The sequence below is a fragment of the Lytechinus pictus genome, chromosome 7 (genome assembly GCF_037042905.1).
Source record: "Lytechinus pictus isolate F3 Inbred chromosome 7, Lp3.0, whole genome shotgun sequence".
In the NCBI taxonomy this organism is placed as follows: domain Eukaryota; kingdom Metazoa; phylum Echinodermata; class Echinoidea; order Temnopleuroida; family Toxopneustidae; genus Lytechinus; species Lytechinus pictus.
In genome coordinates, this window is record NC_087251.1 from 31,294,652 (window position 1) to 31,366,740 (window position 72,089).

General features: G+C 35.6%; 2 protein-coding genes, 1 long non-coding RNA gene and 1 other non-coding gene across 6 annotated transcripts in view; 2 read left to right on the forward strand and 2 right to left on the reverse strand.

Annotated features, from left to right (window-relative positions):
* The first annotated feature begins 3,565 nt into the window (after positions 1-3,565).
* Positions 3,566-3,647, forward strand: TRNAL-UAG (transfer RNA leucine (anticodon UAG)). The gene has a single exon. It is a non-coding gene; the product is annotated as a tRNA-Leu (tRNA).
* A 4,086-nt stretch (positions 3,648-7,733) lies between these two features.
* Positions 7,734-49,108, reverse strand: LOC129264566 (tRNA (32-2'-O)-methyltransferase regulator THADA-like). Its single transcript, XM_064102491.1, has 31 exons — positions 48,722-49,108; positions 47,422-47,547; positions 43,023-43,239; positions 42,310-42,424; positions 41,672-41,997; positions 41,152-41,272; positions 38,474-38,664; positions 38,079-38,166; positions 37,566-37,807; positions 36,620-36,960; positions 35,677-35,872; positions 33,723-34,015; positions 32,524-32,744; positions 32,165-32,228; positions 31,235-31,459; positions 30,237-30,436; positions 28,037-28,599; positions 27,288-27,425; positions 26,880-27,095; positions 25,608-25,851; positions 24,704-24,971; positions 23,130-23,375; positions 22,001-22,223; positions 21,108-21,553; positions 17,657-17,827; positions 16,634-16,781; positions 15,631-15,755; positions 14,506-14,590; positions 13,696-13,822; positions 12,084-12,253; positions 7,734-10,925 (listed from the first exon to the last, which is right to left on the reverse strand). The coding sequence occupies exons 2-31, from the start codon at positions 47,538-47,540 to the stop codon at positions 10,845-10,847; spliced, it is 6,210 nt and encodes a 2,069-aa protein (XP_063958561.1). The 5' UTR covers positions 47,541-47,547; positions 48,722-49,108; the 3' UTR covers positions 7,734-10,844.
* Positions 49,109-61,558: 12,450 nt separating this feature from the next.
* On the reverse strand, positions 61,559-65,289 carry LOC135154759 (uncharacterized). The gene is made up of 3 exons (XR_010294181.1): positions 65,161-65,289; positions 63,785-63,957; positions 61,559-62,322 (listed from the first exon to the last, which is right to left on the reverse strand). It is a non-coding gene; the product is annotated as an uncharacterized LOC135154759 (long non-coding RNA).
* A 1,640-nt stretch (positions 65,290-66,929) lies between these two features.
* LOC135154760 (putative nuclease HARBI1) overlaps positions 66,930-72,089 on the forward strand; it is a 9,309-nt gene continuing 4,149 nt past the window's right edge. Inside the window, exons 1-3 of one of the 3 annotated variants that reach the window (XM_064102492.1) lie at positions 66,930-67,027; positions 70,032-70,109; positions 70,377-70,593. In XM_064102492.1, coding sequence (XP_063958562.1) covers positions 70,065-70,109; positions 70,377-70,593 — 262 coding nt within the window. In that variant the 5' untranslated portion in view covers positions 66,930-67,027; positions 70,032-70,064. Of the gene's footprint in view, positions 67,028-68,921; positions 69,141-69,734; positions 70,110-70,376; positions 70,594-72,089 lie in introns of those variants that run through there. The other 2 variants (XM_064102494.1, XM_064102493.1) reach the window with 2 other exon arrangements.

The following is a 72,089-nucleotide window of genomic DNA, read 5'->3' on the forward strand; positions in this document are numbered from 1 at the left end:
TTATCCTCTTGAGCAAATTAATATCTTACTCATTAGGCGATGCGAGCGCGGGCGAAATTCAGTTTTATATTACATTAAAATATTTCTTCCCCTCTCATTATTTCATTCACCTTTTCTTCTCCTTCTTATGATTTATTCGGTCAAAATTATATACTATTTACAATTATATGTTTTTTTTCTTATAAAAACATTTAATGTAAATGCGAAACTAAATGAGTCTCTCCTTCTCCTTTTTTGGCTTTTTTTTTCATGGAGCCCATGAGGGCTATACCCCTACCCCGTAGATCCGCCACTCGGAAAATCAAATACCGAGTTCCCCTCGGGCCTCGGGGATCACATACAGCTAGTTCTCCTCGACCGAAAGTTTTGACTACGCGTCTTGCTTCACTACAACAAAGTGTTTCTTCCACTCTGTCGTACCATGGGAAGAGGGGATGCTGCGTGTATTTTTTTTCTCCATATGCAGCACCCCCTGGAATTCTGGAAGGTGTGAAAAAATCAGTGGAAATAAATATAATCCAAAAGACCTTCATTTTGTAGTGATAACTTTTTTTTTTTTGCTTTTCGAATTTCTTGGGGCCAATTAATTATGATGACTTCCATTTTGTAGTGATAACATTTTTTTTTTCAAAGACATCAGCACCCCCACTCAAAAAAAAAATAATTCCCTGGGCCCTAGCTCTGTACATGTCCCGTAAAAAACCATTAAAAGGGAATTTCACCCTGACGACAAGTTTGTTGTAAACTTGTGATATGATACCAGAAAAATAAAAGAAATGGGCCTATTGGTGGAATGGTGAAGGTTTGAGGAAAATCCGTTCAAGATTAAGGAAGTTATTATAATATTAAGGTTTTTTTTATTTGTAACGTCATTAGCCGCACAACATATTATGTGATATAAAATGCATCATGGTCACTGAAAAAATTCTTCTCTCAGGAGTGGGTGTGAAGTAATTTGTCTGTTGATATGTATATATCGGGGACTATAAGAATAAATCCTATTTTCATTTTTTGAAGAAAATAACATTTAATTGAATTCACGATACATGGGAAGGTACTCGCATGTGACGAATAAAAGTAAAAATTATAATAACTATAAATCTTTGATAGATTTTCCTCAGGACTTGACCTTCACGAATATTTGTTATCATCTTTTTAGCTATTTTGAAACTTGTTTCATTGTATTATAATTCTTGATTTTTTTTTTAAAGTATAAAACATTTTCATAATCATATAGGTCTAAATTTGTTAATTTCTTACCGTGAAAAATACCTCAGCAATCCGCTTGTTTGGTCTCCAAGAGAGAATTCTTGAAATATCATACACTCATGATTGCATCGCAGTTTCAGAGAAATAGTTAAAACAGAGAGATATAGGCCTATACTAATAACGCAAATTAGTAATATATCTTTATGAGTTAAAAACACATTTTTTATTATATATATAAATTTATATATGAAACGGGATCGGGAGGGCCAATATACTATAGCCCACCACGCTGCGCGCGAGATGACTAGCCGTCTGTGTAGGACGAGAGAGTAAAAATCATATGGTAAAAATAAGGAAACATGTTCAAAACTACTCCAAACCAGCCAGCGGCGTAACAGGGGTCGGTGGCCAGGGGGGGCAAGAGCCAAAAATTTCCCGGTCATATCATGGCGTCATAAGGCAAAAATTTTGAGGGGGCGATATGGCGCATCGGGCAAATATATATATATAAAGCGAGCGAGCGAAGCGAGCGAGCAAAAAATTTTGACATTTATTTGCAAAAATCCAATTTTGTGATAGATTTTGACATAATGTTAAAAAGATGATATCATATTTCACCCTCCTTTCCTACCTTTTTTCTCTCTTTTTTTTGTACGCCACGGTGAACAGTATTTTTGTTATGATTGTGAGCATCAGGGCGAAGCTCTATATGCTCGAGGGGGGCGAGTATGGCGCTTCTGGCAAGAAGTAGCTTAATATAGGTCCCGAGCGAGCGAAGCGAGCGAGATTAAAAAATCACCTTTTCATGAGAATCTAACATGAAGATAGATTTTAACGTGATATTCAGAAATATATAATACACTTTCCTTTCTTTCCTCTTTTTTTTTTGTTTGGTTGTAGAACTTTTGGGGGCCATGGTCCAAACTCATCCATATAACAGTGCTGTATGGGTGGGGTCCAGGCCAGAGCCCCGGAACCTCTTGATATCAAAGCCATTTTAAACCTGACAGATGGCCACTAATTTTAATCAAATTGCGTGTATATTTATATAGCTTTAACACAACACATAAATTCAATGCAGTTGTGTATCGTAACCATCCAAATATTGTGAGGGGCACACCATAGCAAATGTGTGAAAATTTGTAAAAAGTCGCCAGCGAGCGAAGCGAGCCAGAAAAAAAATGGCCTGTTAAAATGAAATTCTAATTATGTGATAGATTTTTACATCATTATAGCAAATATCATGTCATATATTATTTTTTTCATTCATCTCATTTCGCTGCCTCTTTTATTTTCTATTATGCCCTCTTGGCTGTGGAACCACCCCCCGGTACGCCAGTGCTTCAACGTAAAGCTTAATGCAGGAAGGGTCCATATAGGGGCCCGTTATAGAACCCATTAAAGGTTACAGATGAAGAGCCCCAACTGCACGGGGTCTTGACTCTTGGACAGAGCCTTTGGAGATTTAGCAAGTTTATGATAGACTTTCATACGACATTATGCTATGTACCATCCATTTTTCTTCCCGCTCCTTATCTCAATCCTCGGCAGCCCGGTAGTGTACGTTATCTTGTCCCTATTCTTTAATTTCCAATTTAGATTTTGGCTAATTCCATTCTGCATTTATTTCCCGCTTTTGTTTGCCTTTTTGTTATCTTTAATTTATTTCCCTGTCTTACTAATCATGCTAATGTATTTGTATATCGGGGCGAATTGTTCTTTCTCACTTGTTCTTTTTTCCTTCCTTTTCCCGTTATCTTTCCGTTTTCCCTTTTTTATGTTTTTTCTTAGTTTTCTTTTCCCTTTTCCTTCCCCTTTCCCCTTTTTTCTTTCCTTTACCTTTCCCTTTCTTCCCCCCTTTTTTTTTCTTTTTCCCGTTTCTTTTTTATTTTCCCGGTGAGCTCCGCCAGGGGGGGCAGCTTGCCCCCCCTGCCCCCCGCCTGTTACGCCACTGAAACCAGCTAGGCCATGGACTGTCTAAAAAAAACCCCTCTGCAGCTCATGTGCTCCACGCATGCAGCGGTCTCATGCCGCCCATGCCACCGGGAAGTGCGGCGGAAGAATGAGTCACTATTTCACTCGGTCCGGCTCGTTTCTATCGACCCGTATTCAAAGCTCGCGCGACATCACTTTTCTGACAGGTGGTGGCGTAATATTTTGTACAGCTGTCACAATTACTGAAATTAATAATATTCTACATCAGAGGTTTTAAATGCTGCTAGTTTATTAACGAAATCCCTCTTGTTAACAATGTTAAAAGTTTGAACGAAAAGGAAAAGGTTCTAGCAGCCGCCACAGGCTATCACGATCTGGAGCTGAGGATCGGGTCGATAGCGATACCTAGCGTTTCTATCGAGGTAGCGTGGCCGAGCGGTCTAAGGCGCTGGTTTTAGGCACCAGTCATTTCGATGGCGTGGGTTCGAATCCCACCGCTGCCAATACTTTTTAATTGATTTTTCTTAATGTCTTCCGATTCGAATTCATTGTCGTTTGCTTGTGAACAAATTACTCGCCAATGGACTGTTGACTTCATTATGTTTTCTAACTTATGAATTAGTTGTAGCCCATTGTTATTACACATATTGGCCTAAGTTCATGCACACAAGGTATGGGCCAGACAAAGATTCCATGAAGTCCAGTGTGGCTGTCATTAACTTTGATTTAATTTTTTTCTCTTCTAAATCATTCTTTATATGAAGAGATAGCTCAATTGGCAGAGCATCAGACTGTCATCTGAAGATGACATTCAAACTGTTTTATATATATGTCCATGGTTATAAATATGATGTTCATATAGCCTTTTTTAACTTTTGTATTTATGTTTTTAATAAGAATCAGATCAAATTTTATTTAAAGTTATTCAAGCTTTGCTTTTTAGTGGGATCCTCCATTATCACAAACCTTTACACATGATTATTTTGTATGTAACTTTCTTATAACATGTCTTTTTCAAGTTGATTCAATGACCTTGGTATATTTTTTTATTATGTTGACTTGTTATGATTGTATATTTTATTGGATTTATATTTTGTTGAAAATGAAATAAATGAAATGAAGGAGATTAAGGAAATAGTGATCACAACATTTGCAAAGACTGGAAATAATTGCGGAAGAAAAAGGAAAAAAGGAGGGAGAAAATAAGGTTATAAAACATAATCTGTACCCCTTAAACAGTACCAATGTAAACTTTATCATGGGTACGTGACATATGCGCATCAGTTAGATGATCATTTGAGGGGGCCAAATATGGCTGATGGAGCAAAAGTTTTAAAAAGATAGGAGTGAACAAAAAACAAGTAAGCAAAAAAATTCTGACCTTTTTTTTTTTTACAAAAATTGAAAACTAGTAGACTTTGACATAATATTAGGAAAGTAATATATAGTAACAGGACAGTAATATATTTTAATCTTGGTCATGCAACTTTTTTTCTTTTGGGGAGGGGCATGGCCCTGTATCTTTACACCATGGACATCATAGAGAAGATTGTAAATTGATGCTAGTCTAAAACTGTTGTCAAGTCTGTAGTATTGTTTCTTAATAATACAAATGTGTGTTCAGTTTGAGGGTGGCTGCATGTGGCACTTATGAATGCATGATATCCAATAATGATTTGTTTTACAAATGGAGGTAACTGAGGAGCAATGTCATATAACTGCATATGCAAAAGGCAATTATATAACATATTTTAATTCATTGAATTTATTCTTTGTAGGGGGGGGGGGAGGGGGTGGTTTCCCTGCCATTGTGTTATAGTGCCTGACATTAGTTTTTTATTACACCATTTTCTTTCACAAATATTTCCTTAATTGTAATTCAGAAATCCTACAGGTAGTCCATACTTATTTTTTATTGCATTTCTCACATAAACATTGATGTTTATTCTGAAATCCTACACATACATGTAGTCCATATGTATCAATTATTTTTATTGCACGATTTAAGGACGTTCCACAGTTAAAATGAAGTCCATGTCATTTTCACCAAATTTTGCAGAGAGTTACTCTGGTATTTATGCATTATGAAAATGCAAAAAATAATATAGGTTCATGTGCTTATTTTTTTTCTACGGGTCTTCAAAGTCGCCGTATTTGAATGATATGCAATCTTGCGCAATTTAAGAGAATTTTGCCTCTCTTAGACCTCACGAATTCACCAAATGAGTTTAAATCATCTTCACTCAGCGGATATCGCATCAAACTTCATCAAATTTTCAAGATATATAACAAAGTGTATACCAAAGTAAGAGAAAGCCTTTTAATTGGTAAAACTATATCTATCTGGAGTCAGCAGCGCCCTCATTTGGCAAGAATGGTGCAAAAACTCGGAAAAAGCAAATCTTCAAAGACGTGAATCTACTCAAAAATTTAAAAAGTATTTTGTAAGCTGCACTTTTTTCAAAATCCATGTCATTTTCATCAAATTCTGCTAATTTGTAGAGGAATGCATATCAAAGGTGTAGGGAAGTTAAAAATATGGGGTCCATGTGCTCGTTTTTTAACTATGAGTGTCCAAAGTGATGCGAGTTGGCATCGAAATCGCCGAAAATGCGCCCAAAACGTGCAAAAGTCTAATAATATCGTCTAAAATGCGAATGGTTCCGTAGTTTTGCTCCCAAACACTCAAAATCCATGTCATTTTCATCATACTCTCTAGATTTTTAGAAGAATATATTCTGAAGACATTAAAATATCAAAAATATGGGGTCTATGTGCTCGTTTTTAAACTATCAGTGTCCAAATTGTTGCGAGTTGGCTTGAAAATATTGAAATGCACCTAAAATGCGCCGAAAACGTGCAAAAGTCTATACCCTCTAAAATGCAAATGGTTCCGTAGTTTTGCTCCCTAACATTCAAAATCCATGTCATTTTCATCATACTCTCTAGATTTGTAGAGGAATATATTCTAAAGACATTAGAATATTAAAAATATGGGGTCCATGTGCTCGTTTTTAAACTATCAGTGTCTAAACTGTTGCGAGTTGGCTTGAAACAGCCCAAAATGCGCCGAAAACAAGTAAAAGTCAGATAATACCATCCAAAATGTCTAAAATACGAATGGTTCCGTAGTTCTGCTCCTAAACATTCAAAATCCATGTCATTTTCATCATACTCTCTAGATTTGTAGAGGAATATATTCTGAAGAAGTTAAGATATTTAAACTATGGGGTCCATGTCCTCATTTTCAAATTATCAGTGTCCAAAGCATTGCGGGTTGGCTTGAAACAGCCCAAAATGCGCCGAAAACAAGCAAAAGTCTGATAATACCGTCTAAAATGCGAATGGTTCTGTAGTCTTGCTCCCAAACATTGAAAATCCATGTCATTTTCATTATACTTTGCACATAGATACTTTAGCACCTGAATATTTCAAATATACAAAAAGTTACATGGGTCCATGTGCTTGATTTTTTGCTATAGAGCTTCAAAGTTAACCCAAAATGGATGATGTTCTTAATAATTGCGCATCCAAAAGAATTCGGCATTTTTAGACCTCACGAGATCACAACAATGAGTTTAAAGCTCTATTAATCAGTCAAAATCTATAAAGATTTCATCAAATTTTGCAATATGATTAATAATTGTATCCGTAAGATTGATAATTGATTTATATTGCTGTCAATTGTTTGCTCATTGAAGTTTAACAACACTCTCAGTTCTTAGAAATTGCGGGAAAGATACTCAACCTCAAAAATTTCAAATTTCAATAACAAACTTGAGAAGTAAAAGAAATGCTGCACTTTAGTCAAAACCCATGTCATTTTCACAAAACTTTGCAAAGTTGTAAAGGAAGGTATATCTAAGAGGTGCAAACATTTAAAAATATGGGTTAATGTGCTTGTTTTCAAAGTAACTATCAGCACTCTTATTAGAGCAAATTTGCTTCTTAAAACACCCGAAAACGCGCCAAAAGCTTTGTATATAATTATGTGAGGAAAAATTCCGAACCACTTTTCCATTTATTCAAACTCGGGGTCATATTCATGATACTTTGCGGCACTTCAGAGAAACTATTTTGAAATTGTAGAGGAATAAAAAAAATGGTCCATGGAATAATTCAAGTTTATTAGCTTCATAAAATAACACATCGGATCTGCAGTTAGTAAAGATAAGGAGAAAAATCAGCTCATAGTACAGCTGATTAATCATCAGTTCATCCATTGTGACGTCAGCGCGCAGAGTGTAAAATATGCGCAGATCATGATGCGCACAAACATAACTGTGGAACGTCCTTAAGAAATTTATTTGATCGTAATTCAGAAATCCTGCAGATGGTTCATTATCTAAGATTGTAGTATCCAATGACGGGTTGTTAAAACTGACACTTGACCCCACAAAGAGCAGTTTTTAAGGAAACATAATTTTGGAACTGAATAAAACTTATTTTGTATTTCAAATAAGTACCAATGACCTTATATGAGTGTGAAGATGGAATGTTGATTTATAAGAGGATGTCTTCTAAAATTACATATTTTCATGCATTACAGTTAATGAAAATAGAGAATAAGAACACTTCATGCGAAAGATGCTGTTTTGAAGACAATTTAATGATTTAATCATATTTTTTAAAATCTTCATTTGCATGACATAATTATATTTGTTTGTAACGGATGCTTACATTTAAGCCTGTATTTAGCTTTGGTAAATCCCCAAAAATGTAGTAATGACTATTACAATTCATTGCTAGATTATATGATTGCGTATTCCCTATAACAGGTATGATATTGGAGGATAAGATATTAAAATGTATTTTACATGATAAATATATTGCGATTATACATGAAATGTAATCTGAGCGGGTGACCAATCAAAAATAAAATAACGGCATGTTTTTTTTCTATTTGATATAAAACCTATTCCAAAGAATGTAATAGGTCAAAAATTTCAGCATAATTATAATCTTTCTGTGTAGCTTCTACATATCAATTCCCTTGAATTTGTAAGATAAATGTTCAAAGAGCCCTTTAGAAGGAAAACAAAAATATTGCCAATGGTGGGAGCTACACAGAGAATCAGCAGTTGAAAAGGGAAAAAAGGGCTACAAAAAGTTTATATAAGATTGGAATGTTTGATAATACTCAAGTACATTTCAAACAATAGACCCTTTATCAAAGTTGAAGACAGGCAGGGGGGGGGGGGAGGTCTTTTTCAAGTATTTCATCCATACGATCATGAAAGTGACTACATGGGTAGTAAAGTATCATTTTCTTAAAATGAATCCTGAAAAAGGGATTCGGGGTAAACACATACCAGGGGCCCGTCTTACAAATAGTTGTGATTGATCCGATCAATCACAACTATGGACGGCCAGCAACGTCAACATCTAAAATGCATGACTATTCAAAATGCTTTCTAGATATGACGTAAATTACGGAAATTCATTTTTTTCTTGACAATTTGGTGTGTTTGTCTTTGTTTACAAAGGACATTTTGAAAATTTTATGTAGAAAAAATTATGACACTGATGGATTTCCATAGAGTTGCGACTGATTGGATCGATCGTAACTTTTTGTAAGACGGGGCCCAGGAATATACATGTATACCAAAGATATGAAAATAGAAGAAACAGAAGTAATAATGTTCACATACGTCACACATGCACAATAATGGAAGCAGAAACATTGTTTCTTCATTTAATATGCCTGAAATCCTTTTCATAGAATTCAAAGTATACATCACTTACTAGAAATAAAATGTAAAACACGAAATGGAGAACACCATTTTCAATCAAACAAATATCATTTCTTGATTGTAAAAGCAAAACAAATACAATATTACGACAATAATCATAATAATTACTCAATAAAGCACATTTCCATTAGGATACAATGCCTATAATGCTGTTATACTTCATTTAAAAAGACACAAAAAGAATCATATTTCCTTATGTGATGATATTGCAAACCCTGATTTATGTCATAAACCTCGCTATCATATAACAAATGTTATATTGTTTTACTTTTTACAAATTAACTTATATTCATGGTCTATCTATTTATCGAACAAATAAAAAATACTAGTATATCTATACAAAAGAATATAGAAAGGACTTGAGCAGAAAATGTTATGTTTAATGAACCGATGTATATATATCACTATATTTAAGATAATATTTTGAAGGATTAAGACACAGTTGAATATTAGTGTTTGTACACTATACATTAACAATGTAAATAGAGATCATGAATGATGTGGGGAAAAAAATCCCAATCTGGCAGTAATAAATTCTAATGAATGGTATATCATATGAAATAGAAAAAGTATAGCCTTTATTTTACACCTACTGTAGCTTCAAATTGTGATCAGTGATGCATGAATGATTATGATTCATTTTATGCAATAGTGCATAATTTCAGACCTTGCTGTGAATATTAAAGCATATCATGCAATTCTTCAATGATCATGACATATTTCTTTTTTTTTTCTGAGAGATGAGATTAAATGTTCTCAGTTGATGTACAATTCTTTGTATTGTCTGTATTACGCATTTCTTTAACGATTTTAGACGAAAGACTTATGATTGCTGTTACATCATTGAGTTTTTTACAGGGGTGCAGTCAGATTAATTTTTCATATTTCATTTTCTGTCAAAATTAAAAGTATTCAAAATTCCACATTAACAACGACGTCATGATCACTGAAGCATTGCGAATTACACCTCAATAATCACATAATGGTCTGAAAATATGCATTATCTCACATAGTACTTCATAATCATTCAAGCATGACCAATCACAACTTGCAACTAGGTGAAAAACAAAGGCTATATTTTTTTCCTTCATATGATATACAATTCATTAGACTTCTGTAGTAGCCAGGTTATGAATTTTGGACTTCCATTATAGTTTATCTGATCCTTTTACCATGTTGTCAGTTTATATTGTACAAATTATTTATTATATTGTACAAATTATTCATTATATACTGTACATGGAAGATGAAACAAATCAAAGATAAGTATATAATTACAATTCACATACATGTATTCTTGAATGAGCTTGTCCGGCTCCCCGCAAGATGCTCAATTTCAGAAAATATTATTATGATGTTTTTTATTCATAGCAATGATCCACCACAAGTATGAGCACAATAATAAAACAAAATTTAAAGAGAGTAGTATCCAAACCTTCATCAAGGCACATTAGTACTGATTTTCATAGTATTACTGTAGACTAATAACATTATTTCTGATAAACACAGTAAGCAAAATATATTTCAATTGAGTAATTTCTAGTGATAGTGCAATAGAATATCCACCTGGGCCTACTTACACTAAGCTTATCAATCGATCACAAAGTAGATTTGAATGACTGATTGCTCATAACAAAACCAATACAACCAATAGCAAAATCAGCCCAATAACCAGGCTATATATGTCTATATATATATACTAAAGCATGTTGATAATATGACTACAAACTGGCTTCTTGCCCAACCATAAACCCAATACCATGAAACATGGTTTGGGATGGATTTTGAGAGGCAAGGAAATTCGCATACTAAGAGAGAAAAATGTTGGTAAATCTATCTCAGTAGAGCAAGACGTGTGGTAGAACTATAATGAATATGACCCAACAATAAAGTGTATGAATGTTTCTTTCATAAAAGATCCATTATTTGTTTATGATTGTAGATTAATCATTCCATCTCTTGGGACTGTGCTTCTCCAGTCAGATCGGTAGGAATAGACTCCTTCAGAAGCGGGAAGACATAGTACATCTAGGTATAAAAAAATATGAGACAAAATATGAGAAAAAAATTGACATTTCAACACTTGATAATCATAAAAGACTGCTTTTTATATCATAGCACCAAACAATCAGCGATGCATGTAGAGGATACTACCCTGATGAACGTATATATAGGAGGGCTCAATTGTGTCTCAAATCACACAATGGTAAAGGCAAACAATTTTATACTGTGTTGTTTTGCAAATTTTCAATGTACTGTGTATATCAAACACCATAATCTCAAATAAGGGGAAAATATTTCTGTCAAAATTAAGTGTTGTCATGACATTAATTCAATACAAATACTAGTATTCAATCAATATTTCATGCACTGTTTTAATGTGTAAATATAATAATATTATATTGGATGGCTCAGCATGGGATACCAGAATATTCTACAGGTGAAGACATACTGCACAAGTCGTAGATGAGGGCAAAACTGGCCCTAACGAGTTCAATATTTCGGGCATACCACAAAGGAAAATCATCCAACATAATTATATCTTTAAAAGATCATCACTGATTAACCTTACAATTCGGCATGATACTGTCACAGCAAGTTTGTATCTGGGCATCTTGCAATATGCTCTGACATTTCAAAGACGAATCATGCAGATGAAAATACAACAAGCAGGAATGCTTTTATCTTTGACAGTTCAAATGATTTATAAAACCAACCACCATTGGCCTCTAAATTTTTTTTACAACGGCTGACTGATGGAGAAGGCATGACTTACATACAGACCAGTGACTGCATGAGTAACCAGAGAAGGATAGAACATAGTCCAAGAGAGGTGGAGAGATGGGGGAAAAGTGATATCCGTGGTATATGGTGTTATATAAAATTCAATTGTCCCCCCCCAAAAAAAAAAAAAAAAAAAAAACACTTATGAATTTGTAATGTTGTTGTTGGTATACATTACATAAATCAGTGAAAACACAAATATAATTTTTGCATATACAAATGAAATAATCTCACCAAGTACAAATTTTCCACAAAAATCAAACTGGGTCCCTTAACACAAAGGTTAGCAGTTAATAGTACGCTTGATTTTCATGATTAATTGTACATTGTAGTCAATGCAATCAATAGTAATTTTTTTCTTCTAAAATTGCTTCACTCTGTGTTACGGGCCCCAGGTATTACCTTTTGCATTGATTTCAGGTACCCCTCTATCTTTTGTTTAACCTCTAGGACTCCCTCTATTGGTGGTTTGATGAGAATGGACGCTGTCTGGAGAAGCCATACATACATGAGTAGTCTATAAAGAGCCTGGTATGGTTTACTATGGCCTGTCCCTGCATAGAAACTATTGGCTGTAGTGATAAAAAAGGTGTGAAATACTATGTCAATATTCAAGACAATACCAAACTTTGAGATATTATTTCAAGGTCTCGGTATCATAAAATGATCACACAATGCACCACTTAAAATAATAAGAAAGCAACATATTAAATCTTTTGCGCATTTGAGCACAGTCACATTTTTTTTTTCATGTGGTTAAAGATTTGCTGTAAACAATATTCAAATTTGTTAATAGGTTTTTCTCTAATTGCCAGTATTCAGGTTTTTACAATATTGCTTCCAGTTGCAGAAGGGGCACAAGAGTCCAGTGTCCCCTTTATATCTTGAGAATCACCCATTGGCCATACATATTAATCAAGCTAAATCTAGGGAAACTGTATAAGAACTGCTATATAAGATTTATACAAAGATAGCACAGATACAAATAATAACAAGTGGAATGCCTCTGGCCGTCTCACCTGCATCACGCGATTCAATATAGCAGCAGTGCTGATTTTGAAAACTACTATAACTCGCACAAGATGTTCAGTGATACTTGGTTACTCTTATTTCCATGTTTTATGAACTAGACCAATACACTTATAGAGATATGATGGCAATTCAACAAATACCCCCAACGTGGCCAAAGTTCTTTGACCTTACATGACCTTTGACCTTGATCATGTGACCTGAAACTCGCACAGGATGTTCAGTGATACTTGATTACTATTATGTCCAAGTTTTATGAACTAGACCAACACACTTTCAAATTTATGGCTGTAATTCAACAAATACCCCAATTTGGCCAAAGTTCATTGACCCTAAATGACCTTTGACCTTGATCATGTGACCTGAAACTTGCACAGGATGTTCAGTAATACTTGATTACTATTATGTCCAAGTTTCATGAATCAGATCCATAAACTTTCAAAGTTATGATGGTAATTCAACAGATACCCCCATTCGGCCAAAGTTCATTGACCCTAAATGACCTTTGACCTTGGTCATGTGATGTGAAACTCATGCAGGATGTTCAGTGATACTTGATTAACCTTATGTATAAGTTTCATGAACTAGGTCCATATATTTTCTAAGTTATGATGACATTTCAAAAACTTAACCTTAGGTTAAGATTTTGATGTTGATTCCCCCAACATGGTCTAAGTTCATTGACCCTAAATGACCTTTGACCTTGGTCATGTGACATGAAACTCAGGCAGGATGTTCAGTAATACTTGATTAACCTTATGGCCAAGTTTCATGAACTAGGTCCATATACTTTCTAAGTTATGCTGTCATTTCAAAAACTTAACCTCAGGTTAAGATTTGGTGTTGACGCCGCCGTCGCCGTCGCCGCCGCCGTCGCCGCCGCCGCCGCCGCCGCCGTCGCCGTCGCCGTCGGAAAAGCGGCGCCTATAGTCTCACTCTGCTATGCAGGTGAGACAAAAATAGAGAACCGTCTAATAATTTATACCGGCAACAGGGTGCTTGTCTAGGTATTTGATAAGAGAAGCCATGTTGAATTCTATGAAGTGCCATCTGTCCTTTATCCATTCTCTCATGATGTCTGCTTTATGCTCCACTAAGACACTCATAGCATCCTAATATAATAAAAGGATTAAAAGCCATATGCACACTTTAGGAAACCAGTATTCAATTAAAAAAAAAATTAAACATCTAGTTTATTGACGTTGAAATAAGCTTATTTAGTAAAGATTTACTTAGTTGTAGACAACATATTTTGAGAAGTATGATAACCTACTGTTGTTTTCAAGCAGAGCTCATTCAATTTGTTGAGTTCCAATATAAAATAAAGTAAATAGTTATTAAATTATACTTTTGAAATATTTTATATTCAGGTAGCATAAAAAATATGAATTTTTCAAAGTATAAAGAGAATAATATAAATGTAATAGTGGAAATATTCTGTTTTTCTTTATACTATTTTACGTACATATACTTGCATTTGATGCAACTGAATACAAGTATTTATATATACAATGCTAAAGAGTGGAATTGGTACATTCAATTTGCAAGGATGTTTTTCAAGCTAATACACACTGCTCCCTCAAAATGAATGAAATCAAAACAAAAAATAGTAAGAAATAATTTTCCCTGTTGTTTGTAAGCTTTCATTTGAAAGGCTGTAAGCTTCATTAGACCTTCAAAAACAAGTAAAATTTCTTCATTGTGGGAAAGGAATGTTTTCTAATGTCATCATAATGTATTAATTATATTGTAGATTGAGAAATAAAAGTTGAAATAGCCAACAATGTGAGCTTACCGTGAGGGCATGAAACACAAGGTTAGCCTCCATAACCCCTTCGGCATACATGTTCACGCTTTCTTGCTCAAAGAGATTCAAAGAACTGAACAGGAATTAAAAGTACAAGCACCGTTAACTTGCCATAGAAGTCAACCCCATATGAGTTGAATAATCGTCAAAGTAAATTTTCAAGCTACTGACTTGTTGCATAACTTAGCCATCCAATGACAACTACAATGTTCAACAACAAAATATAGGTTTACATACAAGATACCATTGGATAGCTATATCATAATAATAGTAATTTTATTCTGTTTTAAATTGAATTGAATTACAGGGCCTAGGTTATGCAGAAAAAAATCTGTGCTTTAGAACTTTTTCACTAAAATGTCATCTGAGTTGAAAAGGTTTTTGAGGTTCCAAGAGATTTCAGCTTCAAGTTACCTGTACATGTATGAATACTGTACTCCCAATTCAATCTCCAAAGTTACTACTCATAACATTTACATTGTCATAGCAATCAATATGAAAAAAAGTATAAACAAAAAGAGTTGAACAACAAGGGGAAAAATCAAGAAGTATAGGGAATGGAATAAGACAGAGATGAAAAGAAACACCTTCTTTTTAAAGGCATTTGTCTAAAATCTTCACTAAAGAGAAGTCAAATTCTCTCTCAGTCAATCATTTTACTATTCTATTAATCTCTCTGGGCTGGTATGAAAAATAGTATCATGATGTCTTTCATCAAATTCTAATTCTAATTGTCATAGCAACCAAACATGGGTTACATCACTGCCTATCATAGCACACCTTTGACCTGCCTGAATACACATGACAAATCAAGCATGGTTCAAACCAATCATAAACATACCTTTTATTTCTCTTTGGTGACAAATTGCAGGAATGGGGATACATATATTCTGATGACATATACGTACTATATTTTGTGACAAAAAGCAAGAGAGGAGGGAAATGTATTTCTTTTACAATAATGGCCCCTAATTCTTGGAGAGTGGTTGAGGGATAAATAATGTTGAAAGGCCCCTATCCAAGGACATCTTTCTCCTTCGATTTTTTTTGGTAGATCAGAATTAATATATGGTTGATATATTCAATGGAACCCTTCCATTCAGTTCAACTTACTCTCTGTGAGTCTCTTCATAAATAAGATCTTCAACTATGAAAGCATCACCGATGAGAAGACTTATAACAGTATCCAAGAAGTTTATATTGACGCAGAACTTGGCACATACAGAGTCTAATAAAATCTGAAGAAAATACAGACAAATAACAACTAAATGTAATCTAGTTGGAAAATTACTTAACATCATTTAAATAAAATGAACTGCTTTTCTGAATAAAAAAAAAAACTTTCTCAATAAGGAAAAGAAAAATGACATACAGCTAAAATTGCTTATGACAATTCATAAAATACACTTAGTAAAATTTAGCTAAAATTCTGAATAAACGAATATATTTTGACATCGATGTCTGTCATTGATTTAAGACATTCAACTCAAGTGAATGTTTGAGATAATTAATGTGATTTACATCAAGTTAGTTTAGAGAATAGTTGCTTAATAAAAAAAACTTGATTAACTTTTAATTAATTAAAGGGAAGTTCACCCAGACAAAACTATTATTGTAAGAATAGAAGAAAATAATAAATGAAATATTGGTGAAGATTTGCAGAAAATCAATCGAAGATTAGAAAAGTTTTTATAATTTATTATCTTTTTTATTTATGACATCATATGTGAGCAGCTCCCCAATATATTGTGTAGTAAAAATAAATGAAATGTCATTTTTATAAAAAAGAAATGAAAATGGTGTTAATTGTACTCTTCATGGTATCAACAGACTAATTATTTCATACCTGCTCCTGAAAGTAAAATAAAAATAGACATCATGAACCATTAAAAATTCATGCATTTTATATTGTAAACATAAAATAGAGGCAGTTTAAAATATTTGAAATTCTCATGACTTTCTTAATCTTTGATGGATTTCCATCACACCTCATCAGAATTTACAAATATATTTTCAAGTATTTTAACAACAAACTTTTCTCGAAGGTGAACTTCCCCTTTCATGTAATTTGGTTTTAAAAAAAGAATGGTGTAATATTAATGTCTCTCATTATTACCTTCAAACCAGTACTACAATGGAGATGATTTCCATGAACATCATTCAGTAGAGCTCCCTCTCTTGGTATCAAGGATGCAAATCTAGCAGCTTCCTCTCGGATTTCAGGCTGCTCATCTTGTAGCAGTAACATTCCTGCTTTCATTATCCTATCAATCATAATATCAATATAATTAATATTTTGAACATATTTTACAGGGTTCTTTATTGTATTTTAAGGGCCCTATGAAAGTGAAATTGGGGAGAGATTGCAAGAAAATGTCATAATTCAGAATGCATACAGTAGTCTAAAATCGGAATCCCAAAGAGTAAACATCATTGCACATTAACATGTATAAAGCTCTTGATGATTTGCTCTATTCTTAACTGTACAAACTAATTTTACCGTTCCTGAGATTTTCAACACCAACATTAACAAAACACCGAACTTGAAATCACAATATTTCCTGGAGGATGGTGGTGATGATGATGGCAAAATTACACCTACATCATCAACACCACCCACAAGAGATTGGTTCAGTAGACAACATTCAATATCAGTGCTCAACACCAACTACCGGTAATGCATCATATTAATTGCAACACCAGCCTCATTTCAAGTATGTTGTTGGGCTGGTGTTGGCATTGCAACTACACCACCAACAGATTCTAACATCATACTTGAAATCATCCAATGTCAAAACAGGTTCAAAATAATACCTACCAAACATCAAGATTTATATCAGGCATCGACGGAATGAATATAAAAAAAGAATTCAATTAACAGCAGAGCCGCCAACCTCAACAAGAACATTTCAGTATTTTTAAAGTAGAAAATCATTATTATGGTGAGGAAATCAGTATTTTCAATGAAGTACCAAAGGAGAACAGATGAAACTTAAATCAGTATTTTGCATGAAACCATCAGTATTCTTCTCATTTTTGTTTATACTAAATACTGAAAATCAGTACTAGTTTGCAGGTCCGTAATAGCATTAACCAACATTAAAATAATACGAGCATAACAAGCATGAAAGTGACTTACATAAAGGCAAAATCACAATGTGTGATGTTGCTAGGATCACATGTGTTCAGAGCCTGAACTCCACTATGCTTCAATGACTTTGCTGCAGACAGACGCACGGTCTCACATTGGGAGGGGTCACTGCACTTTAGAACCAGGTCACACCAATGTGAGGTCATCTCTAGATTCATACTGACGGAGGGGGGGGGGAATAGTAAACATGAGAACAAGCAATGTAAACCACATTTTCATTTTCTCATAATTTTAGCACATGTTTTAATTTTTTTCTTTTACATCTCTATTATTTGATTTATAAATACACATATATACATGATTTGAAAGTCCAAGGCCCAAATATGAACCTGTTTGAATACAATAATCATATTATAATCAAAAATGAAAGCAAAATAATTCAAAATAAACTAGCATAATAATAATAATAATATACAATTCTTGTATAGCGCATATCCAGGGAAAAAATACTTTTTTTTTACAGGAGCCATTTTTCTCACTGGTCACAAATTTATGGGAGCCATTTTTCAATTTCCAAGAGCCATTTTTTAATTTGCTAGAGCCATTTTTTAAATAACAAAAGGAAACATATCATTTGTAATTATTATCATTTTAGACATGTTAAATTTGAAGTATTGTTTGTTGTATTTTAATGTGCCATGCGTAATATTTCTTTATTTCTTTTACCAACAAAAGTAATGATTGCAATAATGCCATTTGATTTAAAGGAGAATGAAACCTTTGGAACAAGATAGCTTGTGTGAAAACAGAAAAATCAAAGAAACAGATCAACGAAAGTTTGAGAAAAATCGGACAAATAATGAGATAGTTATGAGCATTTGAATATTGCGATCACTAATGCTATAGAGATCCTCAAATTGGCACTGTGACAAATATGTGTGATGTCACTTGTGAACAACTCTCCCCATTACTTTAGTATATATTCCCCTTAAATTGCCTCTTTTATCACATCTATCAGTAGATCATGTGTTCTTTCTAGAGGAGGGCATGTAATACAGATTTTTGAAGAATAAATCATGGATAAAGAGTTTGTATCACCATAAGAAAAAGCAAAAAGAGACATTTGGAGGGTATTTTATAGTCCATCAAAGGAAAAGTTGTTCACATGTGACATCACACATCCTTGTCGCATTGCCAATTAGAGGATCTCCATAGCATTAGTGATTGCAATATTCAAATGCTCATAACTTTCTCTAATTTGTCTGATTTTTCTCAAACTTTCTTTGTTCTTATTCTTTGATTTTTCTGTTTTGACACAAGCCTACTTGTTCCAAAGGTTTCATTTCCCTTTAATGTGCCATCTCTACTATTTTTTTTTACTAATAAAGGTAATGAATGATTTACTTAGATATATATTGCCATTTGTCTTTATTCAGTGCTATTGTAGAAAAATCTGATTATCAAATTTTTAATGTGGCTGTGTGAGTGATCCTGAAACTTGAAAGAAGAGATAAAGAGAGGTTACTATACAACTGTAAAATAATACATGAAAGGCTGGTATTCAATATGTTTTGTACAGTATCCAATAGAATAGAGTACACTTCTCATGGATTTTGATTAGTAAATAAGCATAATTTGGTATGCAGTTTCCTTAGGAACAAATGCTTAATGCTCATAATAAATGAGGAACGAGGTATGCCTCATAGCTGAATGCTTTTTCACGTGACTAGAGCCTGAAAAGAACTGATCACCAAAGCTCACAACTACCCCTTTCCGATGGGGACCGGAGCGAGCAGCATACGCACGACAGGCCTGGCAGTAGACCAAAAGCTTTAGTCTCTGTATTTTGGTTGTTCTGCTGAACTTCGTTGGATCACTCACCAATACATAGACTGAAGACCTTGGAGGCCCATACGTACAGACAACGTATTAGCAGTAACGTTAGATCTAATATACAGAAACCCGATTTTCCGATCGTTTTTTTGTACATAAAATGTCACATTATGAAAAAGAAATTACATCCATATTTACGAAAAAATGTATAAAATTCAGAAGTATCGTACCTTAGACCGCAGTTACCGCTAATTCCTTTCAATGATATCGAAACATCGTCATCTTCGATCCTTTCGTTGGTCAACGTAAGTTGCCATCTCGGATGACGTCATCATCCTCACAGACGTATTTACCAGTCGCTATATATCGCGATTTGTGCCGCTTCTTTGCGCTTGTAATCTACGTGCGTGCGTTCGGAACTTGTCACTCGCATTGATTCGCCAGGATATCGAAAATTCTAATCAGAAAGCCTTGATAAAAGCACACCTCATTGAACGTAGAGGGCAGCAATACACGGCTGCCATTTTTTCATCTACCGTACTAGTGCGCTCACTGCGCTGAGCTTTGTGAATGTGAATGGTACATTATGTGCACGTTATAACCCACGCACGAAGGGAAGACAGCGGACGTATGGCTGAACTAGTTACTGTACACAAGATCACAGGAGCGATTTATTTTTTCCCGATCGCTCTCTCTATTGGGTTTGCAAGTGCGATTTCAAAGCTTACGAGAGCGAAAGCGCTCAGCGCTCCCGTGTATTTTTTTCGCTGCGCATATCACATTATGAATAATGTCTCTATGTGCTTCCAAAGGAATTGGATATTATTACCCCAGCTGTAGCTTGGTAGCCGTCATTACTCAGATTACAGCGCACACGCATTTCAAGGAATAAATTCCTGCCAGGTACCCATTCACCTCACCTGGGTTGAGTGCAGCACAACGTGGATGAATTACTTGCTGAAGGAAACTACCCCATTGCTGGGATTTTAACCCACGACCCTCTGTTTCAAAGTCCGGAGATTAATCCACTGGGCCACAACACTCCACACGATATAGCATAATATAGCATAATATGGTATAAGTTTAGGAGTGTACTGAGGTAGGCAAATACACCAAAATACATCCAAACTAGAAACGTACATGAATCAAGATCGCCACAATTAAAAAAAAAAGTATAATAGCTAGGGAGAATTTACTATAGGTGGGGGCGGAGTGACGTCACATCTGCTTAACGATGACAGAACTGACCTTAGTGCGATGAAAACAAAGTATAAGAAACACAATGAAATAATGTCAGAAACAGCACTGAAAATTTCAGAAAGATTTGTAAACTTCCAGATAACGAAATGGGTAAACTCGATTATCATGACGTAAAGCGCAAAGTATGAATGCGATGTTTGTGTATATGCATTGTAGGCATGCCAAAACAGCAAGCTGCTGTACGGGTCGCTTGTGCATTGTTTTCATAGGCTGGTCAGTTGCTAGGGCTCGAGGTTACAAAAATGCGCAGATGTTTGCCCTGGCCTATAATTTGAATCAAGTAATTCATTGTAATATTGCAAGACTTATTTTCACAATCTATACATTGTATTACCAAGTACGCTTGTGATTTATCACATCACATTTTCAAAGATAAAATAATAAAGTTATCTGTCGTTTCACTTACTTCTTGAAGTTATCTGAATTAAGCCGAAGAGCTATGCTCAAAGCTGGTAAGACTACAGCACAGAAACTCATCTCACGAATTTGAGTAGCTGTCATTCCCAACAGACATTCCAACAAAGGCTGTAAATCACATGCTGCTTTGGCATCAATATACTTGCTCAGTCCCACCCATAGATCAAGAGCAAGGGTAACACAGTTCATGCTATCCTCTTCAAGAAGTAGTTCCAGGACCTGGAATTGGCCGCTGGCTTGTGTCTCCATGCTGAGCTCTGCTGCGGATGTCATATTGTCAATCATGTACTTCAAGGCCAATTCCCTGACCTCTGATAGGTCATGGGTCAGAAGGATGTGGGTCAGGGATGAAAGGTTACTGATCTGGTCAGGAATGAACTCTGACATGGAGATGAAGGAAGCGGTCATTTCTTGTCCCAGATATGACAGCCCAACCTAAGAACAGACATATTAGGAAAAGTGTGGATTGGTTGAGATGCATCTTGATATGTTCATCAGATTCCAAAAAAAAAAAAGATTTTCCCAAAAAAACAGATAAAATGTTCATATAAATTAATAAGAACAAGGTACGAACATTTGGATAGCCTTTCATACCAAATAATAACAATAAATGTGACTTGTAAGGCACCACATTCATTTGAACTCACATGCTCAATCAAGGCTCTGGAAATCTAGACGACACTTTGAAATTATATGATAATTAAATTTATTATGACATATTAATGTAGTTCTTCATTTATGTCTTAAGTTTCAGAAGAAAAAAAATGGTTTCCCAGGAGAAAAAATATAATTTCTGAGTCTTGTTTATTTTTTTTTAAGAAATAGATCACAAAAGGTACATATATATAGAAATAAAGATCTTTAATTAGATAATATATATACCTGGAATGAAGGCGAACTAGTAAAGAACTGCTCATGAATATTCATAGACTTTACAATGAGTGATGTCACACAGTTGGGTTTGATAGGGAAAGCATTTTCCCACCAAAGGGTACAGATCTTCATGAATAGAGCCCTGGTGATAGGACAAGGGTTCCGGCTAGACCCTACCCAGAGGCGACTCATGAATTTATCTGTCAGTTCTTGAACCTTCTCCTCTTGCAGGCTGAGAAGATATATATGAAAACAAAGAAAACCCTTTAGTTTGAATTTAATAGAAATAAGGACAGTTGAAGAATATGCTCTGCGATTAAATGCACAATGATACTTTATGACATTATAAACAGCAACATGTAAAGTCGCATATATCTATGATCATTGATTTTATGAAGTAGGGTCATATTGACTGATTGTGATAAGTGAGATGAATTGCTCAATCACTTTACTTTTTGAGGGAATAGATAATAATTATAATAGTGGATGGCATTAATTCATGAACAACCAGATATATTCCACACACTAGGGCCAATATTGCACTCATCTACGATTTATGCAATATTCGTTGTAACTCTTTGACTATCTCTTGTAACCTATCTTGAGCCATTCATTGAAATATAATTATTGGATTTATTAACCAAGTCAATAATGATCTGATATGATAGGTTTACTTCAAGTACAACTTTACAGTTATGGATCATGAAAAGGTGAGGAATCATTCAAAATGATATGAAACTTCAAAACCTTATTCAAATTAAAAAACTTATTTATATATTTTCTAGGCTTTAATAGGACTTTCAGTGTGGATCTAGATGTGTGTCATTGTTTTATCTCTGCACCCATGCATTGAAAGCTGAATGCAGGCTAGAGAATACTCACATACATCCAGATATAGGCTAGGTTTCCATTCATATACAAAAGTTGTGCCTTTTCTTTGATATTTTGAATTGCATTATGTTATATTTTGTTTTATGTTATTGTTACAATTGAATCATTTCTATTGTCTTTTTGTATATTTATACTTCGTTCATTCGTAACTGTAAAGCGCATAGAGAACTATACTAGTTATTATGCACTTAATAAATACCCTCTATTATCATTATTATTAAGCCATAAAAGATAAAAAGAAAATCACCTTTTCTTATTAATACATGATGTGAGTAGCCTTTGAATCAATAGTAGGTTGCCATGGAGACGATTCTGACTTGCGATAAGGGAAGTACTTGATGGGGGAATGGTGTCTAACAGCTGGGCGGCCATGTTGGAGACTTCTTCATTTTGAGCCAACAGTGGTAGTATGGCCCTTGAAGCAAGGTCCCTTACCGAGTATACCGGGCTTGAGGCAAGGGAGCAGATAGGTTCTATAAATTCCTCGAGCTCCCTGTATCGATAAACAGAGAAAATAAATAGAAAACATTGAAGAAATAATAATAATAATAATATTCCGCATTTATATAGCACTTAACACATCGGAACGACGTCTCTAGGTGCTTTACAGATATATTATTACCCCGGTCATCGGATCCTTGCATGCCCGCATACAATGTATGCACCTTCTCCACTCACTGGGAGCATTCCAACAAGAGTTCCAAGACTCAATTGCTAGGCATACTACATAGGCTTTCGCATCCTACCGGGTACCCATTTAACACCTGAGTGGAGAGTGGCAAATTGTGGATTGACGCCTTGCCAAAGGATGCTAGGCCATGGTGAGATTCAAACACATGACCCTATGATTACAAGGCAAGTGTCAGAACTGCTACACCATGGCGCTTCCACGGAATGGAAATGGAAATAAAGACCCATTTTCATGACATATTAAGGTAATCAAGATAACAAATTTTTGTTCTTACAACCGTAATATATTTTACATTTCAGAGAAAAAAGAACCTTTCAATTAAGAGTTTTGAGACTATCAATTAAATTTAAAATAACAGATTCTCTACTGTAAAGAGTTCTGAAATATATTGTACCCGTAACTTCTAAAATTTTCTTAAATCCACTCATGACCAAAGTTTGAAGCAGTCAAACGTTTCTTTTAGTGATCACAAGAATTAAGACACAACGAATGATCCAAAAATATAATGCCACCATCCACCACCTATTGGCGGCAGATGAATAAAAAGTATCTGTCTTTAGTCTTCCACTTGGTTAAAAACTAAATAATATTCTTCACTTTCAACAAAATGGATAGAACAGAACTCAGCATCAAGAAAAGGAATTCATATGTGGACAGTTCCCTAAAGTGTGTACATGTATGTCCAGATTCCCTATATGTGAGAACTTTCTGAAATGATTTGTTTCTGTTTTGTGATTAAAACAAACATATTTAATGCTATCTAATCACCATGGCTTGAACTATTATAATATGAAGTAAACTGGATTAAAATGGAGTTAGGACATACAGAAATATTGATTATTTTTATGGAATTGCCTTATTGCATATATGCTAAATATCGCTGGGTCAAATAACAGATGAACAACTGTCTATGTACGTCAAAAATATATATACCCAATACAATAAGATGATTGAATAGACGAGTGTACTATTGTTTCTAATACTAATAATGGAACTTAAAAAAAACACATATCCACCATGCAGAGTGATTAATCACTGTTGTCAACAGCCAAGATGGCCATCCTGTGGCTCACAAGTACTCACGGAATAAATATTGTTGCCAGTGCGCCAATATGGGGATAGCTATTTACCTTTTCTGTCCCTCCGTGGTAATACCACTACCTAGCTTGGTCAGGACAAGGAGCACAGGATGAAGGGTCGGAACGAGATGGAGCCTTCCTCCTTCAGGAGCACTGCTGGATCCACGCTGATGGAGTGCAGCAGCCTTCCTCACCTCCTGTAGGAGGTAGAGGCGGAGCCGCGGATATCGCTGGAAGAACTCTGAAGCAGAGAGAGTGTTGACCTGAGAATGTTCGTCCTGGACCTTCTTCTGTCCAAAGATCCGGGCAATCAACGATCCTGCGATTTAATCAACACAGAGTTCTTAATTATCACAAGTTTTTGTACAACAGAGAATTATTTCATGCATCTGCACAAAAGGAATAAAATTAAGGCTCCACATGCATGTGCACCCTACCTATAGTATATAGCATATTTTCTTATTCCACTGAAAGAATATTTCAGTATGTATGTGCAAAACCTATGATGCACAGAGATTCCTTGTTCCTTGGAGGTTTCTGATAACTACATGTATAAGTTTATCAGTTTTCCAGAGTAGAATTACTTATCATAATCATTGCATAAAGATCTCATATGCACTGGCGAAGCCAAAACAATAAAAATACTCTGACAACAGAAAGCAAGTGACATCTTACCTGAAGATGTGGTTACATCTAAAAATATTGACTTTTTTTTTCAGGTAAAATTTAATTGAACATACTGGTGCTGCTGGTTAACCATAGTTTTGACGTTTCATCCAAGCAAATCAAATGTACATTCTGCTCTTCTACAGGAAATGACTTTTTTTGTAATTTGTTTGCATTTTGTAAAAGAATGGCAAAATAATGACAATGATAAAAACAATAAGTGGAAAAATTCTTATTCTATCTTCACTGCTTGCAAATCAAGAGGTGAAAAGAAAACACACGGATGTACCCAACAACTGCATGCTCGAGTTTTGCACCATCCAGTTGCTAGATGCAAACCCATCAATGGCTAGTTGGATAGCTTCTTCTGCGTATGGTAGTACTTCCCATGCAAGGGACGAGTTCACAAAGAGTGACTTCATGATATTCAATGCATGGGACTGAGGCAGATCTTGCTTAGCATCAGGCTGAGTAGGAAGAGGTTGTTGGGCTATCTCCATGAGTTTGGTCATGACGTATTTCAGCAGGTGTCTCTGTACAAGAGAAAAAATAATGGGAGATAAAGAAAAACACAATGTACGGTTACCATATTGTTCTAAAGCTCATACCATCAAAACATAGACTTTCATAACCTTCAGCGATTCCTAAAATCATACATCATCTTTTTTTTTGTGTTACCACTGTAATTATTATTATTTGAATTACTTTCTCTTATTTTTGTTGTCGCTTATTCGTTTTATTTTGATATTTGTGGATTACTTGTTTTAAGTTTGTCTTCTGTGTCCGTCTCGAATTTTGTATAGAGTTGTATATATAGTTTGTTTATAATTAGTATTGAAACTAAGTTTAGGGGCTTGCCTTCTCTACAAGCTTTTGCTTTTCTTGGCAAGTCCCTCCGTTCATTTCTTGTTTCTTTTCATTGATAATATTAATGCAACAAATTGTAGTTTTGTTTAATTGATATTCAACATTTGTTACGAAATTTCACTGATTTGTCTGTATTATCGATTATATTGAATATGTATTGTTACTTTGATTATATTTTGAAAAAATTGTTGAACGGAAATAAAATCTAAATCTACATAGCAAATCCAGACAGTTACAGATAGTTAGCTTTTTCTAATTATTCTTTCATCTAACACTGAAATATCCGATCAATTCTTCCTCCCTCTGACCAAATACTGATACATGTCTAAACATTGTTTGCAATGGGTATTGCACTGCTAAACCAGTCAATACACTATTTCTTTGATATCATACCTTTTAAATGTAGTCTTATAATAACTACAGTGACTAATATTATCCTTCTAATCTTTATAAGGTTCATACGATAATATCTGTCAAGATATTAAATGTTTATGGTAAGCTTTCTGTAATTTCTGTTTTTCAAAAGAGATCAAATGACCATCATCTGAAAAAAAACCCAAATTGTTTGATGAAAAGGTGTATTTATCAAGACAATCTGAATGTAAAAAGGCCTCTAGCACGAAATTCACTGTGTTCTATGTTCATTGCCCCTTTAACACTATAGGGGCAATGGTATCAAGCCTAATTGACTTACCTCTCTACCCCTGGGCTCAGCTACAATGATAGACTCTACCAATGGAGGCAAACCAGCACTCTTCTTGGTGTAAGATGTAGAGGAAGCTGTAGTGGTTATGACAGTCAAGACCAGGTCCAGGAGGGACTTGGGTATAGAGGCTATGTCTGAGTCTGGGCAAGATAACATGGCAGCACAAACCTTGAAGAATCCTATCTTGCATCCTTCCAAAGCTCCCTGTCAATCAGAAAAATTGTTTTATTATCAAAGAGGTTGAAATGTGATAAAAAATAATAATACAGCAACATTGCCGATTTATTAGATCTTTAAATTCCAGGATGAACATGAATATTTTATATATTAACAGCTTTATGCTTTGACAATTATTTCATATATAAATTTAGTAGTTTTACTAAGTTGCTATCTTACTTTATGACGGCACTTTGTGAGTATCTGCACAAGTGATTTGGACATAAGCTCGAACTGCTGCCTGTCTAGAAGCCTAGTCTGGTAAGCTCCAGAAGGGGAAGAAACTTCAGCAAGAGCACCCATGAGTAAACTAGATTCCTGAGGGGAACAAGTACATAAGATGCAAATATTGTGTTACTTATAATCAAGAGAAATCTTGTGCACAGAACATAAAATCACGTAAATTAGCATTTTTAAAACATATAATTCATTTAAAATAAACTCTCATTATTTCAACTATCATGGTCTAACCAACTTTAGTGACCACCTATATAGACTGACAATGTGTATGTAAAGATAATTTAGTTTGGTTTCCTTAAATAGATTTTCCCATTGAAACATGTCCAAAAAGACTGCTTTTCTTGTCTCCCTTGGGTGGTCTTCAAATATAGATTTCAATGGACTAAATTTCATTCCATCTGAAATTAAAGATTTGTAAGTGAGGGTAGAATGAACAAAAAGGTTGATGATTATGTGGAAATGCAAGAATTAGGTTATCAAAATAAACAAGAAATTATAAAATATTTCTTACAGCATTTTCTAAAATACTGCCTCCCGAAAGGAACAGTAAACTTCTTAACCAAGACAAATAAAGAAAGATGATACAGAATATCACAATCTAAGGAAAAATAAGGGAGGGAAGGAAGTGGAAATTAACTTTGAATTGTCTATCTATACTTCAAGCAATTCCATGATGAATGTCTACTCACCTTTAGAGTAAGCCAACAGCATGAGAGAATGAGTTGATGTTCCAGAGACAATGCTCCCGCTCCATCATCGTCATCTTCTGTTCCAAAGTCTGTCACCAGCTTCTCAATCTCCTCTCCCATCTTACCAAAGGATGGTGACAAGTGACTCAGTTCCCCATCCTTGGAAGCTGAAGAAGGCATCCCTGGTGCTCCCTCTCTCAATTCAGATCCTTTATTGCTGGTAGGAGCGGTGTCCATCACTGTGTCAGGTTCATGGGTAGGAATGCTTACGTCTTGCCTGGCTGAAGAATTTTCATTCCCCGTTTCCATGGCTACACTATCCGCCTCTTTTGTCTTTGCACCGACATCCTTTGCTACAAAATCTTGCAAGATTAATCCTTCATCTTTGCTCTCTGATTGCTTTGTCCTTCCTGCTAACAGATCAAGGATGAACATGATGATCTGATGTAGCATTGTGTTGAGTTCCTTAACGATAGCCTGCCATGTTTCAGGTTCATCGGTGACAAGCCGATGAAAGATTCTGGTGTCTTCTGTAAGGCACTTCCTTATTGCCATAATAATGCCTGAAAATAGTACAATTAAACAAATTGTGACTCAATACGCTTAAAAGACCATATCATTCAAGCTTTCCAAGATTATTTGTTCTAATTTTCGTCATCAGGACACTGGTAAGCATATTTCAATTTTATGGAATTTCTACATCACACAATGTGCTAGGATGTGGATGAAAAAATAAGAATTCTAATTATCAGATAGACAAACAAAGAAGATGATAAAATAAGTATTTTATGAATACAGAAAATCAAATAAGTGTAGTGATATGCTTTTTGAGATATAACAATTCCATCCCCCCCCAAAAAAAAATAAACCCAAACCAAAAACAAACACCCACATTTCTCACTATAGTCCGCAATAATGAACCTATTTAGTATCAACAAAATGATGTTGACTGAGAAGCCTTTTGTGTACTGTACACAAGAGTAACATTTAGACCACATATTTTCAAGCAGTGGTGGAGTGTGGCGTAGGAACTGGTAAGAAACAAAGGTAAAACATGGGGGAAAAAGTTTGATCTTCTAATAACCTGAAATTGAGGTTTGATGATCATTTTCAAAGGGAAAACAAAAACTTGGCTAAACTTGAACAGATGAACGTTGGTTGGAGCAAGCAGAAACAATTTTTTTTCTTCAGTCATGTACTGCAGAGAGATCTTCAAGACCAATTGATGATGAACTACAACTACACTCCAATAATCAAGATTTTTGGGGAAAAAAATTGAACTGTAATGGTTCTCCCATTCTTAGATGCATGTCAAGCAAGATTCTCACCATTTTTTGGATCAAAATACATTTGTGAATGGTGCTTTTCAAACATGAACTTCATCAATAACAAATACAAAAACAGAATAACAAACATCCATTTGAGCAACGTTCTTTGTGTTGCCATTACATCACTCGTTTTCAAAGCCTGATTTTACAGCCCTAGCAAAATCGGGGAAATGTCACTCTAGTCACTAGATCTGGTGCAGAACAGTCTGAACTAGAAGTATCACTGGTATGTTGTGAAAAGCCACTAATCATGTTTTTTTTTTAAATTATTTGTGTAGTACTGTTTTCTTCTATTGATATGAATTAGAACCCCTCTTGGCCATTTAAAAGGCATCATATTCTAAACCTTCAAGGGGCTCTGCCCCCTCAACCCCCCACCAGGGGCCTCATAAAAAGCTCTAGGACCCCCCGGCAATATTTCGCTCGTTCGCATGTTGGATAGTGGAGCCGTCCAGGGGACCGTTTCATGAAAGTTGTCAGCACTGACAAGATGTCTTTCTCCGACAATTACCATAGTAACAGTCAGAGGCCAGAGCTTCTCAGCCAATCACAAGCAAGGATTTCACTTAAATAGTCAGCACTGACAATTAAGTCAGTGCTGACAACTTTTATGAAACACCCCCTGATTCTCAGCAAGAAATGTGGAGTTTCAACAAAAGTAATTAAGGACTGAATTAGTCATTGCATGAATATATTTGTAAGGACAGCTAATACAAAATATAAAACTAAAATAAAAGAGGTAAAAAAAATACAAATTTAGAAAAATACCATAGTAGTTTGGTGAAAAAGGGGCCGAGTAGTGTTGGGGGGAATTGCCCTTCAAGTGTGTCCCCCTCCCACCTTAAAAAAATAATAAAAAAATGTACACTCACCATGCATAGGTGTAAGAGCAGCTGCTCTGAGAATATTAATCTTTGCACATTTAACTTGATATCTCAGACTCTCCATCAAACTTAATACAAACTGGACAGGACTTTCAAGAGTGGATGATTTGGTGGCTTTGCCAGAGGTAGTTGACTTATTCTTAGATGGTTTGACGAGGTCATCTAAACCTTCTCTCTCAACAATTTGTCTGGAGAAAAAAAAATCACCAACGCAGCTTGATTGAAGAATCATCTTCTTTCTTACATATCAAATTTTTGTTATAAAAATCAATCCACACAAAATATTTGTTGTTTTGATGTACATACCGTATACTGTATGTCAAGCTCTACATGTATTTTGTTTTGAATCTTAAAATGTTTTCTGTAAAATTACACTATCTCTCTCAGTTTGGAAGGCTGAATATACAAAAATGTCATGGTGCTCACAAACGGCAAATCCCTGATAGTCTTGATAAACGAAAAGACATCTAGGCCTGTCTAGTTAGACTTAATGGGTCATGGTCTTGCACTGAACTAAACTTATGGGAAGCCCCAAAAACATCAAAATATTGTTTACACTGCATCTTTCCTATGTTTATTATGCCATGTCCCCTTTCTTTGATACATAATGAAGAAAACTATTTTAGTTATTATTCTGAGACAGTTTTGATTGATAGGAGTATCAAACAAGCTGTTATGTGGAACCTGTACTGCAACCTGTACTGCAAGTCACAAATGGCTATCCATAGTTAAACCACAGCTTTGAGCCATGACTTTAAACATGAATACGGACGGGTCATTGAATCATTTAACGATGTATTTCTAATACATCACGCACTTTACATAATTATCTTTTAAATCAAAGTTGGTTAAATACTGTTAAATACTCAAGTGATATATTAATTCTTTCTGAAGCATTTCTGACTGTTTGAAAAATCAATAACAAAATTCAGACATACAAAATTAAGCCCCAATTATTCTGCATATTTAAAAATCAGACAACTCACCTGTGGAAGGAGAGTTTGCAGAGCATAGCCCCGGCCTCACATTCATGGAATTTCGGACTACAGATGAGCTTCATGCCTTGGACCAGGATCTCTGATGGTCTAGACCAGGGATAGGCTGGTGATGAAGGGAGGGGCCACGGAAAGTACCCTATCAGTAGGTCGTAAGCAGACGACCGAATGTCATTGGAGGAATCCAACAGGCTGTTCACTAACAGAGATGCATTCCTAAAGTAAAAATAAGCAATGTCATAGAAACAATAAAATTAGTTTGAATAGGGATTCCACTAATTTCCTTCAGCAAGATATTCACTCACACCATGCTTCACATGTTACAGGTTAGATAAATGGGAACCAAGAAGAAGAAATTTCTCAAAACCTGTCAGAACAGACATCGGTAGCCTAAATTAGCCGGGGGTAATATAGGAACGACTTAACAGGGTGGCTATGTGCATAATATGAATACTATCGGTACTACTATTATCATTATTAATCAGGAAATACTTTTCCTGGTATCTCATTGCAATTTGCTCAACATGATTTAAAGACTGCCACAAAAGAAGTATTTCGTGTAGCAAACTGTTACAAAGCACTGTACGGAACTTAGTTGAGATTTTTCTCTTATGACCAAGATGTTTATCAAATTTGGTATGCTAAATCATTCACTGTTCATGAAGAACTACATTTTTCATTTTCATTTTGAAAAGGATTGAACCTCCCTTTCATCAAACAAGAACCATACAAATCTAGTCTTTCACCATTGTCAGTTAAAGTTTTGGTACATCCCAGTATTGCAAATGTGAGATGTACCAGTCACAATTTTTCAGAAACATTGAAGATACCTTCTCTTGACAATGTAATATAACACAACATTCCAAATTTTTATAAACTATTAAAATATGTAAAATATAATAAGAATAATGATAAATTTACCTTTCAGAAAAGAGATCCACTTTACCGATATCCCGACTCCATGAAAGAAGTTTCTTGGATGCAGCTGTATTAAATAAAATTGAAAATTCTGTCATATATTTATATTGCTTTGATGATTGACCTTTACATGTGTAAATCGAAGATAAATCACAGATGCTTTTTAAAAACATATTGCAAAATATATTATGTATAATAAAAAATACAGACATTTCATACGATTAGAAATTTTCTTTCTAAAATTCCATCAACCAAGTTGCCAATTTCATAAACACAAAGCTTCTCACAAACATAAAAACTTGGTAGATCAAGCACAATAACTCAGGTTAATCCAAATGCCCAGAGTGAAAATCAAACAATACCTGAAAGTGCAGCACTGCTTGGATTATTCAACTCGGTCTGTTTGCCATCAGATAGATTCTCATAGATGAGACGTAGGAGATCTAGTGAAGCCCTTTTCCTCTGGTAGCAAGCACCAGGGAAGAGGGAGAAGCTCTCCTCTAGGAGCCAGTCCATCAGGTCTACTGCTGACTGGAGATTGGTCTGGAGAGCTTTAGTTGCTGGTGACAACTCTTCAGTCCCACTGCAAATAAGTACACAATAAGAACAAAATGACTAAAGAAAACTATATCTATAATAACACAGACTCTGAAGAACCGAAAAGTGTTTATGCAAGATAATTTTAGTCATCCTTGGCCCAATAAGAAAAAAAACAAACAAATAAGACTTGCAACATCTAAGCACATGGTTTGGGAGAACTGGCATTTTTACAAGTTGAAAGATGCATTGCGGGTACATTTCTAAAGGAAATCCAAGTAAATTACAATACATTACAGGCAATGGTAAGGACTTTATAACAAGTATTTCTAGCATTTTAAGAGAAAAAAATATTTAAGTACGCAACAGATCAATTTCATGAAATAACTAACTCTTCTTTACGTCTGACCCCCATTTTTCACCATTCTTACTTTCCTTCATTAACTGGTCATGACATGATAATTTGAAAGCAAAGCAACCTTTCATATGAACAAGAAAACAACAGGGCCCCATCTTAGAAAGAGTTGCGATTGATCCAATCGATCGCAACTATGGATTGCCAGCAATGTCAACATCTATTATGCATGTTTGTTCAAAATATTTTCTAGCTATGATGTATATTCATGCATTCATCGTTGTCTTGAAAATTCACTGTGCTTCTCTTTGTTTACAAAGGACATTGTGCACATTTCCTGTAGAAAAAATTATGACACTGATGGATTTCCATAGAGTTACGATTGATTGGATCAATCGTAACTCTTTGTAAGGCGGGCCGAGATCATTTCACGTAGTAACCACATATTGAGGGTAGGACATACTGTTCAAGTTCAAGTTCAAGTTTATTCAAAACCAAAAACATCACATCATAATCAAAATAGATACACATACAACGTAAATGAGTACATGAACATACATCAATTAGATTATAGCATAGACGAATTGGTTTTAGGACCCTACATACTAGATAGAATTGCCCAGGAGCAAGTTTCCCTATGTCGCCTGCTGATAATTGAAATCCACCTACCTGTCCACACTGCTTGCAGCAAAAGCCATAGCAGAATTGATCTTCTTGAGCCAAGCAAGACTGCTGTCTCTCAGTCTAAAGATCAATGCCTTCATGCTGATCCTCAACTGATTTCTCAGTGAGGTATCATCCGTGGTTAGGCAGTTCTTGACCAGGGTCTTCACGAGCCGGGTCTCATCTTCGTCAACAGGTTCAGCAGTTCTTGGTGAGTGGCATACCAGATAGATAGTATCACCTCGGATGTCATCGTTATGATGGTGTGCTGCTTCTTCTAAGGTGGCTAAGTGATGTTGCTATCGAAAGAGGGGATGAAACAAACCAAAATCATAAAAAATCATGATAATAATAATAATGTAAATTATACGGGAATGAGCACGTATCCACTCTGCAGAGAGCTCAAGACACTAATTGTTCAGCTCACAAGCATTTCAAGGACTAAATATCAGGGATGCCAGTGGCAAAGGGTCCCAGGGCCTGAACTTTTTTGGATTGTAAATTATGCGTGCGAAGCGCACATGACGAGCGCGAAGCGCGAAGTCCCATTCAGCCGGGGTCCAGCTCTAGGGTTCTAAATGGTCTCTGATGCACTCTGAGCCTATTTTAGGGATCATTTTCCCAAAAATTTAGCTCAAGTTTTGGGCATTTTTTTATGTTGCAGAGCCTCAACTTACAATTAATTCATGAAAAATATTTATGTCTTGATGAAGTCTACAACTAAAGAACATAATTAAACAATACATCGTGCTTTACCAGCGACATCGATTTTGCGAAAATAATCCGAGAGAAACGTTCCACTATTGTCTTTGTTCTCCAACCACTTCCACTGGAATTTGTTCTTGATTCCACTGTCTATTTGCTTAATGTTGGTTCCTCTTTCAACATCCATACTTGTTGAAAAATTGTGATTAAATCCACAATCGAAACGGAGAATCAGCTCAAAATAACAACGTGAATTGAACGGGAGCGCGAAAACACCGTGTACGGCCAGTGTAGGCATACTCATCGCGCAGCGAACGCATAGCCATGCAGCCCATGCCACTTATCACATTGCTATTACACTAGACCGTCGTTTTCTCAAAATTCAAAGTTACGTTCACAATCCATACACGTTATAATGTACGGCGATCAGTCAACACCAATCACATACATACAGTGCAGTCTAGCGTAATGCGACCATATACACACACACGCACAAAAAACCTTGATTAAAACTAGCGTTTAACTGACCGGCTCGTACGAGTCTAATTCCATTATATCACAGGATTTTTTCTTGCACAATAGCTTAGGTACATATAACGGCCGTACGGAGCATAGACTTCTCATTGAACGGCCGGATCTGGCCGTAGGCAGTTCTGTCCAGCCTGAGAAAACTCGACCAGCCGGAACTTAAGGTCGGAAAAATGAAAAAGCCGGAATTCCGGCTATAGCCGGAACTCTGGCATCCCTGTAAATATTATGTGGGTAGAGTACAGCATAATGTGGATGAATCTCTTGCCAAAGAATACTAACATGGCTTGGATAAGAACCCTAGACCTTCTAACTGAAAGGGGAGAGTCAGAGTCACTAGACCACAATGCCTCCACAAAAGTCTTTGAGATTAAATTGAAAAGAAAACCAGTCATTAATTAAAAAAAAAATTCACACTGTCCATCATAAATGTTTGACCCCCCATGCAGAGAGCATATAAGTAATTCACATTTGAATATGTAGCATTCCCACCTACTATAGCCACCTTTTTTTCCTTAGCTGATTAATCACTTGACAATTATAATCCTATTCACTTTCAAGGCCAATATAATCATATATCAATTTGAAAAATGCATTCAAAATATAATTTGGCAGAATACTCATTCTTCTTCAAATAAAGAACTCAAAATCACACAGAAAATAACAATCAAATAAGAATTTATCAAAGTACCGGTAAAAAAAAAAAATCATATTTCACGCTCCTTACCATCCACTCCTGCCCTTGTAGAATCTTGCAAGTTCTAGCTTGCTTGAGTAGGATGATCTTTCTATGAAGATTCCGTGCCTCTTGATCGTGACCACCTCTCATTATCACATTCACATCCAGCAACATAGGAAATGTTTCAGGAAATATTTTGAAGGTGGCTGGCAGCCAGGTATTGGCAATGTTGTTCCTGACAAGTCTGAAGAGATGAAGGATGCAGAAAAGGTAATTTTACTACAAAAAATATCTGTAATCAGCACATATATCGATAATAGATATCATCATCTTCATCAGATTTAACCAAGAGATAGATAAGCAAAACATTGAGAATATAATACTTTTAAAAATATTTTTTCATGATTATGATAGTCAGAGGTTTGCACACATTACACACTACACCAATAGGCAATCTGAGATATACAGAATCTTTAGAGCACCTAAATTGTAGTTGGCCTGTCTATTTTTTAGTCCTAAAAACATTCAACACCCCCCTCTATTTTCAGGGTTTTCAGAATGACCAGTAATATTTAACAGGAAATATATCATATTTTGTGGGACCATCACTAATTGCTTGTTATTAGATCTAAGAGTTTATGGTAATAATAATAAATTACACATATAAAATGATAAAAGAGCACTTGATTACAAAGATAAATCTGACAACACTTTCTAGTACATGTAGTTTATTTGACAGGTGATGTGCCAATCAAGTTTGGTCAATCAATGGCCTAGATACTTTTGCGGCTCAATTAATAGCAGAGTCTTGAGCGGTAAAAAGGGTTAATTCTAAATAAAGGACTACAGCACTGCAACAAAACAATAATGAATATTATTCAGAATAATGATAATAATGTTCACAAATTTCATTACGAGTAAGTGCAACCAAAATTAAAACGCTGAATCCATAAAAAGAAAGAAGTGAAATTGTTTAGTTCTTCATACTTACGCATTATTACTACAGAGGCCAGTAATAACAACCTCTTGGAAATGTTTTGCCCAAATCTTTAATGCAGTCTCCTTGAATTCTTCCTTCCTTTCACCTTGGACCACAGCCGGGTCCTGGGCTAGCTCTGACTTTATCCCTGATATAAGTGTCTTATATGTCTCATTGGCTGCAAAGACTAGATGGTGTGTATCTAAGCAAGATAAGAGTTCCCTTGATAATCTTGGATGAAGGTCCAGGACAGCCGTAGCCCCTAGGTGAGGGATCAGGGTAGATAGAAGGGTGTAGCGACCTTTCAGATGAATGGGTGATCCTAGCAGTTCTTGGGCCAGGTATGTCAACAGCTGGTAATATGAAAAGGATTGAAGATTCAAGCTACTAATTAAAACTTAGAAATCTGAACTACAACATTTATCATCTTAAAGAATTCTTCATTCATATCTCCATATATATAAAATTGTTGATTAGTAAATTGGAAAAACTATTAATTGCATGTTAAAAGAGTACATCTTTGTATCTATAATTTATCTGATACAAACACTGGTGATAATTGCTCTGTGGTAAAAATCCTACAATAACTTTTATTTTTCAATGACGGATATTTCACAGAAATTATTCTTTTTTTTAAGAGGATAACACATGCTACTTCAAATCATACACTTACCTAAAACTCAACTGCACCATTTAACATAACCACTTAACAAGGAAATATTATTAAAGTATATATTGGCAATTCCAACCCTCTTCATGTGTGACCTACCAGAAATTATTTTTAACTATTCGCTGGTTCTTGTGGAAATTTTTAATGTTCTAAAATGATCATTACTTGAGCAGCTCATTAAGTGGAGTATGAATGGCGAAAATGGGGTAAGACGATAACAATAACATCAATATAGAATTGCCAAATTGAAGATGAGAACAACGGTCAACGATTTCTGCTACAACCTACCTGAGTATCAGAAGAGTTGAGGAGATGGCTTTCTGCTTTATAAGAGTCCAATAGAGAACTGAACAAAGCTCTGATCTGTTCTGGCACTCCATCTATGGGACTATGCCAATGTCTCCAGATACAGCTGAGGACTAGTTGAACCACATCAGAAGACCTTGTTAAGAACCTCTGGGCGTTGTTGTTCAGGAGGGACCGCAGATGCTGAAGGTGACGCTGGACACACTGAAGCCAGAGAGTGAACACTGGAGATTTGGAAAATGAAGAAATCATTGCAAATTATTAACACTTAGCACCTAGTACACATTTAATCCAACTAATAATTGGACAATAAACACTGGCGATGAATAAAGTAGCTGCCAGTTGTAAAATTGAAGAGATATCCCATTGCAAACTACATTTAAAGGAGGAGATGAATGATCAATGACCTCACTATACCACTCACACACACTTACATATCTGCAATGATCTGCAGCAAATAAAGATGAAGATTTTTCTACAAAAATGATTACTCACACTGTATGGAGTGAAATTCAGGTGTATCTTGGCTGCTTAGGAGTTCTTGAGTAACGGTCAGGAGAGGTCCAATTAAGAAGATTTGACCCTTTGTGGACAAAATGATACAGACAGTATAACAAATTTTATAAACAATGCCTATGACAATGACCCGTAGAGCAAAATCACAAACAAATACTTAATTTGATACTTTGATACCAGTGAAATATAATTATGTAACAAGAATTGCCAAAGATGTTTAAAAGTCAGAAAAATAGAGGTACTGAAGGTATTGAAGAAAAGGAACACATCTTGAAAATTTGATATCCTTTGATTAAGCAAATGAAAAAAAAATTGATGCAAGACACAATTCATCATACAAAAAAGCAACACAATGCATTAAAAGGCAAACTCACTTCATTATCACCCTCCCCTGTGGGTATTCTCTCCAGAAGAATTTTGACATCTCCACATGTGATGAGACCGCGGGCAAGGCACAGAGCTCCAAACGCCTTCTCTGGTGGACTGAAATCCTGGAAAGGAGGGCCTACCAGTCTGTTGAAGAAGCCTAGATCTGAGTTGAAGTCCGTGATTGACTGCGAGCTTCCTTTATTTAAAAAAGATTGGGTCAAGGATTAAAAAAAAAAATTGTTGTCAAGTGACCAGGCACCACAAAACCACCCAAACTATTTTCATGATCAATTTAAAGGTCAAGTCCACCCAAGAAAAATGTTGATTTAAATAAATAGAGAAAAATAAAACTAACACAACACTGAAAATTTCATCAATATTGGATGTAAAATAAGAAAGTTATGACATTTTAAAGTTTGGCTTATTTTTCACAAAACAGTGATATGCACAACTAGGTGAGTCAGTCGATGATGTCCATCACTCACTGTTTCTTTTGTTTTTTATTGTTTGAATTATACAATATTTAATTTTTTACAAATGTGACAATAAGGACCAACTCGACTGAACCATATAGTATTAAACAATGCTAATTCCACATGTTCGGGAGGAATTAATCATTGTTTTACTTGGCAATGAGGAGAAATTAGAATATTTCATATTTCATGTAATAAAATACAAAAGAAATAGTGAGTGGATGACGTCATCAGTCTCCTCATTTGCATACAGACCAGGATGTGCATATAACTGTTTTGTGAAATTAAGCGAAACTTTAAAATGTCATAACTTTTTTATTTTACATTCGTTTTTGATGAAATTTTCAGTGTTATGTTTGTTGGATTTTCTCTTTTTATTCAAATCAACTTTTTGTTGGGGTGGACTTGTCCTTTAAATCACTTATGGGGTGTTTATTTTCAATTACTCCTATGTCTTGCAATTAATTGCAAATCTGTGATTGATTTGTAATCTGCTTCTCGAAACATGGAGTGTGATCTTATTTGCTACAATTAAACTTGATCTATCAGTTGTAAAATTGCAACCGAATATTTGCAATTGATTGCAAATATTTTCTTGAAACACCCCTTTAGAGAGATTATACACTTAAACATAATGACCCCCCCCCCCCAAAAAAAAAAGGGAAAAAAAGAATAGCAATTACTCCTAAATGTATACTTGGTTCAAGTTTGAAGTCAATCCTATAAATGGTTCCTTAATTATCATGAGAACGAAAAGGGAAAGACGGACAGGCAACCCAGAAACATAATCCTTACAGCAACAACCTATGGTGGGCTGAGGCATGAAGATGTTTGACACCACAGAAAGTTTGAATTCAATCCATTAAATGGTTCCTTAGTTATCATGAAAATGAAAAGGGAAAGACGGACAGGCAACCAGAAACATAATCCTTACAGCAACAACCTATGGTGGGCTGAGGCATGAAAATGTTTGACACCACAGAAAGTTTGAAGTCAATCCATTAAATGGTTCTTTAGTTATCATGAGAACGAAAAGGGAAAGACGGACAGGCAACCAGAAACATAATCCTTACAGCAACAACCTATGGTGGGCTGAGGCATGAAAATGTTTGACACCACAGGAATTTACTTATGGGATCTTGGGGATTATAGTTTGCCAATCTATTGAAGCACTCAGACTCATCCACCATTGTGCAACTTTAAGGTGACAAAAGAAGGCTAGAATTCAATAGAAGGCTAAAAGTCAATAGAAAATCTATAAAAGGGTCATCAAATTATAGTGTTGGTAAAGTAATAAGGCACATCCTGTATATTGTTACTGACATGCCTGATCAATGCAAAGGCTTAACCATTTAAAATTTATGGGAGATCAAAGCAAATTAAATATTTTTGGTCTTCAGAAAAATTAAAAATACAATACAAAAAGGATAAAAAAGATGAGATTAAAATATCAGAATGGAACTCAATGACTGATGTCATACAGAACATTCATAACCGTAACTGCTGCAGAGATGTCTTGGAGACCTTGCTGCCTGACGGCCAAAAAAACAGAAAGACCAATAAGACATCTCCATCTTTGCAGTTTTTATTCGTCACAAAAACAATCAAAATATACAAAACATTCATTGCACTTCAAGTAAACAGAACATTGATACAAACTGTAAGTACATAAAAAATATCCTAAATAAATTATTCTGTACTGTAATTCAACTTGTACCCCAGTCTCGCCGACAGGACGATCCATAAACCAAAAAGAAAGGGAGTACGGTATTACCCGTTGGTCCACGATCGTCTTGGCGGCATCGCCGGGGTATAGCACAACCCCAAAAATATGAAATTCTCATGTATTTACATGAACGAACGTATGACATAAAAGAACACCACTACAACATGAACAGAGGATAAAACAAACTCACAAAAAGACGATAAAAAAATACTAATCTACAGTGGTTACAATTTATGCGATGGGAAAATATTAATTTACGTTTTGCCATTTTACATTGAGTTTATTAAGTTTGTTTTTCTTTTTTGCAACAATTTCCTCAGTAACTTTATAAGATAAAATATAATAATTAAATTGTCTCAAACTAAGGAGAGTTATTATTTTTTTTGCTGCGACTGACAAGTTAGAGACATTGCAGTGATGTCCCTGTAAGTGAGATATGGCTCAAGTTTCTAACAGACAAACAATATTACTATATATAGCTCACCTTGGTGGAAGGAATGAAGAAGATTTATTGCCATGGAAACAGCATATTTAGGAGTGGGTGAGGAGTTGAAGAGCATTCCAACAGCACAACCAGACATTAAACCATTCTCTCTGGAAAATTTCTAACCATAAAATAGAAAAAAAAAGAAACACAAAATAGAAATTACAAATCCAACTGTTTCCTTCTGCAATTCATTCATTTGAATACACAAGTAGAGGCAAGAAATCATTGGAGAGATTAATAACCTCTTTTACACATATATAATCAGGGGACACATACAAGGATGTAGTAAAGGCTGGCTTCAAGACCACATTTTGCCCCCCTTTGGCTTTGGCCGGGGGGGGGGGGGGGACACATGAACAAAGTCTATGAGAGATGGTTTTCTCCAGCTGCCTCCTGACTCTGAATTACCAGCCTCGACTACATCTCTGGACACGTAATATATCATATACATGCTGGCAGTTAAGAATTATTTGTTCAGACTAAAAATCAATTTGATACAACTACCAGTAAGACTAACCTTACTACACATCATGATGACAAGATTCCCAACCAGACCCGACAGCTGGAATACCAAATCTCCTTCCTGTCCACTTCCAACCCTGTCTTGGGCACCATCAAGAATCCCACCAAGCTGCAGAGGGACAAGCTGGCACATCTGTAAGGCTAGTTTGGACAATGTTGAGCAGCATGCCGTCACATCGGGGTGTAGGGCAGTCCCAGGGACATTGGATGAAACCTCTGCTATCAAGGATGTTGTCGTGCGGTTCATGGCGGCAAGGAATTGTGGGAAATGTTTTGCAAGTGGGCTATGTACTAATGGGCTCCCTTCTAGAAGGTTGGATACTGAATATGAAGAAAACATGGACATTTTGCATCAACAACCTCTCTCAAAATGGAAAAAATATTACTTTGTTGTACAATAAATACTATCTGTTTTTTTTGTATTAATTTCTCTAAAAAGAAAAGAAAAATTTATCAACAATTTTTATGTTATCATCTAACTCATCAGTGAATTAAGCATGAGTTTTAAAGAGTATATACGAGCGCATTATAAGTTGCATAACTAGTAATATAAATCATCATTATTATCAGATTTAAAAAATACTCATAATAGAAAGAGAAAACTGAAAAAAAAGCCCAATAAGTTCTATTTACCTTTGGATGCTTGAATGTTCTTCATCAAGCCACCATTCTCTGAGACTAAAACCACAAATTGACAATCAATGACATCAGCTAACTTAGGACAAACTTCTGATAAAGCTTGAGCACCCTGTAAAAAAATATCAACAGTATGCAAAGATAGGCATACATAATTTTGATAATGCTACACAATACGACAAGAGGCGTTGAAGCTTTTATCCATTTATTTAAAGGTGGAATATGTCTCGTCCTTGTAAAGTCACACTTCTAACTTAGCCACCACCCTAACAGAGTAAGATAAGGTAGAAATATAAAAGGCTTATCATTTCTAGTTATTTTTCATATGGTAGGTGTTTTTGGTAAGGAAAACTTCACCCATTTTTCCCCTTTGATTTTTCTTTTTTTTTCTTTCACTAAAACCGTTATAATGTTTCAAGTCCAAAATAGATAAATACCCCATCAAAAAATTCTAGAAAGAAGTTAGCCAACTTGAAGTTGATTTATCATAAATCAAAACCTGTTTATTCAAGAATGTACTTTTTTTTAAAGATGAGAAAAAATTCAGCTTGGATTCATAGCAATGAATCAAAATAAAATAATATAGATTCTGGTGTTTAACTCCTCTTACAATATCTCGACCCTGAAACCTAGAAGTTATGAAAAATTCTGAAAATTACATTAAACTGTAAATATATCAATCGTATCTGTTTTATCTTACACCACCTGACCTTATGCAGTTTCCTGACGAGCTTGACATCAATGGCTGCCTCAAAGAAGACCCAACAAAATCTTGATACTAAATCATCTAGAATACCCTGACTGGGTCTTTTGTTATTTGAGCTGTTCCGTGAAGCAGTACTTCCTGAAATTCCTTTTACAGCTTGTTGGGTTTTTGAAGTGATGCTGTCTGCAAGCACTTGCCATTGTTTGATATTTCTGTCATTCCTGAATATAAAAGGACAAGATCAAATATAGCCTACTTACTTTACTATCTTTATATAAAAAACTAATGTGTAATTTTGTGTATTATGACTTGAAGCAAGATTATCATGTGTTTTCATGGAGAATTTGACAACATTCAGACATAAAGTTTATGACCAGCAGACATTATGTAATGCTACTGGAAATTACTGTATGGTCAATCATTATCTCACTATTCTCTGGCCCATCAGTTGCACACGGTGAAGCAGGCTTGGCCACAAAATTTCTGGGAGGAACACTGGCAGGGTTGGCAGTTTTTTTTAATTGTTTAAAAAAAATATTTTAATAATCTGATTTATTTGATTTAAATCAGATCATTTTAATTCAAATTTGATTTTTTTTTTTCTTAAACAAAATATTTTAAAACAATCTGTAAACACCCAAAATATAATCCTTTACCTGACATGAACTTTGAAATCATACATTTCACTACCCGTAAACTGGGGTGGGGTGACTTTGGACACAACAGGGAGGGGTATTGTTTCGTTTAATAGTAATGGTGGCGATAGTTACATTTATATAGCACTTCATATGTTGGTTTCTAAGCGCTATATAAATGTGACTATCACCACCATTACTATGTTAAACGAAACAACACCCCTCTCTGTAGTGTCCAAAGTCACCCATGTGTCCAAAGTCACCCCAGTTTACGGGTCCTAAAATAATTCTTAGCTTTTTATTAACATAATTAAGTCAAGTCAAAATGGAATTAATAGAAAATATTAACATCATGAAGATGCTGAAAATTTCTGCTGTGTCTGCGTCCTCTGATGTAGGGAGCTCCTACTGACTGGTTCAATCCAAGTTGATGAACTGTCTTGGTACAGCTAATGCTGCATAGTTGGTGTTCCTATTCAAAGCTCTTAACATGAAATGAAGATCAGTTTCTTTGAAAGCATTCCTTGACTCTGAGACTAACATTCTCCGAAGAGAAACATTTTTTTATTTTCAAGCCAAGGACTGAAGATCATATATGTTAAAGACAAGTGGAACGCCTCTGGCAGTCTCGCCTGCATTACGCGATTTAATATAGCAGCAGTGCTAACTTTGAAAACTACTATAAAATAATCATTCACAAAAACTCCATTCATATAATGACATAATACCACGTTCATTGACCATAAATGACATTTGAACGGTGACTTAAGACTTGTCAACTACATCCATGTCCACATTTCAATCACTCTATCTATAAACTTTCAAAGTTATGATGGCAATTCAACAATTACCCCAACATGGCCTAAGTTTATTGACCTTAACTGACCTTTGACCTTGGTTTTGTGACCTGAAACTCACAGGGGATGTTCAGTGATACTTGATTACTCTTATATCCCAAGTTTTATGAACTAGATCCATAAACTTTCAGAGTTAGGATGGTAATTTAACAAATACCCCCAACACGGCCAAAGTTCATTGACCTTTAATGACCTTTGACCATGGTCATGTGACCTGAAACTCGTACAGGATGTTCAGTGATACTTGATTACTCTTATGTCCAAGTTTTATGAACTAAATCCGTAAACTTTCAGAGTTAGGATGACCAATTTAACAAATACCCCCAACACGGCCAAAGTTCATTGACCTTAAATGACCATTGACCATGGTCATGTGACCTGAAACTCGCACATGATGTTTGCTAATACTTGATTAACCTTATGTCCAAGTTTCATGAACTAGATCCATAAATTTTCAAAGTTATGATAGTAATTCAACAAATACCCCCAACTTGACCAAAGTTCATTGACCCTAAATGACCTTTGACCTTGGTCACGTGACCTGAAACTCGAGCAGGATGTTCACTAATACTTGATTAACATTATGCCTAAGTTACACGAACTAGGTCCATATACTTTCTAAGTTATGATGTCATTTCAAAAACTTAACCTTCGGTTAAGATTTTGAAAATAATTCTCCCAACATGGTCAAAGTTCATTGACCCTAAATGACCTTTGACCTTGGTCATGTGACCTGAAACTCAGGCAGGATGTTTAGTAATACTTGATTAACCTTATGTCCAAGTTTCATGAACTAGGTCCATATACTTTCTAAGTTATGATGTCATTTCAAAAACTTAACCTTAGGTTAAGATTTGATGTTGACGCCGCCGCCGCCGTCGCAAAAGCGGCGCCTATAGTCTCGCTCTGCTATGCAGGCGAGACAAAAACTGCATTTATTTTTTGCTTGTTTAAACCTCCTTTCTTCTTCGAACCATAGTTGGAACTCTTTTGACTGTTTCAAAGCACTGACTTGCAAAGCTCTGACCAATTGGGTAAGAAGTTGCAAGTTGATCTGAATGATTTCTTTTACAATAAACCTGAATTTGGCACTTCTTGACAATTTTGCTAAAAATGAGAAAAAAGGTTCTACAGCTACAATACTAGAGAGTATGTATTTAAATACATTTAAAATAATATAATGTTGAAATAAAGGACCAGGGACAATGCAGGTTTTATGTATTATTGCACTCAATTCAACACATTTACTGAGAAATTTACAAAAATAAATTCTCACTTTTGGCATAGGGCATTAAATGTATGGTTGTTGCCAAGATTTAGTGTCATTTACCTAGAGCAAGCAAACATATTTTTTTCGTGGATTACTGAACCTTTCTCAGTGTACCCGCTGAATGAAGCACAATCATGTACAGAAAGTCTGAACAGGCCTTGGTTCAAACTCATCCTGGTAAAATTCTCTGATGGAATTCAACCTTATAAGTTCATGTTTTCTGTTTTTTTAATTCCTCTTTTTAAATTTTTTGTTCCGAAGTGCTATTGCTATGGATAGATATGAACAAATTGTTAGTGTTGGAGAGCAATATGTAGTAGTTCATGTGTATGATCAGAATAGACGAAGTGCCAATAACCCTTGACTTACTCTTATATTTTCTTAAAAATTGTCCTCTAAAAACACTTTGGGATTTAGACATAAAGAAACAAGGACTTTCTTTACAAAGAAAAAGTTTACATGGAAAATTGTGTAAATCCACTTATTAAAGTGAAGTAGGGGTCTAAGTGTTAACAGCTTGTAGGCTACATGTACATCTTTGATTTTACAAGATTAACTTGATTTTATTTACTTGATTTCAATTACTTTGAGTAGACATGAAGGGTTTATTCATGCTTGGATGATAAAAAGTTGATAAAATCTTTTTCTTTTTAGAGTAAACAACTGTAACTGCCACAACAATAAAAAATCATCAATCGTGGAAGTGATTTAAATCAATGATTTTTTAAATCAGAGTGATTTAAATCATGATTTAAATCATGATTTAAATCACGCTTTAAATCAACATGAATTTTATCAGCCAACCCTGTACACTGAGGGCATCTTGCATGAAGCTTTTGCCAGGCAAAAGAACAAAAAATCCGGCAAACAAGATTATGCCTTTGCAATAACATACTGAAAAATGTTGGCAAAAATTGCCAGAGATTTTCTTCTAAGTATCAGGCCCTGGGTGTGCTATCCCCCGAGAAGTCTATGTTTTGGACATCTCCAATGCTATTCACAAAGTCTGGAGTCAGCAAGTATTAGTAAGTAGCAACTCCCCATGAAAGCTGATGCAAATCTTCCTTTAATAATAAAAAATACTGTGTATGAATTTACCAAATAAATCAAATAAAAAATATTCCATGACTGCAACAATTAACAGACTTACAAACTCTGCTTTCCAATTAATCACTAGAATCCTATACAAACTAAATTTATATTGCCTTTTTTCATTCATAATTTTGCTAACAATGCATCGTATCAACATAAGACAAATATCAACAAGAACATATCTAACTTTTCAGGTAGGTATTTACATTCTCTATCATGTCTACAGAAAAAAAACATTTACATATAATAAAATGAGATAAATTGAATTCAATATTAAATTGAATATTTTCCAATTAAAAAATAATGACATTAACTGACTTACATTGTTATTTGTTATGGCTAAAATGTAAGCAATTACATATCAAAATTCTAGATGAAAAGGGAGATGAAAAAAAGAAAATATATATATAAGAATTTCAACAGTAATGATATTGGCTGATGAGTAAAGACTGATAATACTGTCTAATACTTGAATACATCTTACATTATCAAGGAGTATTGACATGAGAATGAACAAGGCAACTAAACTTCTGTTGCTCCAATACCCACCTTTCAATCTTCTCTGCAAATTCTTTCAAACTTTGAAGAATTTCTTCCCAGCAAGAAGTTTTTCTAGCAGAGTTTTTTACAGACTTACTTCGGCTTTTAAATAGAGATAAATGAGCCATCTTGTACCTGGAGAATCAAAAGAAAAAATAAGAAACAATTAATAAGAATTTAATATCAAAGATATTATCTCATAGCATAGCGAGTCAGTGCAAACTAAAAATTTTAATTTGGATGACTCATGGATGATCATCCTTCATCAACATATCACTAGAAATGAAGCTATTAATACTAGTGTGAGGTTTAATTTCGACTAAGATGATTAGTTTATTTGTAAACTACTATTGTATGACAAATTTTAATGATTCCGAAATGCTAGATTTTGTATAGGGCAGAGATGAACTACTTATGCATTGTGATGGTCCCCTACCTTAAAAATAACTTTGTTTTCAATTATCTTGCAAAGCAAGACAATTGGGAATTTGGGATTGACCTTTTAATGAATAATGTCACCATCAAAACCACACCATGACCATTCACCACATGCCCATGCCTGGCTACAGCTCAATTTGTAACAAGCTTCCCCAGTAGGGCTATAATATACGTAGTCGCTTATCTTATACAGGTGCACACTGCAAAGCCTAACCTAGAGAGAGCGCCTGACCGCGAAGTGGGCCACGGGCGCTCATACTGGGTCATGCAATGCCCAGTGCAGTTCTCCTTTCATTGGCTTTGCATGTTTACTAGCCAGAATCGACTATTTTTGCCAAAGCCTTTTTTTATGATGTTTAATAGCTTCTTTCATTAGATGTTTATCTTTCTCCTTCATTTTATTTTATTCCTTTTCTTTTCTATTCTTTTTTTTCTCGTTACCTATCTAACGTTAGACTATCCCTTTTTTTTTTAAAAACAAGTTCACACCTAGTTACCAATAATGCATATAGCATTTCCATTTATTTGAAAGCAGGATAAAAGAGCATTGTACATTAAATGCCTCGCTCACCTGCTCACGTACATAGCTGCCGCGGCCGGGGATCGAACCCCAGACTTTTTCATGTATTAAGCCAGGCGCCTTAGACCACTCGGCCACGGCACCTCTTTCCTCTTTTCTTTTCCTTCTTTTTAATCTTGTTCTCTTTACCTATCTTTTCCTTTTTTATCATTTCGATTCTTTTTTCCTTTCCTTCTTTTAAATTTTGTTGTTTTCTTTTCTTTTCATTTTCTTCCCTTTTTCTCCTTCCTTTACAATTTTCTTTTTCCTTTTTTTCTTCAAAAAATAACAAAACTGGTCAGACATACTCACTGGAATTAACTAATCGTAACCAGTTTCGTCAATGCTTCATCAATTCAACTTCTAACCGTTATAGCCATATAGGTTGGTCAAGCGCTGGTCTTCCAGGCGAGCTCCCGGATCCCGAATCCCATCCCATTGACTTTGTACACAAAACTAAAGGCTAAGCGAGCACAGCTCAGAGTCACGACGAGCGTATTTTATGCATGCATGTGTTTACACTTCGGAGTCCCAAACTTCAATGCATGATATCACTACAGCAAACACAATCTTCTGATTGTCCTACAAATTACTTCCTTACGAATACGACAAGAAACAGGGCAGAAATTTAGTCGAAACTTTCCTTTCCGATAATCTTTCTTTTGCACCAGATCGTAGCTATGGAACGCTAGAAAAGTTACGCAATGTTAGCCAGCTTGTATATGGTACGCGAAAACAATACAATAAAACTTTGGTCACTCTAAAAAAAAAAAAAAAATACAAGAAGAGCCAGAGGCGTATCCAGGGGGCCGAAGCGGCTGCGGCTTCCCCGAAAGGCGATGCAAACAAAAGAAGAAAAAGGAAAAGAAAAGAAAAGGGAATTAGGAGAATTAAAAAAAAAAAAAAAAAAAGGAGAAAAACTAACGAGAAGGGCGATTCCATACGTGTCGGGACATTTTGGCTAGCCGAATTCTTGAGCAATAAAATAGTATTTTTTGTCAATGATAAAGCTATAGTGGGTAGTCATGTGAAAAACTAATAACCAACACAAAAAATTGATCATGGGTAAAATATAGGTGAAAATGTTGTGTGTCGTACGGGACGCAGAAATGTCCCGTACGACTACACGCAACATTTTAAGCTCTAATTCACCTACGGACAACATATTTTTGTTGGTTGTCAGTTTTTTGCATGTCTACCCAGTAGTACTTTAATATTACCACAAAGCAAATTGAAGTTCTTCGTTTGTTTGGTCAGCAGGTTGAAAAATGTTGTGAAAATGGCTGATTTTTCTAGCATGGAATCGCCCAGAAGAGGAAATCAGCACTCAAGAAGGGCCTTAAAGGGGAATCCAACCCAAATAAAAACTTGTTTTTATAAGGAAAAGAAAAATCAGACAAGTTGATAGGTGAAAGTTTGAACAATATTGGACAAACAACAAGAAAGTTATGGATTTTTAAAAGTTGTATATATTGGTAATCACTATACACATGGAGACTTCAAATTGGCCACATATGGGATGTCATAGTGATGTAAGGCAAGGACTACTCTTCCATGTACTCCAATACATATTATGGCTAAAATTTCATTTTTCCCAAAACTTTTATTTCAAATTATATTTTTGTTTCATGAGGACATAAAACAATATACTACCTGGGTTATATTTAGATTACTGCCCCAGGGGAATGGGTACTTAGGAGAAAACCACAAATCCCTGATAATAAAGTACATGGCCTATGGGAAAGTTGTCCTTGCCCCTTGTCATAATTTACTTACACAGTTGCCAATTTGAAATCTACATAGTATTAGTGATCTCAATTTTAAAGCAGCTATAACTTTCTTATTGCTTGTCCGATTTCTTTCAAACTTTCACCATTCTGTTTAATTTATTTTTCTCCTTCCCAACACAACATTTTATGGCCAAGGCTGGACTCCCCTTTAATTCAAATCAGTATGTCCAAATTTCTGCTCTCGCATTGTTTATTGGGTTAAGTTATAAAAAAAGGTGCGTAAATTTTCAATTTTTCACTGGATCGGAATATTAAACTCTTTCGGCTCGCACTTCGGGCTCGCATCATTTTAGGGTCTAAAAGTCTAAATCTAAAAAAAATATATAGATCAGCTCTTCGCACTCGCATGAATAGTTAATTAGATACAGTGGCATACCTAGGATTTTCCACAGGGGGGGGGGGGCAAAACCGTCCGCCAAAAAATTTAACAAGCAAAAAAAAATAATAATAAGTTCTTCAATCACATATGAAGGATTTCGTAACAGAAAAAATTTGACAAGCCAAAAAAAAAAGGTCTTCAATCAGAAATGAAGGATTTCGTACCAGAAAAAAATTTGACAAGTAAAAAAAAAGAAAAAAAAAAGCTCGTCAGGGGGGCAATAAAGGTCTTCAAGCTCGTCAGGGGGGGGGGCAAAAAGGTCTTTCAAGCTCGTCAGGGGGGCAGGGATACGTCCTTTGCACGGGGTTGTGGCTCGTCAGGGGGGGGGGGGCAGACTGCCCCCTCTGCCCCCCGTAGGTACGCTAGTGATTAGATATCAATCTTACATGTTCATGAAAAAGATGCTTATATAAAATATCGGGCTTTCAGGTCAATAATTTGACGCTACACTTGATCCTTATATAGTTTGATCAGATACACATCCTGATCAAAGTTACATTAAAGGATTGAATGTCCAGTTTTCAATATAGGGTAAAAAGATTAGCTCACGCTTCGTGCTCACATCACTTGTAGTAGTATACAATAAGTGCTTAAAATGTCCAGTAAAAAAGTCGGGGGGGGGGGGATGAGCTCGCGCATTGCTCCCTTGCTCTCACAGCGTTTATTTAAATAAATCTATTTAAATATATATCCTATGCTGTCCATAAATACAAAAACTACTTAGAATGTCAAGTCAGAAAATTAAAAGAAATTAACTTGCGCTTCGATCGTGAGTTAGTTTCTTATTTTGTTCATGGTTACAAAACGTGCTAAAAATTGCCATATTATATTTCAGGTCGGAAAAGCAATAAGTTTCTGCTCGAATTCGCGCTCGCATTATTGGATTGGTGAAACATGTATCCTTTTCATGAGTCACTGCAAACAGTCAGCAGAAAATATCTAGCATTGTTGTTAAGTTGGATATGCATTTTTTTAGGATTACAAAATGTACCCACTATATTCGATTTTCATGTCAATATACATGAAATATCGATGTTTTTTGAGCCGTCGCGCTTCTTGCTCGCATTCTTTATTTAGACTTTAAGATAATACAAAGCTAAGATGTATTACAATTTTTAAATCTTTAATTTAAGTTAGGAAAACTCCATCAAAAAACAACAAAATTCAGCTTTTAGCGGCCGATGTGGAAAATGTGGATGAAAATATTTTTTCGCCCTCCCATTGGTGAAATTAAGCTGAATCCGCCTCTGAAGAGCTTCTTTTTTTCAAGTTGATTGGTTGAAAGTAAAGTAATTGCAAAAATATGGTCTCTTTAGTTACTTAGTCACTCTGAAGTTAAGTTTGTAACTGATTTTCAAATTTTGACTCAAATGCACTGACCTAATCCTGACTTTTTTCTTTTTTTCTTTTATTCAATTATACCACTCATTTTCTACTCAAATTTCAACCAGTTTTTAATCGTTGATGTCATTGGCGTACATAGGGATTTAGGGGACCATGGACCCTCCCACCCCCCCAAAAAAAATCACGACTAAGAAAAAAAAAACGGAGAAAGAACAGAAAATTGAAAAGGGTGAATTATGAAATCATTTTTTTGAATATTGTATCAAAATCTGTCACAAAATTAGATTTTTGTATTGGAAAGGTAAAAAAAATTGCTTTTAGTAGCATATATATATATATATATATATATATATATATATATATATATATATATATATATATATATATATATATATATATATATATATATATATATATATATATATATATATATATATATATATTTCTCTCTCTCAGCTCTTTATAAATTTTGCCCCATATAGTCTGTACCATTCATTTTTGTTTTGCTCATTACGCCAACTGTTTTTATAAGACCCAATGTTTATAATAATTATCCTGCATTCAGCATGTATAGATCGATTATCCATCAACCAGGTGCGGACCCACGGGGGTGGGCAAGTATGATCTACTTGTCCCCCTCCATCTTCAGAACAATTTTTTTTTTTTTAAAGAGGGTGACACAATTAAAGAGAGTGAAAATAAGGAGAAGGGAAGGGGAAATAAAATCATCAGAGCTAGGGGAAGAAAGATTCCTTACGAAACGGGCCCTGCACCTCCTCCCCCATTAAAAAAAGCGAAATGAGGGGGGGGGGGGTGAAGGAGTCGGGGCCGAAACAACCTTCATGCGAGCTCATCATCTGGGGAGTGTTTCATGAAAGAAATGTCGGGTGTTTTATCCTATAAGTCCCGATTTATTCGACCATGGAGATAACACAGACAGTTACCAAAGGTTAAGTAATAGTGATTCTCAGCCAACCAGAATCAAGGAGAGATGTCAGATTTGACAACTTAAATTGTCCGACAAAAATGTTGATGAAACAATCCCCAGATACCAAGGAAAGAGAGAAGGAAAAGAGAAAGGGAATAAAGAGAGAACTTGAAGAGAGAAATAAGGAAAAAAAAATAGCCAAAAGAGAGAGCATGAAAAAACGAAATATCAGTTGTGATTTTTTTCTCCACAAAACAAAATTTGTGAATCTATGGAGCCTAAAAGGCAAATGTAAAAATTTTATAGGCATATCAAAAGAGGGGATGGGCGAAGCGGCTATATTTATATACACAGCTCCCTATCGGCGGCATAGAAAATGGAAAGAGACGAGATAAACGGGAAAAACAAAAGAAAGTGAATGAAAGGATAAAGAAAAAAGCGGAAGAAAACATAAAGAAAAGGAGGGGAAAATTAAGACAAAAGGAGAAGGGGAAAAATTAGCAAATAGCAATCATTTCAGGTCATTATTCGCCCTAACATTGTCCGTATTATTAAATACATATCCTGTTTGATTGCAGTGCACTTAAAATTTCTCGTTTTCAAGTCAATAAAAAAATAACAAATTCGTTCGTGCTTTGCTTTGCTTTCACTGTTTCTTTTTAAGATACACATCATACACCACTGCAAACAAGTGCTTAAAATATCCCGTTTTCAAGTCAGAATATAACAAAAATTCATGCAAGCGCTTCGCGCTTATATTATATATATAACCCATGCAACAATTCGAAGAAAGTCCTTGTCATGATGTCCTAGAAATTTTTTTCATAATGATTTGATAATTTGTTCATTTGAACAGGGGCCGTTGAACTATAATGAAAGATTGGGGAGCAGGGGCGTAACAAGGGTCGGTGCATGGCCAGAGGGGGCAAGAGCCAAACAATTTCCCGGTCATATCATTGAACAGGCAATGGCGTCATGAGGCAGAAATATGGTGATATGGTGTATCGGGCAAAAAATAAAAATGCGAGCGAGCAAAAATTTTGACATTTTTATTACAAAATCAAATTTTGTGATAGATTTTGACTTAATGTTAAAAAAGATGATATCATATTTCACTCTTCTCTCTTTTTTTTTGTACGCCACGGTGAATAGGATTTTTGTTATAATTGTGCGCATCAGGGCGAAGCTCTGTATGCTCGAGGGGGCCCAGTATGGCATATGTGGCAAGAAGTAGCTTAATATAAGTCCCGAGCGAGCGAAGCGAGATGAAAAAATCACCTTTACATGATAATCCAACATGAAGATAGATTTTGACGTGATATTTAAAAAAATATAATACACTTTTTCTTTGCTTTTCTTTCTTTCCTCATTTTTTTTTGGTTTGGTTGTAGAACTTTTGGGGGCCATGGTCCAAACTCATCCATACAACAGTGCTATGTGGGTGGGGTTCGGGGCGGAGCCCCGGAACCTCTTGATATTAAAGCCATGTTAAACCTTACAGATGGCCGCTAATTTTAATCAAATTGCGTGTATAGCTTTCACACATAAATTCAATGCAGTTGTGTTCCGTATTCATCCAAATATTTTGAGGGGGAACACCATAGCAAATGTGGGAAAATTTGTAAAAAGTCACCAGCGATCGAAGCGAGCCAGAAAGAATTTTTTTTTTTAAATGAAATTCTAATTCTAATTATGTGATAGATTTTTACATCATAGCAAATATCATGCCATGTATTTTTTTCTTTCATCTCATTTCGCTACCTCCTTTATTTTCTTTTATTTCCCCTTTACTGTGGAACAACCCCCCCCCCGGTACGCCAGTGCTTCAACGCAAAGTTTAATGCAGGAATGGTCCATACAGGGGCCGTTATATAGCCCTTTAAAGGTTACAGATGAAGAGCCCCCACTGCACAGGGTCTTGGACAGAGCCCCGGTAGCTTTGGAGATTTAACAAGTTTATAATAGACTTTCATACAACATTATGTTATATACCATCCATCTTTCTTCCCGCTCGTTATCGTCAATCCTCGGCAGCCTGGTAGTTTTATCTGGCCCCTTTTTTTTATTTCCAATTTAGATTTTGGCTTATTCCATTCTACCTTAATTTCCCGCTTTTGGTCATCTTAAATTTATTTTCCTGTCTTCATGCTAATATATTAGTATAACAGGGAGAGTTGTTCTTTCTCACTTGTTCTTCTTTCCTTCCTTTTCCCGTTTTATTTCCGTTTTCCCTTGTTATGTTTTTTCTTAGTTTTCTTTTCCCTTTCCCTTTCCTTTCCCCCTTTCTATTTCCTTTTCCCCTTTCCTCTTTTTTCCTTTCCTTTCCTTTTCCCTTTCTTTCTTTCTTTCTTCCCCCCCTTTTTTCCCCCCTTTTTTTTCCCCCCGGTGAACTCAGCCAGGGGGGGGGGGGGCAGCTTGCCCCCCTGCCCCCCGCCTGTTACCCCACTGTTGGGGAGAGGGCCAATGCAAAAAAAATAAGATGGTAAATTTTATTTTGAAAATGTGTGTGTGTGGGAGGGGGCTGAAGCCCCCAATTAGCTTACCGGTTTCGCGGCCCATATATTTATGCTTGGATATTCAGGAAATATTCTCTGCTAGGGTGTTATATTAAATTTGTGCTGAAGTATTACCCGTGGCCGCAGTATGCAGCATAAGGGGGAGGGGCAGGGGACAGTTTCCCCCACCCAGAGAGTTTGAAAATTACTTTTTTTACTGAAAATTTTCACCAAATCAACCAAAATTGTGCATAAAATTTCACTTTAGAAAATACAAAAGAGTCCCAATGACGACCTCTGTCACTTCGCTCCTCGCCTTTTACTTTCTTCAACATTAGTGTTTTACACGTGTGCCCCCCGGAAAAAATGTATGTGTATATTACATCATCTCGCCCACTAACTAACTCAATAGAGTTATAGGTGGAATGATAGGTATATATACTTATACTTTTTCAAAATATATTGTTCCTTCTTTCTTTCTTCCTTTCTCTCTTTCTTTCCCCATTTTCCCAACAACTTTAAAAGTAAAAAAAAAAAAATGGTCGGTCCCACTTGCTCCCTGTGACACCACCTATTCGTTCAGTGGCACCTTTTAAAACGACTTCTGCTCGCCTTAATCTTAAGACCCTTTCCTATCCGAGATCATAATAGAATGGTGCCCCAATGTAAGGTCATTTTGGCGTCCCCATTTTGTGCCCCTTATTTTAAGACCAATCTTGCGCCAACTGATTTTCCGGTCAATTTAAGGTATATCCTTTCTAAGTTCAACATCAATTCGACGCCCCAAAATAATATCCATTACTAAGAATAATTTGACGCCCCTATTTAAATTCAAATTCTAATTTTATGGTGCCCCTAACGTTAAGTCACATTGGTCAATACCAAATCAAATCATATGGTCAATTCGACGCGGCTCCTAGAATATTTGCCCCCTTTTCATCTCCATTCTCGTTTTCTCTCGACCTCCCTTGGCGCCCTCTTTTCTCTTACCTGAGAGGCCATGTGCCATGGCCAGGAACACCCCCCACGGATACGTGCATGGCTACTTTTTCAAAAAAAATCTAGCTGATAAGTTTTATTTTTCAGAAACAATTAGGCCTATGATATACAACACGCAAAAATTAATGTCCAGCTTTCAACTCTGATTGGTTCACTGTACAGCGGAAGGAGGGGGGGGGGGGGGGGTCGTTTTGTCAAAACTTCTATTCTCGTCGATGCAGAGACCCGGTTGACTATGGGCGTAGAATGTGTCATCAGTTGCCTTCTCAAAAATCTGACAAGCAAGCAGCGGGCTAAAAAGAAATACTAACAATAATAATAATAAAAAAAAAACATATGAAGGGGAGGCGAGCCAATCGTTTGTAACCCTGCATGGACTTTTGGCCTGGATATAAAAGCGAAAAAAATACAGTAACTGAGATATATACTTAGGCTGGCTCTATTTACCAAATACGGCAGGCTTGACTTTCAGGGGAGGATCCAGCTCCCGCCAGTAGGGGGGGGGGGGCCTGAAAAATTTTTCACCCATATTCTCCCCGATCGGCTGCTCAAATTTGATTTTTGTTTGTTTCTTTGAAGGGGTTGTCCCAGTGGCGTAATGAGCAAAAAATTTTGAGGGGGTTCGATACGGCGTATCGCATAAAATTAATAAGAACCTAAACAGGATGCCTATGTAACAAGATAAATACTGCGAGCGCGAAGCGCGAGCAGTAATTTTTAATATGGGTTCTGGCTTGATTGGAAAGGGGTCTGTTAAGGACGTTTTGCAGTTAGCCATTAAGACAATGCATATTTCAACTATTAAATAATGCGAGCACGAAGCGCGACTTGAAATCTTTTTGACATTCCGACCTATAAAATTGACATTCTAAGCACTTTTGGTAACCATTAACGGTATAGGTATAAAACCAAACAATTGATGTGAGCGCGAAGCACGTGTGGAAAAATTGAGATTTCAGACCTAAAAGTGGGACACTCTATTCATGTTTTGTAAATCTTGAAGAAGGATGGGTAATTTGGTATCTTCTTATATTAATAATGCGAGCGCAAAGCGCGAGCAATTTTTTTTTGATATTCTGATCTGAAACTGGATAATTTTAGCACGTTTTGAATAAAGATCAAGCTACGTAACGCAATAAACATGTGTGCGCGTGTTTGAGAGTTAGATAGAATCTGGGCATTCTGAATACATTTCATTTTTTATCATGAAAATCAATAATGCGAGCGCGAAGCGCGAGCGGAAAATACTTGATATACCGGAATGAAAAGGATGAATTTAAGCACTATCTAAAGCACTGTGTAGGGAACTTGTGAAGTAGATGTATATAGATATCACTTAATAAATGATGCGAGGGCGAAACGTGAGCTGATATTTTTGTTATCATTTTCAATTCAATTCTTTATTCCATTTCCATTAAAAACATAATACAAAGCACGGGCGGAAATCCCAGGGGGACGCGTCCCCCTACCATTTTGGAAAGGGGGGACATAATATTTAATGTCCCCCCTACTATTTGTGGTCTTTTATTATGGAAAAAAATATATAGTTAAAAATCGAAATTATACACATGTATCCTCGAATTTCGAAATATATATAAACAGATAGTTTTTGTTAAGAACTTGGATAGGAAAAGAAAAGGCATACCGGCCCGACTATTCTCGAACTCGCATCTAGCCCTATATGCCAGCCAAAGAGTGATGACATTGATGACATCGATGGCCATTGTCAATTTCATAACTAATAAAAATGACGAAAAAAAATCGCCCCTGGAAACTTATAAGTAAATTTAGTGTATAGATGGTAGACGAGAATGTTCCATACCCCGTAAAAACATACTTTTGTTAAACCAATTCATTTTCCCTTTATTCCAAATTTACTTAGAATATAAGAATATTTTCATTGTTCGCGTACTCAGTAAAAAGAATAGTTTTCATGAGTTATGATTTATCCTTCGCAGTTAATTTTAACTATGTTTAATCCCCAAAATTTGTTTTTAATTAACGAGACTTTTATATTCCATTTTTACCAAAAATCCCTGCCGTACGTGGGAGGGGTTATCATAGGTAGATCCATGGGGCGAAGCGGCGGCCCGCCCCCTTTTGGCGGCGCAAACTAGGAAGGTGAGGAGAAAAATAAGAAGAAAGATAGGACGAGGAAGAAAATTAAACGATGGAAGGGGATGGGGATAATTGGAAAAAAAGACAACTTTCAGGTCATTGTATAAAAATAAAAAATTCGCTCGCGCTTTGCTTTAATACACAGCCATCTCTTTATTTCAAAACGTGCTTAAATTTTTTTCACTTTTTAGATCGAAATATATAAAATCAAATCATTTATTTAGGAAGATATCCATCGTTTTCATAATTTTGTAGGTTTAAATCTTTAAAAAGAATTAGCTCGCGCTTTGCGCTCGCATTGTTTATTGAGATAAACTGCTTGTTCTTTATTTCAAAAGTGCTTGAAAGATCTAGTTTTCAGATCAGAATATAAATAAAATTCATTTCGCGCTTCGCGCTCGCATCAGTAATAATATGGTTGAGTCAGATACTATCCTGTTTATTGCTATAATAAGGTGAAAAGAAGATGACTTTTTCGGTCGGAAAATAACAAAAAAACAGGATACGCTTCGCGCTCACATCAATTAAAATTTAGTTAGATAGCTACCCTGTCCCTGATTTCAAAATATGCTACACTGTTAGAAATTGCCGTAATTTTACGGACAAAATTTAACAGAAATCGTCCGTAAACGATAAAATACGGAATAAAATTGTAAATTTACGGATTTCTACAGAAAATCCGTAAAAATTACATAATAATCAGGTAAATGATCAAATTTACAGACGTTTTCTGTAATTGTACAGAAGATCATTATTGAAAGGAGACGTTTACGATACATCTTGTAAATTTACTGTAAAGTAGATGTAAGTTTACGGATAAGATTTAACAGATTAATTTGTATTACGTGTAAAGTGCAATTTCTACGGAAAAATTTGTAAAATTTACTGAAAAATCAGGTTAATGATACATTTTCTGACGTTGTCCGTACCCTGATAGCAGAAACTGGTAAAAATGACGTCATAATTACGTCAGTTTAACGACGAGTGTCACGTCATTTTGACGTCGTAACATGACGTCTTATTGACGGGATCTTGCACCCGCGAATAACGTCATTATGACGTCGTATATTGACGTCATTATGACGTCTCCAAGATTGACTACGACGTCTTAATGACGTCTTTGCAACGTTTTTACAACGTTTTCCTGACCAGTATCAAGGGTCAGCTTGACGTCGTGTATTGACGTGATTATGACGTCTTCGAGAGTCGACTACGACGTCGTAATGACGTCCGTGCAACCTATTCCTGACCGGTTTTAGACGTCATATTGATGTAATTATGACGTCTTTAAAAGTCAACTACGACGTCTTAATGACAACTTTGTAACCTATTCCTGACCAGTTTCAGACGTCATATTGCTGTAATTATGACGTCTTTATAAGTCAACTACGACGTCTGAATGACGACTTTGAAACATATTGCTGACTAGTAATAGACGTCATATTGACGTCGCATATTGAAATGAATATGACGTCTTTTGGAGTCAACTATGGTATTTTAACGTATTCTGACGTGATGACATAAACATTTAAATTAAATTCTACATGTAATGTACACACACCACTTCAAAGACCTTGTCATTGAGGATTATCTATTGTTGGTGAATACTGAGGTGGTCTGACAATGTCCAGCATTCCCAGTAACAATATAATGATCCTCCATGCCAGGGCTTGCATAACTCGACTCAGTCTCAAGAACATGACCCCCCCCCCCCCCAGAAAAAGAATATATACAAAAATGGAAAACGAAATCAAATACAAGTACGCATTTCAATTAGGAAATCATGACAAATATTCTATTAATAAATAAAAGTTGCATAACATGATATTACCAGCAAAAAAAAAAGAAAAGAAAAAGTTTAAAAACTCTAAATAGATTTTAAAAAAAACACTTTTCTATGAAAATGCAGTATTAGGGTCAAAGGAATGAAATAATTACAATGTTTGTTATACCAATACATAGATACACATTAATACATAACAGAGGCATTATGAATAATAATGATCTCGAAGAATATAGCTTTTTTGTTGAAATTGTAATTAAATCTACCTTCAACTTTAGAGAACTATGTAATGTAGGTAAAAATATACTGTATGTAAAAAAAAAATACCATGATTTCAGGATTTATGGAAGCTTGCATTTGGGTGAAAGAATCATACATGTACATTAATTCTTATGAAAAGTTTGTGATTGTACATGTATTACATTATCACTTAGGGGTAAATGCAGCAAACAAATATTTCTTGAGAAAGTCTTTTAAATTAAGGTTAATTGTCAAAATATTGTACATGATCTAGATCTGGTACATTAATGTAAACTTGTTTCTTTGTAAAATCATGAATTTTGAACTTAAAATCAATAATTCTGATGATCACTAACACAGAAAAACATATGTGAGACAGGACAGTGTATTATAATTGATTTGAAAAATACCTGACATTTGATAGATTTACATGCTTATTTTGCTCATTTCTCAGCAATTACGCATTTTCTCCTGAGCTATTTGGCACGTATCTGTTACATACAAACACTTTGCTAGTAATTTTATTTGATTATGTTCGAACTCATTTGAAGATTGTTACTACAACTGGTAATTTATCTTTAAAGGGGTACTTGTATATGATTCGGGCTCAACAATTATATCTATGATAAATAAAGTAATTTTTACCATGCAAAATAGTGAAAATTTTATCAAAATCAGATAAAAAATAATTACAAAAATATTGGTCATTAACACATGCAAGTAGATAAGTTTATGATATCATGCCCACATTTTTATTGTTCTGTTACCAGATGAAATAATATTTCATGTGTGTAATAAGTATGTCTTCCAATCCCATGTAGCAAAAAAACCTTCCAGCAATAATCAATACAGGTAAGTCACATCAATGCAGTTTACAATCCAATTTAAATACACAATTTCATATATACAAAATAATACGTTTGGGATACATGTACGTGTACGTCTGTATGACATCATCAGCCTGCTACTTGCACATGCTTAGAGGTCTTTCACCAAAATAATGCAGAGCTTAGAATGCCATACATTACTTTATTACCCCTTGTCCTATTTTGATGAATTTTTCAGTTTTTGTTAAAAAGTAATCAAAGGCCATATCCATGGTTACCCTTATGCTTGACCTCAATGCCTGTTCTCTTTTACACAACACATTATTTGTGAGATACAAAGCACTTTCAGATGCCATCCTAGTCAGCACATGAGATTAAAAAAAATTAAATTACCAGGCAGTGACAGTGTTGTTCCAAGTCCAGAGCAAAGATGATCAGGAATGTGGTAGGTCTTCTCAAAGTATATTGATCCAAGGTTGTTGAAAATTGGAGGAGAGGGTGGAGCTAATTCCATGGCCTTGGAGCAGTAGTGGAGAAAGTTGCATCACCAGTAGCTAATTTGTAGGTGCATCGTAGACTAAGGATCACAAAAATAAAAAGGCAAGTGCGCCTAGAATGAAAATGACGCACAAGGCATTCCTTTTAATACATGTAATCTGGACCCCTGTCATTGACTTTGAAAATCAGTAGACGGACACTGATGTTTATGTATATCCTTTCCTTGACTTGCAGCCAGCGAAGTGGGCGTATGGCAAATGGCACAATAGATGCAGCATTCTGTACTATCTGCAGTCGGTCCAGATCACCCTAATTCAAGCACGAAGAGCTACAATAGTCAAGTTTAGATTGCGCTAAACCACGGACTGCTGTGCGGCAAGTAGGGGTATACAAGGCACTTCCCATTGGCCTTTATTCTTCCAATCTGTTCGATGTTATACTGGTAGGGAGCAGGTTCCAATAGCGCTATAAAAGGTGTTACGAAACCAGATGACTGGGTACACTTACAGCATCTGCAAAAAAAAAAAACAGAAGAGAAACATAAAAACCTTTCCTACAATAACTACTTAATATTCATTAGAAACTAAATAGTTTCAATATCAATTTGCAAACTTTTTAAAAAATGATTCCAAAACAATGTGGGGTGCGTTACATATTTTATACAGTACTTCAAATATTAACATGTAAAGTCAAGTTGGGGGAGGGGGGGGGGCTTGATGCCCTCAAGATCTACACCTCCAAACCATCTCTGTAAAGGGAAGGAAATTTTAGAGTAAATTTGTTTGAAAAAAAAAATTTTAATTCATGCTTTTTTATTTGTTTTAAATGGTTATGGGATAATTCCATCAGTTTGAATAAGAAATTACAAGTTGCCAATTTCACATAACCAAGATCAATTCTGATGTAATCATAAATGCACATGTTAAAAGACTCGGGGGGCTGATTCAGCCCCCCCCCCTCAACATATTTCGCGATAAATCCGCCGCTCAAATTTTTTTGACCGTGTCGCTTGCTGACTTTTTACTTTCAACTCTCGTGCAACTTTTGAGACCAAAATTGTGACCCCCGGGTACGTGTTTCCGAAATTACGCAACATTTTGTAAGTGCATGCAGACCCAAAATTATTGAAAAACGTGAATTTGTGTACAAATTCAATGCAAATAGTGTTTTTAGCCAAAATTCATAAATGTATCATTATTTTTCCTTTCACTGCTTAAAAGTTAAAATCAATTAATTTTATCTTGTTTATGGTAAAAATAAAGTCCCCGACAATTTCCATTGAAAAAACACTAAAAAACAAAAAGTCGTAAAACAAAGAATAGAATACATAAGAAAATAAATGTTTTTTTGAAATTTTTGAAAAATAAAAATTGATCAGATGCCTTTCTAGAGTATGTGAAACAAAAATTAGCATTTTAGGGGTATTATTTTATTAATTAGAGCCAACTTAATGAGCAGTGAGATTTTTCGCAGAATTTGATATTATAGTTTTGTAGATAATGAATGCCATGGGTAACGAGCATGCCAATTTTCGTCGCGATCGCCAGCCAAAATCATAAGGGGGGGGGGGCTGAATCAGCCCCCCCCCCAGTCTTCTTAGGTGTCGAAATAGCCCAGTCCATTTAGGGTTAAGAATTTTTTATATTTAGAATACAAAGGCTTACAAATCGGAAAAATTAAATGTTTGCCCAAAAATTATTGAGGGAAAAGTGGATTTTCTAGGGAAATCCATCTTTGTGTACAAAGTTCTACAGTCAACAGAGACTTGTCTAGGCTCCATGAATGAAAATACAATGTAAAAATGATAAAATAGCATCACAGAGTCCTCTTAGTACAGTTAGGACCATTGACAGATATAAGGTGCCCCAAGATTGCGCACATCCGAATCTGTGCGATTCTGATAATAGAAGATGCGCAACGACTCAAAACAAAAAATAAACTTTACACCTGAAATAGCCTACTGTACTGACTTACCTACTGCCTGATGCCGCTTGGCACGTAGGGCAACAACGAAGGACCTCCACTCCTGGCGGCCGGCGGTTCTGGGCCTTCTGGAAACTCCCCCGGGCTAGGTCATATTCACTGACTTCATCTCCTCCTCAAGTGTGATGCCAGGACAGGGAGTTTTGGTTCTCCCTCTCTTTCCCCTGAAATGTCATAAACAGATCTATTCATCAAAAATCTGACTCAAAATGGTGGGAAAATAATGAATTTAGGGCATTGCCAAGAGTTCCATATGCACCCCCACTGATATTGAAAATAAAAACACGAAGAAGGATCAGAATAATATATATCGAGCCCATCAGCCCAATATAGAACATATATGATGGGGAAGTGGAAATACATACTAAAATATGGCTTTATTCCGTCAAATTTTGAGCATGTATAGAGTGTGTGTAATTGTCCATAGACTAAGACATCGGTTTATTTAGTCAGTAAAGGGTCTGAGTCAAGTCTAGTTGAACTATCGGCTATCTCGCTAGCATAGCAGACTGCAGTTGACTACAGATAAAACGAGGTGAGTTCAAGTTCCAACTAAGGAAGGTGCCAACATAACGATAACGGTACAAAAAAAAAATTATTGAAAAATCTGAACGAAACGGAATTAATTCTCAACAATCTTTTCATTCTTTTGTTATTTTTGGTCATGTTGGTGGGGGGGGGGGGAGGGGTGCATTGGATATGGAACTCTTTCCAGGGCATTTCATGTGACGGCCTCAAAATGCAGCCTCGGTGCTACCTCGAGCTAAGTTCGTGCAGGCTCCACTCCACTTCACTACCGCTACGAGTGTAGTGTAGCAGCAGTAGTGAAGTGGAGTGGAGCCTGCACGATCTTCGCTCGAGGTACCTCGGTGCTTGCTTTCTTATCAAAATCTTCACACCGTGTGTAACAGGCCTGTGCAAAGTGAATGAGTGCGCAGACATCACACATCGGGCACTGCCGCTGCCACTACCACTAATCATTTTGTTCAATCTGAAAATGACCATGACTGGCCAAGTTTTTTTCCAAGAAAATCAATTATTTCTCTCATTTTTTAATGAGACTTTTTGCATACTTACTCATAAGAATACAAGGAACATCATCAATTGAAAGATTTTGTAAAATAAAAGGAAATTCACGTTAATTCTGAACTCAAATCGTTAGATGTGCAGACTTGGGGTTGGCGATCACCAGCCGGCCGCCAGTGCAGTGGTCCACAGCAGCGAGCGGGCGCTCGGGCCGGGGCGAGCCGGCGGTACCAGGATGGGATTGCCAGCGTCATGTCATTTTCAGTGACGAAGCTAGCTGCAAGCCGCGGCATTTCACAAAATACGAAAATAAAATAATAGAAAATGGTTATCTAACTTACTGTTTAGCCTACTGCAAATGTCTTCGAAGTCGTTGTCCATATCTGACCCGTATTCTTTAAAAGAATTATTAACGGCCTTCTTCGTCGCACTTCTCGATCGAGCTCAATAAACTGCAACTCCAACAACGCAACGGAATTCTTTTCAAATGTTGGCGGTAAGTGCGCATGCACAAGCCTGTCGCCGCGCCGCCCCCCCCCCTCGGCGAATTTTTATAGGGGTTGAGCTGAGGGGGGTCTAACACCGCGAGTAAGAAAAAAGTTTTTAAAATAGATATACAAACTTCTTTGGCATAAGAAGCTTCTTCTTCTTCTTCTTGTTTGGTTATGGTTGGCAACCAGTCAAAATGATATTTTTGCCACTGCTTTTGTAGCTTTTTTTTTAAGATTATATAATTTCCTATTTTTTTTGCATGTACTATTTTACTTTTTTTTCTTCTTCTTTTTCCTTTTTTAAAGAGAAAACATGCAGCCTCGCTAATAACATGGCAAGGTTGAAAAAATAGCAAAATAAAATTGTAAATTTCTTGTTGATTGGCAAATAATTGATGTCATAATCACGTCGTAATTTGGTCAAATGAAAACGCAAATTTCCTCGTCGTTGATTGGTAAATAAATGATGTCATAATCACGTCCTAATGTGGTCATATAAAAATGCAAATTTACTTGTCGTAGATTGGTCAGTAAATGACGTCACAATCACGTCATAATCTGGTCATACAAAAATGCAAAATAAAGTTGTCGTTCAAAGTCGTCAAAATGACGTCGTAACGACGTTGTCCAAATATACTATGACGAGATTTACTAGTTTCTGACCAGAAAATGACGTCATCACGACCGTGTCTGCTATCAGGGTAATTGTAGTGAAGATCATTCTTGAAAGGAGACGTTTAGTGGTTTACGGTACAAATCTTTGTAAATTTACTAGAAAGTAGCTGTAAGTTTACGGACAAGATTGAACAGATTAATTTGTAATACGTGTAAAGTGCAATTTCTACGGAAAATTTGTAAAAATTACATAAAAATCAGGTAAATGATCAATTTTACAAACGTTTTGATCCGTATAATTGTACAGAAGATCATTATTGAAAGGAGACGTTTACAGTACATCTTGTAAATTTACTGTAAAGTAGATGTAAGTTTACGGACAACGTCAGAAAATTTATCATTAACCTGATTTTTCTGTAAATTTTACAAATTTCCGTAGAAATTCCACTTTACACATATTACAAATAAATCTGTTTATCTTATCCGTAAACTTGAAAGGAGATATTTAGTGGTTTACTGTACAAATCTTTGTAAATTTACTAGAAAGTAGCTGTAAATTTACGGTCAAGATTTAACAGATAAAGTGCAATTTCTACGGAAACTTTGTAGAATTTACAGAAAAATCAGGTTAATGATAAATTTACTGACGTTGTCCGTAATTGTAGTGAAGATCATTATTGAAAGGAGACGTTTACGATACATCTTGTAAATTTACTGTAAAGTAGATGTAAGTTTATGGACAAGATTTAACAGATTAATTTGTAATATGTGTAAAGTGCAATTTCTTCGGAAAATTTGTAAAATTTACAGAAAAATCAGGTTATATATGGTAAATTTACTGACGTAAGGAGACGTTTACGATACATCTTTGTAAATTTACTGTAAAGTAGATGTAAGTTTACACGATTTAACAGATTAATTCGTAATATGTGCAAAGTGCAATTTCTACGGAAACTTTGTAAAATTTACAGAAAAATCAAGTTAATGATAAGTTTTCTTTTTCGAGCATGCGCACTTGAGAAGTTTGTGAAAAGCCCGCGAAGCAAAGAGAATTTTCCTTGATGTCTTGGATGTGTCAAGTGATCTTCTTGATCAGAAATTCGTAAGTATTTTGCTTTGAATTCGTAAAAGAAATTTCTGCTATGCTTCTCTGGAATATATTGATACGTTTTATGCAGTTATATGAAATTAATAGTGTTGGTTTTCATGATTACGAACAAGGTTTTGGCATTGACAAGTCCAGACGATGCAATGTATCGTCGCGTACGCGCTGCTACAGTCCCATTGGTGCATTTGAGTGTTGGATATTTTGACACTGTGGTTGAACGAATTGAATCGAAGGTGCGAAGCCGTGGGCCAAGCTTGTTTTATGAGCTTCACAAGGATATTTATATTTTGATGCCATTTATATATTCATTTGTATCTTCATTTGTAAATGTCAAGATGAAAATATAAACCTCAAAATATTAAATTTGTGCAATTAAACTTATTTAAAGGGGTGGATTAGGCCTAGATTAGATCTAAATCAAATCAATGTCAATGTCAATGGGTGATTTCAAGTACGGTGTTGAAATCTGGTGTTGGTGTTGTGACAACACCGTACTTGAAATCAGGCTGGTGTTGGGATTGACCTCGGAAAATATGACGTATTTCCGGCAGTTCGTGTTGAATGTCGTCTGCTGAACCCAGCACTGCGGCTGGTGTTGACGATCTACATGTACGTGCAATTTCCCCATTCACCAACACCAACCCCCAAGGATTGGGAAAATCATGGTTTCAAGTTCGGTGTTGGTGTTGGCAATCTCAAGCTCGTGAACAGGCGGCAAACACGATGAAACATCCCCGTAAAATTAGCTTTTACAGTTAAGATGAGCTAGTACTAGTACTAGTAGTAGAACAAATCATTTGAGCTGTAGGGGCCTATATATTTTGATAAAGAATAATGTTCACTCTTTCGAATTCTTGAATTAATTAAAACATTGGTAGGATGGGGGGTTGGGTGTCCGGACACGTAACAGAAATGAAGCCTTGTTTTTATCTCAGGAATAAACCAAAAATATAGGTTGAATAGTTTTTTTTCACCATCAATATTTGTTCTTTATAATATTTTCTTATATTCTGTGCTAAAAAGAATTAAAGACATTGCTTGTAAACTTTTCAAAATTGAGAGTAAAAGTCATGTGTCCGGACACCCAACCCGTCCGGACACACAACCACTGGGTATACATGTATTCTGTACGATGAGAATTTAATGCATTTCTTTCCGATTTCATTTTCGTCGTCGAGACTTCTCGCGTGAAGTTGAGATGATTTAGCAGCGCAGCGCAGAGGCGTGACGTCATGTGCTATCGATAACGCAATTGGTATCATTCCTCTGAACCCAGTCCCAGCTCGGTGTTGGAGCTCGGTTCAGCGGCCTTTTTACGCTCTCAACACCAACACCGAACTTGAAATCACCCAATGTCAACTACAGTTAGTTAGATCTAGTATACCTCGAGCGAAGTTCGTGCAGGCTCCACTCCACTTCACTACCGCTACACTACACTCCACCTACCCAAACTTCGGGACGGTGATCTCGATCGGATATTCCGAGTGACAAAGGTGGGGTGGCCGATGGAAATGTTATTTATTGTAAAAATCATAACAAAAAATATAAAGAGAAAGAAAAATGGCTTAATTTCTTACTCTTCACCCGTATTTCACTCCGTGTCCATCCTCTGGTTATCCTCTAAATTGTTGATTTTGAGCCAGTATCTATTTCCTCACACGTCACTATTCATGGCCGATTTAAAAACATCGCATGCGATCGGTCGCAGGTCAAACAGCATAAATATTTATATTATTATTGGATGGTTCAGAAAATACCAAAAATATTCTACGAGTATGGGAAAATGTTTTTTTTCCTCATTTTATTTTTTTCTATATTTTTTACAATAAATAACATTTCCATCCCACCTTTGTCACTAGCGGTAGTGAAGTGGAGTGGATCCTGCACGAACTTCGCTCGAGGTAGATCTAGTAATGACTTAGTGCTGGCTAGCGACCGACGGGTTTCCATTCTCAGCCATTCACTGATAATTCAGTTAAGACAGTGTGTTCCATGTGTGTATGTGTGATGCGAAGCTACCTCAGCTCAAGCGATGTAGACGACCTTGTTGGAGCGTACAGTGTAGCGGTAGTGAAGTGGAGTGGAGCCTGCACGAACATCGCTTTAGGTAATGCGAAGCGTGCTGTACATGTGTCCTCTGGACGTGTGGGCATTGGTTTAGTGACAGTGTGCATGTGATTGTGAAGGGTTGAAGCCCGGGTTGAAGTTTCTTACAGCTCTGTGGGTTTATCTATAATTAAATGATTCTCTTTTCAAGCTTAAATTTTTATAATGATGATTGCTACATTCCAATTATTTGATTAAATTGTTTGTTTTAGAACAGGTCTTTTATTTTGTCCTCAGTCTATTTCTCCCATTACATATCAATTAAAGAGAGTCTTCACTTGTGTTTCATTAAATTATTATACAATGTCCACTGTAATGAAAATGGAAACATGCCGGTCAAATGAAAGTGCAATATAAGTGGAAACATGCTGGTCTATTGACTATATGTTGACCATATAGTAGAAACCAAAATTTGTTCTCAGCTGTAATTATTCTTCTATGGGAACTTGCTTCTCATAGATCAAATAAAATTTCCGAAGACCCCATATAATTTTGTACTATTTGGTGCATTTAAAGAGGAGAAAGAAATGCTTTTTTTTTTCAATTTGCCTAAATTGCATTTAAAAATATACGTTTCTTTTGCTTTCGGCACAGGCCAATTTTTAGAGGCTGAAATATTAAAGAGTTGATTACTTAAATTTCGTTCTAAAATCTTTTTCATATCACTTGCAAATAGAGAAAATATAGCGCCCCCCCCAAAAAAAACTTTAATTTTTAAAGGCATCTCGCACAAATGATTACAATGTTTTTGTTTTATTTATCATTCACTATGAGATCTGTATAAAGTGATAAACCAATGAATTATTTTTATATGTATATGTTTCCAATTATTTGCCTACCGGTATTTATTAAAAAATAATGTTTGTGTTGTTATTTGACAATTGTTTCACAGAATTACGTCGTCGGTTGACATCTACCTATACCCATGGATTATCTCCATCACCTTCACAACCTTGAATTGCTAAGAGAGGTATGATTGATAAATTTGGTTTACATTGTTTTAATTTGTTTAAAAGTATTATTGAAATGATTTGATGAGATAACAAAAATGAAAACTTGAAATAACATTTTGAATGTAATTTTTGTTAATCTTGGGAAGACAATTAAGATTGCAGTTATTATGTTGGTAGATGTGTAATCAAATCTACATGCACATGTTCACTGTTTGGAACGTTTATAAAGATCACAAAATAAAAGAATTAAAAATAATATTCAACTCTTCTGCATACATGTACAGCTACCTTTGCCAAGACCACGTCGTGGGCTACGGGATGCTAGAAATCCATCGGAATCGTACGAGGATGGGCCATTTCAAGATCGGTATCGACTGTCAAAAGAAACCGTCATTTACATCATCAACATGCTGGAAGCCGAATTGAAGAGGGACACACAGAGGAATGATCCACTTCCCGTTTATTTGCAGGTGTTGACGGCTCTCCGTTTTCATGCAGTGGGTGAGTAATTGAATTAAATGATTATTGAATGTTTCTGGGCACTGTTAAATCTATTTGACTGAGGTTGTTTCTATTAATTTTAGGACTCCAGACAAAGTTGATGATGATGACAATATCTAGAAATCAGAGAGGGATCACATAAGTAAGAGTATCATTTAAGCAAACAGTCAAGTACCTATGAATTGCATGCTTAAAAATTCCAAAACTACCACAGCAGGAGTGAAGCTCTGCTGTTTCTGCTGTTAGAACTGTTATGTCAGGTTAGAGTTATAAATTTGTCATTAACCCTAAATTGGCAGATCACCCCCACCCCCCCCCCCCGAAACTTGGCTGTGTTGCGATGAAAAGCTATGAAATTTGGCACATAGATAACAACTCGAGATGAACATACACACAAAAAACTAGAGCTGCAATCGTATCAGAACAATGTGCATGCATTGACGCCTGTGATTTTATGGAGGGCAAGAAACAGAAGGAGATAAAGAGAAAACTCCTGAGGATATACATTTTCAAAATATTAAGAGGGCGCTATTTTTATAGGCAATGGTCACTGATGCGTAAAAAAAACATTTTGCATATGAGGGATGATGCCATTAGCAAACCCTAAAAAAGTGATACCAAGATAAATGGAAACAAGGAAGTGATGGCCATTTTACTGTTTTCCAACTTTTTAATAGAGAGCGCTATTTCTTAAAGGTAATGGTCACTGATGTGCGTTAAAAAACATGGATTATGAGGGATGATGCCATAAGCATACCCTGAAAATATGAGACCGAAATAAATGAAAACTAGGAACTTATCGTCATGGCCATTATAATATTTCTTTAGTTTGCAATAGAGGGCGCTATTTTTGAAGATAATGGTCATTGATGTGTGAAATGAAAAAAAAAACAATTGAATTTGGACTATCATAAGTCAACCCTGAAAATATGAAACTGAAATAAATGAAAACAAGTAAGTGATGGCCATTTTACTATTTTTGCAATAGAGGGCGCTATTTCTAAAGGTAATGGTCACTGATGCGTAAAAACAGATGAATACGGAAGCATGTTCCCAAATCAGACCAAAATGAATAAAAACAAGGAAGTTACGGCCATTTTATGATTTTCCTACTTTACATTTCAATAAATATTAATTTTTTAAATGTAGACTATTTCGGATTTGAATTAAGGGCATGAAGACGGCATTTTCAAGGACAAGTCATATTTTCATATGAAGAGCAACTCTTAAACAATCTACAGCAATTTGTTAGAAGTGTGTAGCATGCAGGATAAGAGAGTAAGGATGGGATTAGGAATAGTATGCAAATGGACTAGAAATTTACAAAATGGCGCCTGGATGGTCATGCATTGCCCCTGTCCGTCCGCCCCCCCCCCCCACTTGGTTTCCGCGCAATAAGTAAAAAAATATGTAATGGATAAAAAAAAATTGGTGTGTAGGTATAGGACACCAAAATACAGGCTCAGTTCGAATTCGGAGTCCGCAGGTCAAAGGTC

What these genes read in the sequence shown, in the direction of transcription:
- LOC129264566 (XM_064102491.1), bottom strand. Translation starts at nt 47,540, where the DNA reads ATGGCTCATTTATCTCTATTTAAAAGCCGAAGTAAGTCTGTAAAAAAC. An exon ending in GCTGCAAGCAGTGTGGACAG is followed by an intron (nt 32,745 to 33,722) that starts GTAGGTGGATTT and finishes ACTTATTTGCAG; the next exon opens with TGGGACTGAAGAGTTGTCAC. An exon ending in CATTGTGATTTTGCCTTTAT is followed by an intron (nt 16,782 to 17,656) that starts GTAAGTCACTTT and finishes TATGATTGATAG; the next exon opens with GATAATGAAAGCAGGAATGT.